Below are 72,089 nucleotides of genomic sequence, written 5' to 3'. Positions count from 1 at the left end.
GCCAGGGAAATGTGGCAGAAGCTGGAAGGAGCCATGGAAACAATGTTGCAAGCAGAGTCTTCGTCATGGATGCAGATTGTCGGTTCATGGAGGGTCCAGTCGTGGTTCCATTGGCTAGAAGTCGAAGTTGAGGTTGCATAGGAGTCCTGCTGGAATCTTGCAACCCGAATCTGAGGACCCACCCAAGAGAGAGACCCTAAGTAGCCCTGAAAGGGGGATTGGTCACCTAGCCAGTGAACACCTATCAGGAGGGGGCTCTGACGTCACCTGCCTGGCCGGGCCACTCAGATACTCCCAGAGGTCCTGCCAACCTTGGATTCAGGATGGCAGAACCCAGGGACCCTATGGAAGAGCTCTGAGAACCACCCCTGGGGTGGTGATGATCAGGGGAGTTTTCACTCCCCTTTCCATTGTCAAGTTTTGCGCCAGAGCAGGGACTGGAGGTCCCTGAACTGGTGTAGACTGGTTTATGCCCAGATGGCACCAAATGTGCCCTTCAAAGCATACCAGTGGCTTGGGGAGGCTACCCCTACCAAGCCATGTAACACCTATTTCCAAAGGAAGAGGGTGTTACCCCCCTCCCAAAGGAAATCATTTGTTGTGCCTTCCTGGGCTTGAGCTGTTCAAGCAGCAGGAGGGCAGAAACCTGCCTGAGGGGTGGCAGCAGCTTGGGCTGCCCGGAAAGCCCCAGAAGGCTGGTAGGAGCAATGCTAATGAACCCCCAGAGTGCATAGAATTGTACTTCCAACACTGGTAACAGTATTGGGGTATGATTCTGACATGTTTGATACCAAACATGCCTATGTTCAGAGTTACCATTATGTAGCTGGACATAGGTAGTGACCTATATCCAGTACACACGTAAAATGGCGCTCACGCACTCACGAAGTCCAGGATAATGGAACTGGAGTTCACGTGGCACCTCTGCTAGTGCAGGGGTGCCATCACACACAGGTACTTGCACCCTGCCCTCTGGGCTAGGAGGGCCTGCCATAAGGGTGACTTACAGTGACCAGGTGCAGTGACCGGTAGTGACAAGGGTGCATGCACCCTTTCACACAGGCTGCAATGGCAGGCCTGCAGATACACTTTGCATGGGCTCCCCATGGGTGGCATAATACATGCTGCAGCCCATGGGGATACCCTGGTATCCCAATGCCCTGGGTACCTGGGTACCAAATACTAGGGACTTACATGGGGGCACCAGTATGCCAAATGTGGGGTGTAAAAGGTACAAGTAACCAATTTGGAAGGGAGAGAGCATAATCACTGGGGTCCTGGTTAGCAGAATCCCAGTGAACACAGTCAAACAGAGTGACAACAGGCTGAAAATGGGGGTAACCATGCCATGTAAGAGGGTACTTTTCTACATCCCTGGACTGGAAACAAGCATCGTGGGACCGGTTTCGGGGTATCACCCCTCATCAGCCAGGCTAGCTTGATTCCAGTGGCACAGCGAGCAAGGGTCCCACATCCAGGTCTGTGACTGAGGGTGAGTGTGAAAAGTTTCAGCAGTCGGTCCATCACTTTTTGTGTTGCAATGTTCGCCCTAAGTGGCCAGGTTCTGACTAGACGTGGGTCCCTTGCTCACTGTGCTTGGCAGTTTCAGTTCAGGCTGGACTGTTCCCATGGGGCGCGGGTTCAAGACTAATTTGCATATGGCTGGGTCCAAGCTGGGGTGGCATGGTGAGCAAAAGAACGGTGGATTTGCCCCAAATGTGTGACTGTGGGTGAGTGTCTAAAAAGTTTCAGTTCGTCGTCCAAAATCTTGTTGTGTTGCGAAGTAAAATGATAGTCCTTTTTCTATTGTTATGTAATGTCCCGGTTTTTTAGTTTAAAGTTCTGTTCACCCAGATTTGGTGACACTGCGCACCTCTAGCAGTGCCCCATCGAGCCACCTCAACAGCTACCTCTGCTGGGACAGCATGTGCTGGTAAAATTGATTGTATCAAGCAAGTTTCTGGAAAGGTAGCTTAGGTGGGCAATGCACGTGCAAAAGGGATCTGCGCGTAATCCCAGGTCACACGTTTACATTATGACAAATAGATTCATGGGGCCGGTGCAGGGCAGTGATTGAATTTTCAGAGCACACTTTAATCCTAGTAAGACAGGAAGTAAGATAGGAGGGGTCATTCTAAGCGCTGCTATGCAACAGAAAAAAGAAACGTAGCGCTGTGTAAATCTCGTCATTAAATAAATGTTTTTGGCGCTGGGATCCATAGGTAACTTGCACAGAGTCCTTAATTATATATCTCGATTCAAGGGGAGGGGGCGCGGCACGGGCTATCCAAGGCCGGCTTTGCCCACCCTGTGATAAGGAGGGGGGCTGAGTGGACAAAGGGAGGCGCGCCCTAGGGCCACACACAGGCCACAACAATGAGACCACACATTATCCCTGCAGGGGAGCCCCGGCCCCCTGGCACCGCAGCGACCAGCTTGTTGACACTGTCTGCCCAGCTCTAAGCATCAGCCGTCGCCATGGCAACGGATTTAAATGTACAACTCTGGAGGTGGCTAACACAGGCCCCCTCCGAGAAGAGGAGACCTGGGTCCCATCACAGGGCCCAAGAGCCTTTGGTACACCAGAGAGTCCAGGTACCGCCATTAAAAGCTGCCAAGATTCCCACGTTCATGCGTGCTGCACTGCACCAGTCCAGGGTTTTCCCTTTGAATTCTGGGACTTGTAGTCTTCTTTTATAATGAAATAAACAAGAGCACAGGTCCAAGAATTCAAAGAAAAACCGGAACAGCACATTACCATGGACGTGGGAAACGTGGACTGATGAAAAGGCTGGCAGGATGCCCCATGTCACCAGGATCCCACTGGTCCATTCGTGGACGTTGCTTTTACAGTTCATTCTCAGCAGGTGCAGGAGCAGTGGGCTCAATTAAAACGGGCCCAGACTACAACTCCCAGAATGCACTAATGTGTCAAATCAAAACCCAGAACATTAAAAGTTGTGACATGGGGTCATCCGGTCACCCTGGGCGTAAAATTACTTTGGCACGGGGTACCCACTTGAACTCGCATGCTAGAAAGGGTAGACTCGCTCGGTGCATTGTGGGACGGGGATTAAAGATTTTCAGGCCTGATTTTGGCCTCCGAGTGCGAAGCCTGGAGGTCACCTGTACTCGAGGCAGACGCGCACGTCAATCCATCAGTTTATTTCGTGTAGCAACAATGCTATCTGATAGCGCTTTGACGCGTTGGTGTATTGGGCGCTATGCGGAAGCTGCATACATTTACGTGGCCGCACCTGGGGCAGCAGGTTTCACAACCGGAAGCAGACATCCTGCTCCCTGGCGCGTTAAGGTTTAAAGTTTAACCTCGCGCTGTTCTCTGCCAGCCTGGGCCATTGTTTAGCAAAGCAGGGATCCGTGTTAAGGAGTTTGTACAGAGACAGCCCCTTCTGGCTCAATCACAGCGCTCCTTTCTAATCTCTTTGTAAAGCGCTTTGTTTCATAAACCCGAGGGGAGGGTGTGTTGCTAATGCAGACTCGAGGTGCAACTAGATCCGAAGTGGTAGGCGCTGGGGAGGGGGTGCCTCATTTTGTAAAATAAAGGGTGCTGGCACCCAAAGTTCGTGGGGTGCTGAATACCAAGGCTGAGTGCTCTCGCACCCACCCACCGCCTCTCCACCCCACCCCAGACACTCCCCGCCTCTTCATCCTTCTTATATAGATCTCTGCTTTCTCCCTTTGTCATGATGTTTTTCTGTTTTTCTCTTCCTCCTCCTGTGTCTTGAGGGTCGAGCGCAAAGCGCTCCGTCGCTGGTGTAATCTTTCTAGGGCTTTTAACCACGTCCATCAGTTTGGTTGGTTGTCAGTTTGCCTTTTAAAATTCTAAAATTAGCTTGATTTGATGCATACCTCATGCCTCTTCCAGTGTTTAGCCCTCCTCGAGCGCACAGGACAACTACTGAAAACATATGAGACTCCATGTTTTCAGCATGGTTTCTGGACTACTTTTTCTCGTTATTTAGCAGCGCGATCTCGCTGGGCAGTAGTCGAGTGCTTTGCATGACTTCGACCCTGTTACACGGATAATTGAGCTGTTACCTGTTACATGGATAATTGCACTTTTGCCGATACGTTTCACTGCAAGAGAACTTCTGTTTCCTTTTGTGTGTTTGTTTTGCGCTAATGGCGGCTGTTGGCTCGCTTATGTGAAACTGTTTTACTTTTCAATTTATGTGGCAAGAAAAGTCCGGTTAGGAGTTTGCAACACTAATAGCTTTAACTCGAGCAAACGTGAGACCCATTGCGTTGCAAATGCTTGTTTTCTTTCTTGCTCTGGGTCAAAGTTTGATGAGGAAAATAAGTGCCAGTCCCCAGAAATAAGTGGCAGTGCCCCCACTTGCAGCCACAGGCTCAAATTAAGCACCATATGGTGGCTATGAATGAGCCTCTATCCTGCAGGAAGCCACCAATCCGAAGGAACTGGTAAAAAAGTAGTTGCTTTGAAATACCTTTGCAACAAAAGGTGTAATAACATGCCAAGAACACAAGTATTCCTTCAGCCCCCAGAACACATAGAACACCTATGGACAAAGTCCTGCAAAGAGGTCACCGCAACAGAACAGAACAGGTGCCTCTCACCAGCAGGTGTTATATTAACAACAAGCAGGCTTTTAATTCTCTTCCGAAGCCCCCAGCACATAAAGTGTCAAATTCAGTAAACTATCAATGTGGGTTTTAGGGTCGAGCGCACAAAGTTCTCTGTCCCTGTTGTAATCTGTAATCTCTCTCTGGGTTTGTAACCATGCCGATGTCACGCCCATCAGTTTGGTTGGTTCGTGGGCTTACCTTTTAAAATTCACTTGATTTCATTAGTGAAAGGCATGCATTCGTCATGCCTTTTCTTGTGTTTGGACCTCCTCGAGCGCCCCCGGCCAACAACTGAAAGCATACGAGGCTCCATGTTTTTCGTATGGTTTCTGGACTACATTTTCACTTTATTTCATTGGCAATGCGATCTCGCTGGGCACTAGTCAGGCGCTTTGCATGACATCGACCCTGTTACCTGGATAATTGCAATTTTGCCTGTAACATGGTCAATTGCACTTTTGCCGATACGTGTCACTGCAAGTGAACTTCTGTTTCCTTTTGTGTGTCTGCTTCACGCTCATGGCGGCCGTCGGCTTGCTTACGTGAAACTATTTTACTTTTGATTTTCAGTTTATGTGGCGAGAAAAGTCCGGCTAGGAGTTTACAATGCTAATAGCTCTAACTCGAGGAAACGTGAGACCCATTGCATTGCAAATGCTTGTTAACTCCTGCAAGAGTAAACTGCATTATAAAATGCAACATTTGCCACAATTGTCTCTAAAATTCCTTTGAGAAGAATGGTCATATTCTCTGTAATGGTTGTTCCTGACCGCGTACTCTTTTTCTAGCAATCAGCCTGGCCTGGATACCCAAAGGGGCAGCCTTGATTGGGGCACAAAAGAGACCCAAGGCAGACAACGTGGTTACCAGGTTGTCATTGCAACACTGGAAGAAGCAGTGTACAATATTGTGTTTTTATTTCGCAATGCTTTTGCGTTGGTAACCTGTTTGACAGACCCAGGCTTAGTTTTATAGTAGAATAAAGTTGTACAAGCATTTCACTGCCAAACACTAGATTGAAGAGGTAGGGGTACAATGTCTACACAAAGGGAGTGTGGGTGTGCGGTCTCTGCATAGATGCCATCCCAGAGAAAAAACACAAGAAGGCAAACAAAGCAAATTCTACACCTCTTATGATGCACTCTGAGAAAGTGATCGTAAGAGACTGTGCTTTAGGTGGCAGAGTTAGGCCTCTGGTTAGACATAAATCACATGTCCAGGCCTCGGACAGCTAAGCCATCTCTCAGTTCACCCACAAGTATTCAACACCTGAGTTACCCATCAGCTGACAATGATTTTTAACAAAGGGCAAGGGCCACAACCAATCTCTCCTATTTAGGTTCCAAATTGCCACCAGCCGTGCATTTGGTGCTTGAGGGCACTCACTAAATGTATCGAAAGCCTAAAGAAGCAAGATATGGTTTGAGATGTGTTATTATTTGCAAAGTACAATGGGCACCCTACGGATCTTGGCACCGAATGTACTAACAACATCCAAATACATGTCAAGGGATTCAAGAGAATTTTAATGGGCATCCTAAACCCATGAAGGTCCTCTACTCTCTGGAGGCAAAGAGAGCATTCCAAGCCTTACAAAATCAGGAGACGGCCAGCAGTGGGGAAGGGCCAACACGAAGGGATCGCTTAGATTTGGATGCAAACGCAGAGGCAGAATGGGGCCTCTTCCATAACAAGCTCTGTGAGCAAAGGAGAGCACCTTATAATGGATCCTTCTAGAACCCGGTCATCAGTGCAGCCTACAGCGAGCCTTGAAGTACCTATAACATTTCCTGAAATTCATGATAAGTCATGGATTACAAGGAAGGTGAATAGATGTATAGTTGGCTCTGCCCTGTGGCCCACGTCTGATTCCTCCAAGAGGTGTTTGACAACCACTTTCCATCTGCTAGTGATGGTGCCAGATGAAAACAGGTGTTAACGATAAAGGTAAAAGCAATTGTCACAGCCACGGATAAAGATTTTATATCATCTAGGCTTTTGGAGGCTATGACGCTACAGCAGTTAGAATATTGGGCAAGCTAGGTGGCCTTGATGACCTCAAACCGAGGTTAACATTAGTCTATGTACCTTTTGGATATCATCATGATAGAAACACAAAGATAGATTTGGAGACTAGGACCCTGGTTCCCAGCTAGAGTTATGCACTTAATAAGTTTTGTTGCTATGCCGCTGTGTGAATTTGAAGAGAAAATGAGTGAGCGATAGGTTTCTGAAGCATTACATTGTGAAGATAAACGGAGATGGGTGACTGTAGCCTGGTTTATGTTTGAAGTATTCTGGTGTGTGGAGATGGCTGAAACTGCTGGAACTGTACATATACTTAGGTGTAGGACAGGGTTGTGAGGCTAGAGGTGTCCGTACAAGCCAATTCGTGCCATCTATAGAGTGGTCTGTGTGTAAACAGTTTGAACTACATAGAATACAGGTCTATGAAAGTACACAATAATGGTAGCAACTCGTGGTAGGTGCAAATTATCTGAGATCACAAAACTCGGACAGGCTTTGGAGGGCTGGAGCATTAATTAGAATCATTGCTAAAACCTGATGACAGACTATGACCCTCATTACAAACATGGCGGTCTGGGCCGCCATGCCGGTGTTGGCAGTAATTACAGCAACCGGAATGGCGGTCCGGACCGACATATAATAAAAGTGGCAGAACCACCACTTTGGTATCTCTGCCACCACCAGGATTCCTCCACCAGGCAGCCTGGCGATGGGAGAGTTACATGTCCGACAGGGCAGCGCTGTCCGCTGGATAATGTTCCTGGTTCCACCAGCCTTTCCCTGACGGTTTCCCCCACCAGGGAAAGGATGGCGGAATGGGTGACTCACTGCCCATGCACTTGGTATGGGCAGTGTAGGGGCCCCTATGCACAGCCCCGTCGTGCATTTCACTGGCTGGAAATGTGCGACAGTTGCTGCTGCACCCGCCGCACTGCTACATTGCCGCCGGCACCACTGTTTCCGCCCGCGGCCCAGCTGAATGTTCTTTATGTGGCCGGTGGGCAGTTCTGCGTGCTGGCGGTCTTTTGTTGACCGCCAGTGCCGAACTCGGTGGTTTTTCCCACCAAATTCATAATGGGGGCCTATATATTTTTTTCTTTCAGTTGCTGTTTAAGTAGTAGCTGATGTGATGAATGGGTTAAATCATTAAGACAAAGCAGTGTCTCGGCCAGGTATGCACTTTGGGCCTCAAGGGTCATGAAAGTGATGTATAAATGACAATGCAATATATTGCCTCTATTTCATTCTGGTGGAACCTTGCATTCTCTGTCTTTTGTTGAAGTTAAAGTGCGGTGAAGTAGCCCTGCTGTGTATTTGTAGATGTGGTGGGTGCGATAAGTGGGCCTTGCATCCCTGTCGATTGATCCCCAGCTTCTTTAAGTTGCCCAATATGGCCCCATTCAGATGTTGGGCAGTATTGGCAGGGTACAGGCTCACCACCAATAATTACCAGTTAACCCACAGGGAGAGGGGATTTACTGCGCAGACCCAGATGTCTCAGGCAGTATTCCACCTGGCATTCCTGTTTCTGTGGCACTAAACACACACATTTACCACTTGCCCTCAGTACTTGGTTACAAGTGTGCAGGAGGCTTTGGTAAAAATGTGCAGGTTCTGTTCTATGGCAGAGATGGAGGGATGGAGAGAGAAGTAAGGAATGGAGAATGTTCACTGGCAGGGGAGGCATGTTATGCTTAACCCGTGCCTCGTCTGTGATTTCAGCCGGGTCATGGAATGAGTCTGGGCTACCCTGCATCATTTCCCCACAGTGATTTTGCTTGCTGGAATTTCCAAATGGTGAAATTAGGTGTGTTGTTCTCACACCCAGTAAATCCGTGTGCAGAAACACAGGACCTCTTCATTGTGCAGAATGCAATTCCACCTTAAAAGTCCACTCCATGGAGTTACCATTCAGGGGCAATGTCTGTTATGGGAACCTTGCAAGTATATTGATTAATGCAGAGAGATAACAACACCAAGAGGCCCGAGAAGCAATGAGAAACAAACACAGCCTCCTTTACCTGTAAATGACCTTTGACCTCAGTGGACACAGTGTGCAGCATCTATTGGGAATAACATCCTGAATCTTTTTTAATTTTACAATAACAGTTCCCATACTTTCTATAAAGAAACAACTGTTCTAGAACATATAATGGGGACCTTTGTGTACCTCCTCGGGCCTAACGGGAAGGGCAGGATCTACAATGCTGGAGACACCAGGAAGGTAGAGATCACAAGAAGAAACAAACTTTCTTGTCAGGGTGCCAGCCACCTGGAAGAAAATTATATATGTGCAATTGGTTAGAAAATCTAAAGGCTGCTTGGGAGCCAGTCTGTCACTTTAGTTGATGGAGTCATCTGAGGGTTCATGGCGACTTACGTTTATTTTTTTTGAGAGGTAACGTAAGGATTTATCTGCTGAGTTCTGAGTGTGTTCTTCTGATGGAAACTTGTAAAAAGAGTTTCCAAGGTACAGTATGCTTGCATATTTCTAAAAATACACACTTGTGTTGTCTTAAACAACAAGTTCCTGGTTTAATTTGCAGGTGGAGTAAACCCCACTGGGATGGCACAGGACAGTATTTCCACCATTATGAGGGACATCTGGTCCTCCGGACAACTCCATAATTATCTTGCAGGGTGTTGGGTTCTTTATTTTTTTTCCTGTATCTCAGCACCAAGGTTTTTTCTTCCAGTGACAAACAAGAAAAAAAACCTAAATGGGGCTGACTGTGTAAGATAGTTCCTCCGACAGTGCCTATTCCACGAGGCCATCAGAAGAAGTATTCCATCGACTGAGTCAACGGGGCCTCCACCAACACAATGCTTATCGTCTACCCAACTCCAGGTGGGCAGACAGGGTGCTCTGTCGCTTTTCAACCAGGCCCTCACCTGGCATGACAGTCTATAAACCTTGCTCTTTGCAGGTGCACTGTCCCCTGTGTCTATGTCATACAAGCACCAATCTCTGAGCTCAGCTGAGAGTGAGAAGAGACCTTCCAACTGATCCAGGAACTGGTGACTTCTGTTCTGTCAGTATAGAAGAGAGTACACTCCGCCACCTGAGCCGTCGTTCTAATTGTGTGATAGTCAGTCAGGGAGGATCTCAGTCTCCTTTTCCTTTTCTCCATCTGTCACCATTATCATCACCATGTCAGACCTGTAATAATGTCGATAAAGCCTGCCGGCGCGGATCGCCCACTGAGGGGTTCGTGCAGTGTCAACATCGACAAAGTGAGTCACTTCACTTTTCTTCTCCAGCACAGTGTACAGTCCACCACACTTATCCTGATGTGCCTGGGGCTTTAGCAGCTGGACTTCACATTTTCAGCCAGTGTTGATTCTCCAGTAAAGTTGCCTTTTGGTCATGCCATTGTTTGATCAACCACTGACTAGATTCCAGTGTTCTGTTGACCTGCCTCGTGTCCTGGGCCATCTTAGATCTTAATCTGTGGCACATAATCCACCCCATTGTGCTTGTTTTCTGGGAGAGTATTTACCCATCCCTCTTCTGCCTACGGTGAAGTTTACATATAACAACACTGTTAATTTGTCTTTGGGATTCAGTCTATTTTGTTGATAATTGTAACTTCCTCTGTTGAAGAAAACGTTCAGTCACTGCAGGAAATTCTGAAAACCATCAGAGAGACCAGAAAACAACTCACAATCAGTTTGGAGACAAGTCAAGATTCGCAGAACAGGCAAACCAAAAGGGGTTGCAGACCAGCTTCAAATTATAACTTTGGAGAAGAGGGCTGGCTTACTACAATATTTTTCCATCGACTATTCATCGATAGACTAGGCCTATTCTCCATCTCCCATATTAACAATCCAGTCATTGTCAGTCTAAAATTACTCTCTCCTGGAAGATACACTCTCCCTTTCATGCATAAGTATGGAAACCTGATACTTTTACTGAACAATTTAAAAAGAAAAGGATTTATCCTTCTACTCCTGAGTTAAAGAACAAGAAGAGTTTTCAGTAAATGACATATGTAACCTGAGAGTTCATACAGGACATATTCACATTATGATTGATTGGATATCATCCTTTCGATCAAAACCCCAGGGAAACCTGTCAGCCTGAGGGGAGGCAGAGTGTTAAGAATTTTGGTTCTAACAAGAAGGGTTTTCTCCTGCAGATTGAAGGATGTGGTTAACTCTAGCCTTGATTCTAGGGTTTGTGCTCCTTGATGCAGTCTCTTACCATCTAGAAAGGTTTTCCATTCTGTAGCTCAGGCTAGGAAAGGGCAGCTTCTCAGATTGGTGGCAACGGGGTAGAGTGTGTCAATGTCTTTGCGCTCTTTTGGTCCAGCTGTGTTTGGCTTAGCTGTTTCAGTGCAAGTCTTCTTGGCCTAGCTCCTGGTTGGCGGTCAGGCATTTACATGTGGAATGTTGTACGGGGTTTAAACAGGCCTTTTCTTAGTACATTCTGACTACACTGTCATTTAGTTTAGAATCTGCCCATTAAGAGTCCAGCTCCTTTCCTTTTAGTTTAGTCTTGTTCCAGGACAGATATTTCCTTTAGAATGTGACTTCTTTCACCATCTGTTTCTAGTGTGACCTTCCAAATCAGTTATGGTGAGGTACTATTTCCCGTTCTTCCTCTGTTTCCAGTTCCAGGTCAATCAGTGCTTAATTTGTGCCTGTTGTTTTCGGTGCGGAGCAACTGCACTTATTTTTGAGGGCCGGCACTTATGTTTCTGCCTCATACATTTAGTGCAAGCAAAATACATATGTCGGAAAGACGAAGGAAGAGAAAAACAAAAAGCGTCACAATGAGAGAAAGCAGAAAGCTGCAAGAGTGAGCTGAAGGGGCAGGGAGTGCATGTAAATGGATTAAGGGGGCCCGAGATGGCTTCAGGATTACTCTGCCTCTGTATTCCGTGTTTGCACATTTAATTGCAGCAGCCGCGGGTTTAAGAGGAGGCCTTTGGGCACCGGCACGTTTTTAGTTACAAATTAAGTACTGAGGTCAATGATGGCTGAGAGTATAAAAGAGAACTGGTCACTATGAGTAATGCATTGAATCGCGCTTTGGACTCATTGCTCACTCCAGAAGGTGGTCAGTTTTCTTCCCAGTTCTGCTACAAAAACTCCGGCTGCTGCCATTGATCTGCCTGTGTTCTTAGAGGTTGTGTGGTAGTGCTTTTCACCTTTAAGAGCTGAAGCGTTCTTCAGTCTCCATCAATGGCCACATTTCCCACTTTACATTCAGTGACCATTCTGCACCTAGGAGTGGAAGGAGGAGGCAGCAGGACTCATCTTCCAAACTGAAAGAAGGATGTTCCAGAAGATCTGCACTTGACAGAGAATGGAGAGCAACAAGCAAAGAGAGGCTCAAGAGGAGAGGGCTCAGGAGGGCACTAGACAAGGGAAGAGGGCACACAAGAGAGGACACAACAGGGGAGGATGAGAATGAGAATCAGGCACAGAGAGCAACAGAGGAGGGCGAGCACCAGGTACAGAAAGACACCAGAGAGGAAAACATGGAGAAGGCGCCCTAGACACGGAGAGCGGTGGAGGGTGAGAAACAGATGGTTGAGTACCGGGCAGAGAGCACTGGAAGGAAAAACACAGCAAAGGAGGCACCAACAGCACCAGAGGGGAAGACCAGGAACATAACACACATAGAGCACCAGAGGGGAAGACACAAGAGGATGAGCACCAGGCACAGAGGGCACCAGGGGAGAAGTCATAGGAGGCGAGCACCAGGCACAGAGGGCACCAAAGAGAAAAACATGGAGGCGAGCACCAGGCACAGAGGGCACCAAAGAGAAAAACATGGAGGCGAGTACCAGGCACAGAGGGCACCAAAGAGAAAAACATGGAGGCGAGTACCAGGCAGAGAGGGCACCGAAGAGAAAAACATGGAGGCGAGCAACAAGCACGGAGGGCACCAAAGAGAAAAACATGGAGGCTGAGCACCAGGCACAGAGGGCACCAAAGAGAAAAACATGGAGGCGAGCACCAGGCACAGAGGGCACCAAAGAGAAAAACATGGAGGCTGAGCACCAGGCACAGAGGGCACCAAAGAGAAAAACATGGAGGCGAGTACCAGGCACAGAGGGCACAGAAGAGAAAAACATGGAGGCGAGCAACAAGCACGGAGGGCACCAAAGAGAAAAACATGGAGGCTGAGCACCAGGCACAGAGGGCACCAAAGAGAAAAACATGGAGGCGAGCAACAGGCACGGAGGGCACCAAAGAGAAAAACATGGATGCGAGCAACAGGCACAGAGGGCACCAAAGAGAAAAACATGGAGGCGAGTACCAGGCACAGAGGGCACCAAAGAGAAAAACATGGAGGCCAACAACAAGCACCGAGGGCACCAAAGAGAAAAACATGGAGGTGAGCACCAGGCACAGAGGGCACTGAAGAGAAAAACATGGAGGCGAGCAACAAGCACGGAGGGCACCAAAGAGAAAAACATGGAGGCGAGCACCAGGCAAAAAGGGCACCAAAGAGAAAAACATGGAGGCGAGCACCAGGCACAGAGGGCACCAAAGAGAAAAACATGGAGGCGAGCAACAGGCACAGAGGGCACCAAAGAGAAAAACTTGGAGGCGAGCACCAGGCACAGAGGGCACCAAAGAGAAAAACATGGAGGCGAGCACCAGGCACAGAGGGCACCAGCGGAGAAGTCATAGGAGGCGAGCACCAGGCACAGTGCATACAATGGAGGAAGACACAGGAAGATGAGTTCCAGGTACAGAGAGACACCCCAGGGGAAGACACAGTCTTCTTCTGAGCTTCCACAGGTCCAGAAAGCTATCTGAAGTGGGAGTCTAGAGGTGTCAAAGCTATGCCTGGCACTAGATTGTGCGTGGGGGTCACTCCATAACCAAAGGGGTAAATGTTCCTAGGCCCATCCCGACCTACTTTTTCAGTAGTTCACGTGTGCCTTTCTGCAAACAGACCCAAATGCCATGTGTCATGGCATTTTGAAGACGGCAAAGGTCTTCAGCCACACTAAACGTGGGCGTTAGGCGCCTGGGTGTGTGTAGGAGTGTCATTGAGAAATCATCAGGGTCCTTGAGCTACCAGACTGGGGATATACAAGTATTTTCTTGGCATTCTGTCCACTCCTTCCATGTGTGTTCCAAGTGTTACATGTGCTCAATAGACCTGTCAAGCAGGATATGACAGTGCACTGACATAGAAAGCCCACAGCCCCACTCTAAACATTCTGTGGAGTTCAGAGGAGTCATTTCCACCCTTTCAGGTCAGAGTACTGTTTGGTCCTAGGAGGTATTTCACACCTCATTCACATCTTAATCAGGCCAATAGAGGTTGGGTAAAAATGGAGAATTACTTCAAATGAACCATCCGGAACTTCAGACAAGGAAAAGCTGCCTTTTTAAAAGCTACTTTTCCTTAATATTTATTAAAAATCCAACTTCACCATTGCATTCAGTTGTTAATTACTATTAAAAATAGTTGTTCAATTATTTTTCTAGGTGGTTTTGTTCCTGAGATACAGTATTCGCATTTTAATCTCTACTGTGGTTTTCTACATGGGACAGCTAGGTCTGCCTCAGTGAAAATAGCTTTTGGGCCTCTTCACTGCAAGAGCATGGTCACATAAAATTTCTAAATGCCCCAATTTTAAATACCACTCTCCCCACCCTTGGGTTGCACAGCCTACATGGGAGGACTTACTAATATTTAAAAGGGAGATTTTTACCTCTCAAAAGGGTTATTTTACCAGGGTGCACTGTAGGTTGTACACTGCAGGGGTCAGGCTACAGTGGTAGGCTTGAAGCCATGATGTCTTTTGTCACATTAGTGGGTTACACAATAAGTGCTGCAGTCACTACTGACAGTGAACTTTTCATGCCATTGGTCTATTTCCGCACCATATATTTTGTACTTATAGAAAAGTTAAATATATCAATTATGGATTATCGAATTTCTCGATTTTTTAGGGGTCAGAGCACATGCACTGGGCACTGGACAGCAGTGCCACAGCGTGCAGAGTCTTAAACACAGCTATAGAATGGGGTAAAATCGGAGGGTGATCACGCAGAAAAGGCGAATTTCCTCCAATAACAGCTGATGCCCTCTAAGCCAGGTGCTCCCTTTCTACATCTCAGTAACTGGTGCTCCTTGTAAGCCTCAATTTTGGATAACATCTAACATTTCTATCCATACAGTGTTATCAGGAATACTACCACTTGTACGATTCAGACCTTTATTCTTGCAGATACATCGGTGAATTAAAAAAAAACTTTTCCAAATGTTTTATCACAATCACTTTATCATTATACACATTAGAACCATACGGTGATGCTAGACCGGCATTGACAATTTTCTAACATGAGGAAAGTCAGCCTGACAAATTCAGACTGACAAAACTATGGCTCTCATTACGAACTCGACAGGAAATCCCACCGAGTTCGGTGCTGGCAGTCGGAACATCGACCGCCAGCAAGTTGAAGACCCCGCCGGCCCAACAAACAACATTCCACTGGGCCGGCGGGTGGAAACAGTGTTTCCGCCAGCCGGCCCTGCGGAATGCTGGGCCTGTACATTGCTGATGGCAATCAATGTAGCAGTGCTTTGGGTGCAGCAGCACCCGTCGCGCATAGCACTGCCCGTAAATTGGGCAGTGACATGCGCAATGGGACTGTGCACGGAGGCCCTGTGGCACCCATTCTGCCAGCCTTTCCATGGCGGGGGAAACACAGGTTCCTTATCCGGCGGGCACCATCGTCATCAGGCTGCCTGGTGGCGGTAGCCTGGTGGTCTGGACCGCCATGCCGGTGGCAGTAATTTCCGCCACCGCCAGCATGGCGGTCCGGACCGCCATGTTCATAATGAAGGCCTATATATTACAGAAATGTCAAAATAACAAAATACCTTTTCCAAGTAGAAACGACATGTCATCAAGAGGCAGGTAAGAAGGTGGAAAGGACTGGTGCACAGGGTGGAGGAAATCCTAGATAGGTAGGGGGATTATTAAAAGTAACATTTAAGAAAGAGTAAAGTTGGATGGTAGAAGACATATGGATGGATATTAAAGAAAGGGAAGGAGAGGTAAAAGAATAGAAATGGGAAGGTAGCAGGGAGGGGGGATAGGGTGGGGGACATTGAAATGGGTAGAAGGAAGTAGTAAAACTAAAAAAAGAGTAAAGAGTGAGGGTACAAGACGAATAAATACTAAAGGAAAGGTAGGGGAAGTGAAAAGGGAATGGCGGCAGGGGGAGAGGGTATAGGATGGGGAAACGTACTAGAGGCAGGAGTAAGTAATAAAAGGAACAGTTTAAAAAGGAGTAAAGCGGGAGATTAGTAGACAAAGGGTATTAAAGAAAGGGAAGGTGAGATAAAAGGCCTGAAGGGGGTACAATGGGAAAGATAACACAGGGACTGTGTGTAGGGTGGCAAAGACAAGAAAGTCAAAAAAAGGAGTAAAGATGGAGGGTACATGACCTATGGGAGTTATGGGAAGGAGAGGTGAGAGGGGCGAAGGAGAGGGGGCTTAAAAAAAAGGGGGAGGTTAAGGGGATGAAACCCCCTCTAAACAATAAAACATGAAAAAATGAATATTTCTTCAAAATGGATTTCACCGGCTTGGTTTTGACAAACTGGAGAGAACCATTAATACAAAATGAGAAAGATTTATCAGGAGTACTTTTCTGAAGTATGTATTTGTCAGAAACATATACAACCACACTGATTAATGATATACATGTGTGACTTTAGCCATGACAACAGCACTGATGTCTATTGTGACATATCCACGCACCGGGCGGGGTGCTCAGGACTATAATTAAGGTTTTATTTTACCGCTAAGTTACTTATGCATTTTTTGCATGTTTCTCTAACATTACTAGGCTATTACATAAGTTGCGAGCTCCAAACATAGAAGTATTTTTGGAGCCTGTGCAAGCAATGATGGTGTGAAGACTGGGCCTGTGGCATTCCAGTGCCAACACCTGCTGACCTACTTCTGGGCTCACACTGAGTGCTTAGGAACTCTAAGTAGGTAAGTGGCAGGGAGGCCCAGGAATGTGAAACAGAATTCCTCCCCAGTAATAACCAGTTGGTTGAGAATCCAGCACTAAAAAAAGAAATAATTCTCTTAAACGATGACATTTAAGGTGCCACCATTTTTGAGCCCTGGGCAGAACATATTTTGGTGCCTCCTTTATGGAACAACTTTGCAATTGCTACCTATTTTCAGCTAATTCATAAATGACAAAAATATTGAATTATATGTTCAACTCTCAGAAAAAAATGCATTCAAAGCAGCTGGAAGCTCACGCTGCTTAACAATCACCAGCAAAACTTCCAACAGGGAGCTCCAACTAGTATTGATAAAGACACAATAAGAATAGTGTGGTGTCCTACCTATGCTTGTTATGGAATCTGTCTGGATTCCATGAAGAAATGTTTGTGCGTGCGTGGTGACATCGATCGAGAAGGAGTGAGAGGTGTCCGTTGAGAGCGTCAGTGGTTGTACTCAATAAACCTGTTCCTCCGACCAGTGGACTGCTGCTTTGTGGTACTTTAATTACCTCCGCTACTACAGATAGCTTGTTGGATGTTTAGTGGACTAGTGCATACTTCTAAAACGGGACATATCAATCAATCAATCAGGATTTATAAAGCGCATATGGACACACCACTTGAAATTGAAGCCTTGATTACCAGGTATCACACAATTGCAAATAAATCCCTCTTTACAGCTGCATTCTTGCAGCAACATTGACAATAAAAGCACTGCTCCAAGGATTTTATCATCCCATGTTGTGGAGTCTAATATTTTCCCCTTAGTCCCCTTCCCCTGCCTTGTGCCTAATCTCCTCTTACCATGTCTGCACTTCTTTAGCTAAACAGTGACCTCCAGCTCTGCTGAGTAAGAGGAATGGAAGTCGGCAGGACATGTGAGAAGAGAAGAGGGGGAAGCAGAACAGTAGTGCGTGAAACGTGAAGTCGTGGGAGGAAGAAGATAGAGGTAAAGATGAGATCAAGAGATGGATACTATAGGGAGAGACGTGAGGTAAAGAGAGAAACTTGAGGTAGCCATAGAACAAGATACAGAGAGGGGGAAAGCTCAGGCAGTAGGTAAAGAAATAGGGGTTGAGAGATAACCAATAGCCTGATTTAGACGTTGGAGGTACAGGTCCAATTGTTGAGTTTTCAACTGAAAACCTGTCCGCCACCATACGGTCCAACTGCCGGATTTAGATGTTGGCGGCCCCATAGGCTAGTACCCGCATTCGTCCACCAAGAAACACCACCCATGTCGACAGCGCCATAGGGAAACGTGGCTGACGTTGGGACTCCAGCCACCTTTCCCACTGTGCAGATTTGGATATGTCATACTGCCAAGCAAAAAGGGCCGGTCCGACCTCCATACTGTAGTGGGTGGATTGGGGGGAAAATGAGTTAAAACTTGCCTTTTCTCCCAAATCCACTTCCGTTTTTGACTGGACACGACGGGACAAGACCTGCCATCACTGCTGCTAATCACCCACGGAGAAAACATGACCCCCTCATCAACGGCTCAAAGGGTACATTGGGTGGGCACTGCACATGAGGTGGGGACTACTGCAGGCATATACATGTCACAGTAATTTTTTTAAATCGCTGTGACATGCATATGTTGGGTACACGATTGGGTCAGACATGGATGAGGACACACTGCCACAACCCCACATTGCACATATACACAACTGCCATTGTGTTCTCATCATTTATTGCCAAATGAATAGTGGCACAACAATGACGATACAATCCCACTTGTTAACTGTGTCAGTGTGTGTGTATTGCAAGGGGAACTGTACTGGCAAGGTTGTGCTACCTGTTGTGTATGCGAGTCAGTATTTGTATGTGTGTGTGTGCGATTGAACTGGCTGGTTGAGGTGGAGGGAACTGGAGTGGGTAATGTGGTTGTGTCTGTATCTGTGTCACTTGCATGTGGGATCGATGTTGTGTATGTTGTGTTGGTGTATGCAACATTCAGGTGAGTGTTTTGACGGATGTTGTTGTGGTGTGTGTAGTTGTGCCTCGTGTGAGTGTGTTTGTGTAGCTGAGTGTGTAGTTGTGTTGGTTGTTGTGGTTGTGGCGTGTGTGGGTGCAGTGTCAATAGTGTTTTTGTGTTGTGTCATGGATGTATAGCAATCTGTGTGTTTGGTATGTACAGGCTGTGTGGTGTTCGAATGGCAATGGATGATGGTGTGTATATGGTGTGTTGTGCCATGTGTTGTGCAAGTGGACACATATGGATAAGGCAGAGTGGGTTTGTGTGAGACTTACCTGTATTTCCTAGCCAGTGCCATTGTCCGTTGTCCATTGGGTCCAGCGAGGGTCTCCCTCCATCAGAGTTCCTCCGGTATGACACATCTAAATATGGTCTGCGGGAGCCCGTCTGTCTGATGGTTAGGAGGGGTACTCTGTTGTGGCGGTGTTCGGTTCAGCCGCAATACTTCTAAACACAGCGGGTGGAACACTGTTGACTTGATGGTGTTTTAGGGTCCGCCACGACTTGACGGTAACAAGAGCTAAATCAGGCCCATAATCTTTAGAGTGAGCTAGACATTGTAGACAGGGAGATAGGGAGAACAAAATGTAGAGAGGAGTAGGGCAGGGTACACCAAGGAGGGAGGCTCAAATAGACATATGAGGCAGGCAGGGGCCTAGCTGCACATTGGGGTGTTACACCCCCTAATACATGTATTTTCTGCAGGAGTCCTAGAGGGAGGAGACACAGGCAGCCAGAGCTAGGGCTAGATAGACATAGGGTGACTGGGGAGGTAGAGAGAGGTGAGGTACAGCAAAGTAGAGAAGTCAAAAGAGATGTGAAGTGGAGAAAGATGATACAGAAAGAGAGGGAAGAAGTTGAGAGAGAAACAAGGGAGGCAGAAGAAGGTAAGGTGAAGAGACCCCACTAATCCTTATAGGAAATCCGACCTGCACTAATCAAGTTAGTAGGGTTTTTTTTCTTCTAGGATTTTGTATGATGCTCAAATGTTATTCCTTACTCAATTTTGCTGGGTGGATTCTTATGTTTTTATACTCTGGGGTTGTTTTAAAATGTAAGATATTGTGTATATCATGTATATTGTGTGGCCTAGCTATGTTAGGATGACACAAGAAATACACTTGAACTATAGTAAAAGTGGACAGGGTGTGCCCCAGAGGGTGGTATCAGGGACCTGCTGACCTGGGCTGGAATCAGAGCCATCGCCCCCCCGGTCTCTTGCAGAACATCTGCCTCAGTGATAAACTCTCAGGTCCACTTCATGTTCAAAGGCTGGTGCAAGAGGGGGCAAAAGCAACGAGTACACTTCACAATAAGGAAACTAAACACCCTGTAAGGGGTAGGATTGTTTTCATTCTAGATTTCTTTCCTTCTTTCTTTGGTTCCATCTTTATTTCCATTTCTTTCTCTGTCTTTCCTTCATTTTTCATCTTTGTTCCACCTTTCTTTCCTTCATCATGTTTCTCGCTTTCTTTTCTTTGTACTTTCTTCTGTCTTAACTTTTCCTTTCTTTTTAATGGTTTCTCTTTTGTTTATATTTTTCATCTTTCTATCCTTTTTTCTGGCTTTCTATCCTATTCTTCATTTCAACTTTCTTGTAAAAGTTCCTTATTTACTTCTATCCATCTATTTTCTGCATATGTCTGTCCTGCTCTTCACACCTTTCTTTTACATACATGCTCTTCATTTGCAATGAACATGTTTTTCTTTCCAACGATATTGATTTCTCCTGCATTCTCTCTCTCTCTGACCGCACCCGGCTTCCACCCCTCAGGCCTCTCATGCCATCAGGTTATTTATGGACTTCTGCCCAATGCCTGGCCAATGGCAAAGTGGCCATAAAGCACAATTAAGTTTTTTTAAATTTAATTGACTAATCTGACTTTCCAATCAGTTTAACAGGAGGCCCTTGGAATTGAGGAGTCCTGGGCAAATGACCACTTTGCCCATGCCACACAAGGGTTTTACTCTGTACTGGAGTGTCCTGGCACTAAAGCCAAACGAAATCTGACATTTAATACTATTAGAGAGGAAAACAGTTAAAGAGCAAGTTGTTTTAACCCTTTATGGAAAATAGCATGGGTTTAGTAGACCTGAGGATTAGAGGGTGGGCTTTCCAAGCCTTGGTTATGAGGACAGAAAGATGACGTTTTCCCAATCTCGCTTTTATGAATTTAGGAATGGATAAGAAAATGAAGGTTAGCAGAGCAAGAATGGAGGTCAGATCCTGGTGAACAGATTGCCCTTTAAAAAAAAAAAAGTTCCAGAAATAGAGACTGTAAGATATGAATAACAGCTGGGTGGAGGCCCGAGTAGGTTTACCAGACTGATGCTCCCTTTGATGAAAGTGTGACTACAAGGGACATCAACTCCACCCCAGAACAGGGGTTAGCGACCCTGAAAATTTAGGATAGCTCAACAATTTGAATAATTTTCAGGTAAGCCCTAAGTGTATGTTTCACCAATAGGAAAGGATAGGCTCCTCCGCACACTATAATGTATAGGGATCCCAGGCCCTGAAGAATGCTTCTGACCAGTTGTGGCTTAGCATGAGGGCAGAAACATGTTGGCCTTAACGATTAGAGGGACAGCGTGAGTCATTGTACTCCAAAACTGTCCATCTCCTGTTTTTTTAATTTTACCACCAGACACCACTATTAAATGTGTGATAGACACTGGTGGTCTGGTAGGTAATTTTATTGAATAACTGGATCCCCGTATTATCCAGAACAATCACACCTAGGGCTCCCTCTGGGCACACCAGTCCATGAGGTTGAGTCCGCCCAGGCGGCACTGTCCTACCTGGGTGGGGGTAGGTGGTCAATTGATGAAGCATGACACTAATGTGCGTGAGACCACCTACTCCGTAAGGGGAAAACCCAAAATAGGTTCCGCACTTAAAGTTTTTCACAAACCACCACTTAGGCCCCCATGTGTTTTGTGTTTTTGGTTTAAGACTTCAAGATAGACCACTTAGTGATTGTTAGTTAGTCCAAAGATGGACTGTGATAAAATGCCTTATTTACAAACAACATTTCATAGCACATAGAGTATTATGACAGTAGCACTACTCCTGTGGTATGAAATATTATTAAAAACCTACATGCGGAGACCTCCGCCTCTCCTATCTTTTCTAACTAGAGATCTCAACCAACGGAGATATACACACATGTAGGCACACGTTTGTGGGTATATGGGAGGGGGTAGAAAAATACCATCTTACAAGTGGGATGGGGTTAGGGAGGCGTAAGGAGGGGTAAGGTACTACAAACACCCATCCACCAAAGAGTAAGATCACTGCTATTCACAATCTACACTTCTAAAGTGCAGCCCAAAAGGTGACAAAATAGTAGTAAATATACTCCAGCCCAGTCTTGGAGTAAGTCTAGCACTATACCTGGCCACTCACAGGTACTGCAACTCACTCTCTTGGAAATAAGGAGGACAGGAACTGAGTGTAACACATAGCAAGTAATATTAAAAATACTATGTTTTACACAGTTCTTCAGAGTTAACTCATCAATCTGGAGAAAGAATTAGAAGACCAGCAGGCCATTTCTTCAGACCAAGAGAAGCGATACAACTTTAACTTTGTAAAGACCAGCTATTGACGTATAGGCTGACCTACACTGACCAAGACTCAGAGGTGCATCTGGATTTATTGAAGTCTTCACGTCACCATTTAGGTGGGCCAAAAAATAATGTTCTACAATAGTCCAGAGGGGCAGAAGCGTTGGCTTGTAGCACCGGTTTGTGTACTTCGAAGATAGTTGGAGGGCTTCCTTCAAATTCGTTTGCAAGAAGAGGCAGATTGCCCTGGCATGACCTTGCTTTTATTGGCATTCAATGACAGGAAATTCTCCTCTCGATTACATGCAGAGTTTGTGGGTGTAGGTGATATGCCAAGTTGGGTTGGCCACCAGGCATATCAACAAAGTGAAGGGGGGTTCCCCAACATGAAGACCTCAGTTATATCTAAGTTGATGCTTAGAGAACTATTCCCCATCCAATGAGCAACAACCAGCAGACACCATTCATGCAAATAATCAACTGGGTATTAAGATGCTGCGTTCCCATAAGCTAAGCATGAAAATAATATTATTAGGGTAGCCTAACTAGGTCACCGTTCGCAAACACCTTAAGACTTGACAATCAGCTTAGCTTGTCTCACTATTCCAGCTTATCTCTTCAGTGACAGAGCTTCTGTCACTGCTCTGTCTTTTCCCTCCAGTGACAAAACAGTTTAGTAGGGTAGCAGTGGACTTTATTAAGTATTTTTCATGTATTCATTCAGTAATAAACATGGTTCTTCTATGAAGCTAGATTTAGAAGCCTCAGCCAAGGCAATGCCTTTTGCCTTGAGTAAAATATTTCAAGTTGTCCCATTAAAAAAATCACATTTTTAAGCCTCAGGGTTAAAAACACAAACCCAGGTTTAAAGTTATTGAGGGAATGACAAGATTGTAGGGACACATAATGCATGTTGCCCCTGAAAGATTCAGGCATCAATGCTGTTGCAAGTGTGTGACTGCATCAATCACTCCAGTGTCCGAAGAGAACGACAAAGGATAAACATCAAGAAACATACTGAGCTATAAAGAAAAAAAGAATTTTTGAAATTTGAAATAAAATAAGAATAGTTCCTTTACACTCATAAAGTCAAACAAGTAGGGTTCAGGAGACAGGAATGAAAGTGTCTTCTTCATGAATATTATAAACATGAGGCCAGATTTACAAGGCCCTAGCGCCACCGGACCGTTACGCGTTCTGCAGCACACATAGAAAGAGCAAAAGGCCATGAATGATTGTTTAGGTGCAGGAAAGTGTCCCTTCCTGCACATAAACAATCATTCAAAAATGACAATTTGGGACATCGATGTGTGGTGCATCGTTCAGCACACATAAAAGTGTCAAATCGGCATTGTAGATTGTTTATGTGCAGGAAGGGGGACCTTCCTGCACATAAACAATCACACCCCTCAATGCAGACATTCTTGTACTATGGTGCAAGGGTGCCTGCACTGGCAGCTAAATTTAGCACCGGGGCACGGGGAAACACAGGGGTGCGCCATATTTTTTTAAATACGGCGCTTCCCTGTGTTTCAAAAGAGGCGCAGCTTTGCAAATTTTGTCGCAGCACCGCGCTCCATCACTTTTTTGTAAATCTGGGCCATAGTCCTGTTTCTTCTGATGTGTAAATCACACCTCAACAAATCTTTCAGGGGAAAGGTCTTGGGACTACCCTAAATAGGTGAAACTTGCCACGCAAAGACAACGAAAGTGCGTAGGGCAGCTTACACCTGTTTCCATACAGTGTCCTAACTGTATGTATATATGTACAGCATATTTACTAATATCTGTGTGACTACAATCAATTACTCCTTATCACCTAATTCATTAATGTAGCTCTCTGATTATTCAGTAAAACAACCCATCTATGTGTCTGCCCTGCCATGTAACTTTGTAAGTATTACACCTGATAAGTGTGTGTCCTGCAGTTCAAAGGTTTGAATCCTTGCAGGGCTGATACATGCTTTCATTTATTCGTTTAAGTTACTCAAGGTGTCCTGGTGCTGTACTGCGGAGTTTGGCATCAAAAACCTGATCAGGAATAGCATAGTCTAAAAAGCCAGTTCCTTCCTGATCATTAAGAGGTTATTAAAGGACCTGATGCCCAGGGCATTCCAGGCCTCCTCCGCTTGGAAAAGCAGGTTGGGCCACCTAGTCCTGTCCTCGTAACCTTGGGAACCACCAATAGAGATGCGGAGGCAGATCCTAGATGACGCAAGGCAGTACCTAGAAAACACTGCACAATAAAGGGGTCAGTGTGTGATCTTGACCAAAACCCAACATGTAGAAAATGGTTCTCACAAATGTTTTTTGTTGAACCACTGTGGATATTTTTTTCTGTTAGAATGGCTTTCACCAACTTGAGGGAACCATTCTGCTGAAAACCATTCTTGAAGAAACTTTTGTTTAAGGAGATCCCTTGTAGTACCCCTCTTCCATTTTACTCATTTTTTCAACTCCTTACTTCCTTTCCTACTTCATTCTACTTTCCTCTTCCTCCCTATTTACTCCTTTTTTACGCACTCCTCACTTCCCTTACTGCTTTACTCCCTTTTTTTAAAAAAGAAAAGCCCTCTTACTCTTATCCCCCCTGTACTAACTTTTAAAAAATCCTTTCCTTCCCCTTCTCTTTTACAAACCACTTACTTTCACCGCAGCTGTACTCATTTTTATCAAACTCATTACTTCACCTTCAGCTTTTCTTCAATTTTTCAGGGACACAGTCTGGCTTCAAGTGGTTAAAAAGGAACAAATCTATACACCTTCTCTATAATTCCAATGCTTCTCAACCCTTCCAAAAAATGGTGAGACACACTGTGTGGAAAGCTTTGCTCAGCCGTGTAAGTGCAATGCTGTGGTGACCACCTGGTCCAATATCATCTGAAGGTAATTCGGACGGGCGACCAGAGCTACGTGTGTCCAGTGAAAGGGTCAGAACCCTGCCTGGAAGGGATTGAGGGCAGCAGTGACCCCCATGATTCCTCAAGCAGTGCTTCTGGTAGTGTTGCTCGGTATGGGAGAATAGATGTGGGTCGATAACACGATAACCGCTCGTTAGAGACGCGTCCAACAAAGGTGTCCAGCGAGGAGCTAACGCATGCCTTCTTCAAGTCTGAAGATACACAGCCCACCACAAAAGAGCACTTCATCACACTAAAGCACCAGGCCTAGTTTACATACTAATGTCAGGATAACAGGAGCGGTAAACGGGTTGACCTTTGAGCCGGAAGTGAGAATTGACTTTGGCTCAGCTGTGTGTTCAGCTGTTGGTGAACTAACTCTTGGTGGAAAGGAAGAAGAATCAAGAGGTTAAGGTGACTCCTAGGTGGTTGTCCATCTGGATGCCACATGATGAAGCTCTGTTTTAGGTTGGGCAGCGAACAACTGAAACATGTTGACAATCTTTTCCGAAAAGAAAGAATAAAGTAAATTACAGAGGTCCATAGATGGGGTTACCATGTGCCAAATGCCCACAGGAGTGGAGGATTATTTAACGATTTTAAAACCTTCTTGGGTGACATTGGTACTACTTTGAGAGCTTTGAACCATAAAACTGAGTGTATGCAAGACGTATTTCATTTTTATATTCGTAGAGAGTTTGCACCTTTCATAAAATGTTATACCCCTGTTACACTGTTGCCAAAGCAGTGATATAACATGGAGCAGAAGAGCTCTTATGAAATAAGACTTAGGTTTCCAAAGGTGGGATATGGTCTATTGATGAAGGAATCCGAAAGGGAACTAACTCGTTCATCTGTACACCCTCTTGTTGACTGCATGCCGCATCCTCTAAAACAGAGCTAAGATTATTGACTTTAGAGCCAGGGGTTTCCGTTTGGTTCTTCTCAGAGGAGCGGCTGTGGTAGAACACATTTGAGGTGAGTCAAGAGTGAGGAAAAGCAGCAAAGCAAAATGGTCTGAAGAGATCACCAGAAGATAACTGAGATCAGACACAAATTAATCTGAGGCAAAAATAAGGTCAAAAGAATGACCAGCAACATGTGTGGATTCTTTAACAAACTGACTTAAGTGTCTGATTTAGAACTTGGCATATGAGTTACTCTGTCACAACGGTGACAGGTATCCCATTCACCGAAATCTAAATCCCATTGGACATGATGGGATTTAGATTTCAGCGGATGGGATATCCGTCACCGTTGTGACAGAGTAACCCCTTCATCAAGTTCTAAACCAGGCCCTAAGTCAGAAGTGGCTACTAGGTTGGTGGAGTCTGTACGAATACTATAATCCCCATCGGCTAAAAATGTTGATGCACTTAGAACCAACAGAGCAACAAAGTTGGTGAAGGCACTACCAATGTTAATAGTGCTGCCTCAAATAAATAGCCATATTGTTAGCCCTCACAGCCTTAGGGTGGTCATCCCCCAACTTTGTGCATGCGCCCCTCCATTTTTCTGACACTCTTTTTGTTGTTTTTTAGGACTCTGCACACTTTAACACTGCTAACCAGTGCTAACGTGCCTTTGCTGTCTCCCCTAAACATGGTAACATTGGTTCCTACCCCATTGGCATGTTTATTTAATGTACATATAAGTCCCTAGTAAAGTGCACTACATGTGTCCAGGTCCTATAGATTGAATGCTACTAGTGGGCCTGCAGCACTGATTGTGCCACCCACTACAGTAGCCCCTTAATTATGTCTCAGGCCTGACAATGCAAGGCCTTTGGGTGCGGTTTCACTGCCACTTCACTTGGCTTTTAAAACTACTTGCCAAGCCTTACAGTCCCCTTTTTTCTACATATAAGTCACCCATAAGGTAGGCCCTAGGTAACCCAGAGGGCAGGGTGCTATGTAGGTAAAAGGCAGGACATGTACCCATGTGTTTTACATGTCCTGGTAGTGAAAAACTTGTTTTCCACTACTGTGAGGCTTGCTACTCTCATATACTAGCATTAGAGCTGCCCTCATATACTTTTAGGTGGTAGATTCTGATCTGGAAGGAGTAGCCCTGCCATATTTAGTATGGCCAGAATGGTAATAGAAAATCCTGCTTACTGGTGAAGTTGGATTTAATATTACTATTTTAGAAATGCCACTTTTAGAAAGTGGGCATTTCTCTGCACTTTCTACTATCTGTGCCTTACTACCTGTCTCCAATACACATCTGGTCTGTGCAGGTTGACAGCTCCCCTTGTGCATTCCACCCAGACAGCTATAAACACAGGACATTCAGTCACATCTGCATTCATCTGCATACTGAATAGGTCTCCCTGGGCAGGAAGGGTGGAGGCACTCACACTTACATTTCAAAACCAGTGGTCTGCCCTCACTCAAAAGACTGATAACCCTCCACAGGGTTCCTGGCAGACAGGACTGGGCTGAAACTCTTGAAGTTTCCCTAACTTCAAAGGCATTTTGGTAGACTGCCTGGCTGCCCAGTTGACTCATCTGGACTGCTTTGCAGAAGGACTGCTTTCCTGTTTGTTGTCCTGTTGCCTGGTACTGCTGACTCTACTGGAAGGACTCTGCTTTTCTCCTAAAGTGCTCTCCAAGGGCTTGGATTGAGCATGCCTCCTGTTTATGAAGTCTCAGGGCCAACAAAGACTTCCCCTCTTCAAGAAAATCCTTTTGAGTCGAAAAATCAATGTAACGCCTGCAGAAATCGACACAAAGCCTGCTCCCTGGCTGGGAAATTGCCACACTGCCGATTGGAACAATGAAGCCCCGACTTACCAAAGGGAAATTTGATGCAGTGTCTGCCTTGTGATGGAAAATTCAATGCATCACCTACCTGATCGATGCAGCGCCTGCTCCTTCTACCAGTGCGTCAAGGATTTTCAACACATCGTTCCTGGGCATCAAAATATCCCTGCATTGCGGTGAGAAACCAAGAGTGCTCTCCTGAAAAGCAACACATCCTCTTGGAGCGTCGAAAGAAACGACGCATCATCTGTGCGCGCCAGAAAATCCGACACACCATATTTTTCCATGCATCTCCTCCTCTGTGGTCCCCATGCGTAGCTATTTTTGATGCACCCCATGTACTGTGTGTTACCAAGAAACAACTATTGATTTCTAAAGAGTAAGACTCTTTTAAACCTTTTAACAGTGACATTTCAATTTGTGCTTATTGGATTTTTGTTGTTTTTCCCTCATTTTATTCTGACACACATTATCTATTTTTCTAAACCTGTGTGGTGTATTTTTGTGGTGTTTTCACTGTGTTCCTGCATGATTTATTGCACAAATACTATACATATTGCCTTCTAAGTTACGCTTGACTGCTCAGTGCCAAGCTACCAGAGGATGGGCACAGGATAATTTGGATTGTGTTGTGGCTTACCCTGACTAGAGTGAGGGTCCTTGCTTGGACAAAGGTGTATACTTCTGCCAACTAGAGACCCAAGCTCTAACACATATGAATCCCTCAACCCCAATTTTTGCCCTATTGACCAATGTAAACGATTTTAATACCCGCTGGCAGGGTAAGGTGAATAATGCGGATGGATGAGTTTTTAATCCAAGATTCAGGTAAAGCACAAGTACATCAAACAGCAGTATTGGCGATTGGTGGCCTCAATAGAAGAACTAGTATGCACTAATGAAGAGAGAGGATTTATTAGGAGCAAAAATGACAAAGTGGTATACTAGAGTCTTGCATTTTGCTTTGTCTTTTTAGAAATAAAACCAAAGTTTCAAAAACGCTAACCTTCCTATTCAAATTTGGATTTTTGTATATATTTCTGTTTGTGTATTAAAGGAAATATTTCATAAGGTGTATATGTTTGATATATACTTGTGGCTTTCAATAGTGATTCATTGGAAGTCCACAAATATCAGAAGGTTAAGACTCACTGCCCAAGGGCCATCTGGAGGTGGATAAGAGGGGTGCCTTTATATGGCACTGGTTATCAAGTGATTAAATGCAAGTAGTGTAAATATGTAATTGAATGTGAAGACACCCCTTAGCTTCAGCGACTCTGTCCAGCACTGAGCACAGGCTATCAGATGGAATTACTCTGACATCACTGCAGTAGCTGAAGGCATGACAGACACTAAGGCCCACTGCTGTGGTGTCTGTGTTTGGACAGGTGCAGAAGATGCAGGGATGGGGACTGGCACTATACTATACCATATGTTTGGTGCCCTATGGTATACACTGTTCCTCTTCTTCTAGGGGACCTTGTCTTCACTCATGCAGACCCTGCTCTGTCCTCCACTGGAATACCTGCTTCTAACACTCCCTACCTAGTCCCAGGGGCAGGAAGCAGTGCCCAGTGTCTTAGCAGCGGCTTGGGGGAATTTCATGCTGCAGGGTACTAGTTTCCTACTTCTGAAATGGCATCCCCCCAAGAGAAATTTGACACAACTCCAAAAAGATAATTGTATGGGTAACTCACTCCTTCAGCTCATCAGGACTGATCTGACTGGTGCACTCATGGGCATGCAGTCTTAGACTGAGGATACTTGTGTCTCTACCCCATGTGTCACCTAATGCCACAGTCAGCCCCTTCCTCAATACCGTAAGAACGAGTGGTAGGTCTAAACATGGCCATGCCCTGCCGTCCAGGTCCTCTTCTACAGCTACCTAGAGCACTGCACACCATCATCAAGTCCTAACACCGCCAAGAGATACTGAACGAACGCTCTGCTGCTATTCAATTCACACATCTCACCTTCTGTGAATACTCTAGAGCAGAAGCTACGGCTGGTATGGCTCCACAACTACTTGAAGCGAGGAAGGTTGCAGATGGTCCAACAGTGACATCAATGCTGCTGAACATGAAAGGAGGAGATGACATCGATACTGCTCCCCAAAAAGGGAGTAGAAGACCTGAATGCTGCTCCACACGAAAGGAGGAGAAGACATTGATGCTGCTCCACATGAAAGAAGGAAAAGACATTGATGCTGCTTCAAATGAAAGGAGGAGAAGACATCGATACTGCTCCACGTGAAAGCAGAAGACATTGATGCTACTTCACATGAAAGGGAAGAAGATATTGATGCTGCTCCACATAAAGGGAGGAGATGACATCAATGCTGCTCCACATGAAAGGAGGGGAAGGCATTAATGCTGCTCCGCATGAAAGGAGGAGATGATATTGATGCTGCTCCGCATGAAAGGAGAAGACATTGATGCTGCTCTACATGAAAGGAGGAGATGACATTGATGCTGCTCCACATTAAAAGAGAAGACATCAATGTTGCTCAACATGTAAGGAGGAGAAGACATTGATGTTGCTCCACATGAAAGAAGAAGACATTGATGCTGCTCCTCATGAAAGAAGAAGACATCGATGCTGCTCCACATGACAGGAGAAGATATTGATGCTGCTCCACATGAAAGGAGGAGATGACATCGATCCTGCTCCACATGAAAGGAGAAGACAACGATGCTGCTCCACATGAAAAGAAAAGACATTGATGCTGCTCCGCATGAAGGGAGAAGAAAACTTCAGTGCTGCTCCACATGAAAGGAGAAAGCTGACATTGATGCTGCTCCACATGAAAGGAGAAGACATTGATGCTGCTCCACATGAAAGGAGATGGCATTGGTGCTGCTCCAAGTGAAAGGCAAAGACATCGATGCTGCTCCATATGAAAGGAGGAGAAGACATTGATGCTGCTCCACATGAAAGGAGGAGAACAGATTCATGCTGCTCCACATGCACTTTCAAGCTGCTTTGTATCACCCACAAAGCTATACATGGAACAGGACCGCTTTTTATCAAAAAGAAAATTACCAAATACACCCAACAAAGAACCCTCCGCTCAAGATTGGCACCCCGCCTTAGAACACCACCATACAAGAAAAAGACTATAGGTGGTACATCCTTCTCCGTTCAAGCAGCCAAACTATGGAATTCATTACCCCCAACTATAAGAGCCACAGATAACTTTCTTGTTTTCAGAAAACTACTCAAGAGTTGGCTCTTCCCATCATAACCACCTTTTTCAAACAACTATGAACTGCATATGCCTATGTGGATAAATATTTTTTTCAGATTATATGTATATTTCTATTTATTTATAGTTTCTTTGGAAAATATGTATTGCTACTATGTCATAACAATAAAATACACACACTCTTTAAACCTGTCTGACTAAGTATTTTTTACCCATGATTCTAATTATGTATTGTATGTGCATATGTGTGTGTATTCATGTGTCTGTGTATATATATATATATATATGTATATATATATATATATATATATATATATATATATATATATATATACATATATATATATATATATGTATGTTGTTTTTGGCATGTTCGTGGATCATTGCATGGCTCCTGGGTGGGTTGTTATACTAGATATCTATGAATTCCTGCTCTCATCTTATCACACTTATCTACTCATCACTCTTATGTCATGTCTCTATCAAACTATCCTCCATTCTCACTCTGACTCATCCCAAATCCCTTCTACCACTTTCACCTCCTAAATATCTCTGCCTAAGCTCTTCCCTCCACTTCCACATCTAACTCACCAAGCCTCACTCTACCTCTGTGACCTCCCACACAACCCTACTAAATTCTCCTGCATTCATCTCACCCTGCTACCATGCTCTCCCTAACCCTTCCACATACTCTTCCCCCTCCGCCCCCCTTTACTCATCCCAAGCCTTTGGGTTGAGTAAATGAAGGATATACTCCCAATGAACACTTATGGATTTCTTTCCTCCTCCACCCCTCCATTACTCAAGTCAATCTAACTAACAAACTCTCATATCCGCGGCTCAAATTAACTCCATAATAATACTAAAACTGTACTCATTATTTAACTATACTAATCCATCACTAATTCTTGTTGGGTTCCGGAGTAGCGTGCTACTCATCGAAAAGCACTTCTACGCCTCGTCAGGGGTAGTAAGCGCTATATAAATATGATTACAATACAATACAATACAATACAATGCAATACAATACAATACATGAAAGGAGGAGATGACATCGATGCTGCTCCACATAAATGGAGGAGAAGACATTGATGCTGCTCCACATGAAAGGAGAAGACATTGATGCTGCTCCACGTGAAGGGAGGAGAAAACTTCAAGGCTGCTCCACATGAATGGAGAAAGATGACATTGATGCTGCTCCACATGAAAGGAGAAAGATTACATTCATGCTGCTCCACATGAAAGGAGACAACATTGATGCTGCTCCACATGAAAGGAGGAGTAGACATTGATGCTGCTCCACATGAAAGGAGGAGTAGACATTGATGCTGCTCCACATGAAAGGAGATGACATTGATGCTGCTCCACATGAAAGGAGATGACATTGGTGCTGCTCCAAGTGAAAGGCGAAGACATCGATGCTGCTCCACATGAAAGGAGAAGACATTCTTGCTGCTCCACATGAAAGGGTCATCTGACATTCCTCATGCTAGCAAATACACAGTCATTGGACGTCTTCAGGATGGCCTTAGACACACTGAAGGCTCAATTCACAGGTAAACACTGATTATCAGGCCTTTGTACAAAGGCCCACTCTGTAAACAAACTGAATCCATGGATACCTTCTGAGCACTATGTGGTCGGTGACACATAAAGAGAGCCACTGAAATTATGCATAGGAGAGGACACCATGATGCAGCAGTGTTGACTAAATTATGCAGCATAATGCTGCACATTTTGTGATTCATTATTTTCTCATTTATCCACTTGTAAACATTGGCTGGGCATAAGTTACACCTCATTAGTACCAGTCTAACACCCAAATATAGCAATAAGCAACAGAAAGGTGACCAGTCAACCATTGCAAAGGGCATTCCACTGCGCGGCAACACGCATTGCTGTATTTTTAGTAACTTTTCAACCATTTGAGCTAGAAACAAATGTTTTGTTAAAATCTGCAAATTATGCAGCAGATGATGGAATATGTGGCAAATGCAGCAAATCCATATTTCTGTGAAAAACAGCAGCTGCACAATCACTTAATTCCAGTGGTCCTGCACATAGGAAGAGGTAAGGGCTCAGACTGCGAAAGCTCATTCTGAGGATGCAGAACTCTTGCGTGCCCACGCAACGCACACAGTGGCACCATTTCTAAGAGCAAAAGTGAAGAAATACCAGGTGGAATGAATACATTTCAGCAATGATGCATCTTACCATGTCATGTAGATGAAAGACCAGGCCACCTTAGACGCTGATGCAGAAAGGTACTCCAGAAAGAGTAATGCCACGTGCTGTTGCTTAGATAGGTTGTCTCAACAAAACTTAATCGTTTTGAAAAGCAATAGGCCAGCGGTTTTTAACCTGAGGTCCACGACTGTTTATAAAATTAAACAATATTAGTAGAATAATATAGTATCTATACATAAAAAAGCAAATTTGAATGTTTAAAAATGATCTGTAAAAGAGAATGAATTTCAAATTTAAAGCTAAAAATTAAGTTGGAAGTAGGAAGAGGATAGTGAGTAAGAAAAGGAAGCATAGGAAGAGGAAAGTGCATAAGAAGAGGTTGCATAGGAAGAGGATAGTGCTTAAGAAGAGGATGTGTAGGAAGAGGATAGTGCATAGGAAGGGAATGCACAGGAAGCAGATAGTGAGTACGAAGAGGATGCGTAGGAAGAGGATAGTGCGTAGGAAGAGGATGCTTAGGAAGACGATAGTGCATAAGAAGAGGTTGCATAGGAAGAGGATAGTGCATAAGAAGAGGTTGATTAGGAAGAGGACAGTGCATAAGAAGAGGATGGGTAGGAAGAGGATAGTGCATAAGAAGAGGTTGCGTAGGAAGACGATAGTGCATAAGATGAGGTTGCATAGGAAGAGGATAGTGCATAAGAAGAGGATGCATAGGAAGAGGATAGCGCATAAGAAGAGGATGGGTAGGAAGAGGATAGTGTATAGGAAGAGAATGCACAGGAAGCAGATAGTAATACGAATAGGATGCGTAGGAAGAGGATAGTGTGTAGGAGGAGGTTGCGTAGGAAGAGGATAGTGCATAAGAAGAGGTTGCGTAGAAAGAGGCTAGTGCATAAGAAGAGGTTGCATAGGAAGAGGATAGTGCATAAGAAGAGGTTGCATAAGAAGAGAACAGTGCATAAGAAGAGGCTGCGTAGGAAGAGGATAGTGCATAAGAAGAGGATGCTTAGGAAGACGATAGTTCATAAGAAGAGGTTGCATAGGAAGAGGATAGTGCATAAGAAGAGTTTGCATAGGAAGACAATAGTGCATAAGAAGAGGTTGCATAGGAAGAGGATAGTGCATAAGAAGAGGATGCGTAGGAAGAGGATAGTGCATAAGAAGAGGATGCTTAGGAAGACGATAGTGCATAAGAAGAGGTTGCATAGGAAGAGGATAGTGCATAAGAAGAGGTTGCGTAGGAAGATGATAGTGCATAAGATGAGGTTGCATAGGAAGAGGATAGTGCATAAGAAGAGGATGCATAGGAAGAGGATAGTGCATAAGAAGAGGATGCGTAGGAAGAGGATAGTGTATAGAAAGAGAATGCACAGGAAGCAGATAGTAATACGAATAGGATGTGTAGGAAGAGGATAGTGTGTAGGAGGAGGTTGCGTAGGAAGAGGATAGTGCATAAGAAGAGGTTGCGTAGGAAGAGGCTAGTGCATAAGAAGAGGTTGCATAGGAAGAGGATAGTGCATAAGAAGAGGTTGCATAAGAAGAGAACAGTGCATAAGAAGAGGCTGCGTAGGAAGAGGATAGTGCATAAGATGAGGTTGCATAGGAAGAGGATAGTGCATAAGAAGAGGATGCATAGGAGTCTGAACTCAATCCTGAACACCAATCATAAGTATGGTATGATCAGACTTAGAAGATTGGATGCCAGGTTACAGAGCTCCAACAACTCTTTAGAATATGTGACTGGTTGGAAGAACTGTGTGGCTGATTGTTTGTCACAGCTGCTTGACATTGGTGAGACTGGTGATGGGATGGATACAAGCAAACGTTTGTGAAGCCATGGAGGGTCTGGATGGAGTTGTGTCTAAAAGACAGCCAGATACAGCTATGACACAGGTCACTGTGTAAGGAGTGGTGAAAGATTTTATAAGAAAAAGGCCTAGAAAAGAAAGTTGTGTGTCGGTACGTACCAGACCATATTTTAAAATATTGGATGACCTAAAGTAGTCTGGTAGACTGTGATTATGCGAGGTGATAACTTTGTTCCACCCAATGGTCCTAGGGTGAAAAACCAGTGAAAGCTGTTGGTGGTAATGGCACTCTTTTACATTTACGTGACCTGGGTGCAACTTGGGAAAAAGTATGTCTTGATATCATATGCCCATTTTTGTCTTTGGCAGAACACCTATGATATGCTACAGTGTTGGTTGATGCACATTCAAATGGATAGAAAGGGATTTTTAAGGTCTATAACCACACCGCTTATAATTATAACCTTAAACAAAATATTCAGTCGAGGTTTTCCCTTCTTTCTTGTCGATACAAATGGCACTCAGTTAAATTCTGTTGAGATTAAGTCTTTATTGGTAGGTTGTGGACTAAAGCATAGTAGAACCACATTGTAGAATCCTCAATCAAATGGATTAGTAGAGAGAATCAACAGATTAATCAAGGGCTGTATGAAGATGGAGTGAAGTCATAATGGACATTGACAGTGGGGTGATAGAAATGGTGTTCGCACATTGCACCACAGTCATTGAGAGCATTTGCAGAACCCTTTTTCTACTAATAATATGCCACACTGCTAATTCTAAAATGATTGGTTCCAGAGTGGTGTAGGGATTGTTCTGAGAAATGTAGAGGGTGAAGGTAGTGCTTGTGCTGAATAAGAGTGGCTCACAAAGGGAGACTGGGTGAAAGTGAAGCCTGGAGGACCCTGTGGGGGCTTTTCCAATTTCAAGGGTCCTTCCAGAGGGATCGTAGGTTTTCTGTTCTAAATATTTTATGTAGTTTTGGTTAAATTGTAAAGGGAATAAGATGTGCTGTAAGTAACTAGCCTTAGAATGTTCCCACAGAATGTTTATACAGTCCATGTTTCTATTTTCCCTTGTGGTTCTGGGCTGTCAGCTGGAATCTCCCGCTGGCTTTTGAGGACCTTTACGGGTCACGGGGTAAAGTCCTGATTAAACTGTTTTCTCTGCTTCAAGAGTTCATATTTATTTCCCCACACATTTCCTGCAGCCAACGCTCTACAGAATGTGGTAACAACACAAGCCATAAACACATGACTGCTAGATGTCTTTGACGTTAACTCACCTGGCAGCTGAAAGGATCTCCCACAAGACTAATGATCAAAAACTGAAACAGTGGCTCTGGCAAACTTCAAGAATGCTCAACTGGAGAGGACTACAGCCCAATATATTTGCCTTCTAATGAGCTGGGTGTTAGCCCAGACCCTAATGCAGAGGGCCAACAAACAAGCATATTAGAGAGACCAGGTAGCGGTAAAAACTAAAGTTAACCTCTGAAAACCTGTTTCCGAGTGTGAGTGAACTTGTGGAATACAAGGGTACTTGCTTCTGAAAGTGCCAAGCCTCAGAGACATCCATGTTGTTAAAAGCTGTCTTTGCACTACTTTGGGAAAAGATGAGGCTAGATTGTCCCATTGCCACGTGATGGGTGCCAAGCCCTGGTCAAGAGCTGTCCAGAAGGCAAGCATTTGGCAGACCTTGTAGGAGGCAGTGCTACCTGACACTGAGAGGATATTGGCAATGTATGGAATTCCTAGGGAACCCAGAGCAGAAAATGTATCCCCAGTTCAGCATCACATTTTCAGCTGCATCTCAACTCACTAACTATTTGGCATCACAAAATTCCTTTAAGGTGACCTTAAGCCAAAGAGGCAGAGAGATGCATTCATATTTTGGTCTACTGGTGTTGGTGAATATTTCATTCATAGGTCAATTTGTATGACCACTGTAGGAAACTGGCCACTTTTTTTGCAGTACTCCTCCACTTTTTACCTGATATCTGATGCTAACTTGACAGAGTGTGTGCTGGGATCCTGCTAACCAGGCCCGACCACCAGTGTTCTTTCCCTAAACTGTACCATTGTTTCCACAACTGGCACAACCCTGGCACACAGCTAAGTCCCTTGTAAAAGGTACCAGTGGCACCAAGGGCTCTGTGACCAGGGAGAGTCCCTAAGGACTGCAGCATGTATTATGCCACCGAAAGAGACTCCTCACCAAGCACATGCACACTACCATTGCAGAGTGTGTGTGCTGGTGGGGAGACCAAGGCAAAGTCAGCATGGCACCCTTTCCACGGTATATGGTCTGGGAGTCTGTCAAACACGAACTCCACAGTTCCATAATGGCTACACTGAATACTGGGAAGTTTGGTATCAAACTTCTCAGCACAATAAATCCACACTAATGCCAGTGTGGGATTCATTAAAAAATGCACACAGAGGGCATCTTAGAGATGCCCCCTGCATGTTAGCCAAACTGCTAGTGCGGAACTGACCAGTCTGTGCCAGCCTGCCACTACCAGATGAGTTTCTGGCCACATGGGGTGAGAGCCTTTGTGCTCTTGGTGGCCAGAAACAAAGCCTGTCCTGGGTGAAGGTGCTTCACACCTCCCCCCTGCAGGGACTGTAACACTTGGCGGGGAGCCTCAAAGGCTCAGGCCTCCTGTTACACTGCATAACCACTAAAGGTGTGGGATAGTTGAGGTTGAGGGTGGAGTTGGACCAGTGTTCACTCAATTGTCAGTACCGGTTGGGTCGGGGTTCGTGATGGAAAGAGACCGTGTGTGGAGAGTGTCTCTAGAACGGGTGGCTGCGTTGAATAAGGGGGGGAGTTCCTATATGGACTAGGTAGTCTCACACACATAATAGTGTCTTGCTTCATCATTTGACCACCTAGATTTCTCTTGGGAGCTCGTGTGGGATAGCATCACTCCCATTACTCTCTCTTTGTGTTTTATGACCCCTGTTACACTGCCCCAGGGCAATCCAGCTAGTGGAGATGCCCGCCCCTGGACATAGTTCCACTTTTGACGGCAAGTCCGGTGGAAAAATAAGGTAAAACAGCGAGGAGTGACCACTCCAGCTAGGATCACCCCTAAGGTGTCCAGAGCTGAAGTGACCCCTCCCTGCAGAGTCTTCCATCTTGGTTTGGAGGACAGGGACCAATAGGGTTAGGAGTGTGACCTCCTCCTCAAAGGGAGTGGGCAGAGGAAGGGTGTAGCCACCCTCAGGGACAGTAGCCATTAGCTACTGCCCTCTGACCCATGTAACGCCCCTAAATCTAGGATTTAAGGGATCCCCTGAACCCAGCTCACCAGATTCCTGGTAACCTCAAGACAAGAAGAAAGAAGAAGGACAGCTAAGCTGAACTCCCAGCATTGAAGACTCCAGATGACAATTGACTTGGCCCCAGCCCTACTGACCTGTCTGCAGCTTCAAAGACTCTGCTACCAAAAGGAGACAGATCCAGCAGGACCAGCTACCTCTCCAAACCCCCAGAGGACTGCCTGCCGACCAGAGGTCAAGAACTCCCGAGGACAGCGGCCCTGTCCAGAAGAAAATCTCCAAAAGGGTTCCAGAACTGCCCCAGATTCGCGAGTCCTGCCCACTCTGCAGGCGACGCCCCCGGCCCGTGTCCTAGTGGCCCACCAGTCCAGAGCAGGTCCCCAGGCAATTCAGACCTTGTGTCCACCTTGGGATGATCTCTCCTGGCCAACACAACGATGCCTGCAGCCTATATCCGGAGGACCCATCTGACCACAAGAGAACCGGACAAAGGTTCCCAACGCCTAAAGGTACTCCTGCACCCGCAGTCCCCTGGCCTTGGGGAATCCGAACAGTGGTCCAGCAGCATCCAGCAGGCAGCCCTTCTCCTTGTCCAGCCTGCAGCATCTTTGTGATCCCAGTGTTCCCCTATTGAAAAGCATTGGGAGCCCGATGCTGTGTTTGCACCCTGCACCTGGCCGCCGCTGAGGGTGTGTGTTTGGCGCTGATCACCCGGTGCTCACCTAAACTCCCCAGGTCTGCCCTCCGAAGTTGTGGGACTTACCTGATAGCAGATCTGTTTCCGAGTGCCCCAGTCTCCATAGGATCCCATTCTAAATCTAATTTCAAATTTGACCTCTGCCCCCGGCCGGCCACGTGTTGCTGGGGTGTAAGTTTTGGGTCATCCTGAACCCCGACCAGTGAACATCCTAACCTACGGAGACTGGAACTGTAAGTCAAGTACTTACCTCAAAACTGCACTAAAAATCCCCCCCCTAGGACTGTTCTGAAAATTGCAGTGTCAGCGTTTGAAAGTGAAAAGTGTTACTTGCCTGTACACAGTTTTATTTGCCAAATCTAAACAAAGTGCTTTTAATTCATATGCTTGATAGTGACTTGGAAATGTACTTACCTGCAACAAGATCCTTTTGGTTCTAGAACTAAAGTAACAAAATATATTTTTCCCATATAAAAACATTGGCCTGGAGATAGTCATTGAGTGTGTGCCTCATTTCTTGACTGTGTGTGCACAACAAATGCTTTGAACTACCCTCTGGTAAGTCTAACTGCTCGACCACACTACCACTTAGAGATTATTAGTATCATCTACTTTGGCCTCTGTTGAGCATCTGGGGAACCCCTGGACTCTATGCACACTATGGCCCTCATTACGACCCTGGTGGTCGGTGTTAAAGTGGCGTTAATACCGCCAACATGCCGGCGGTAAAAAAAATGGGATTTTGACCCTGACGGTAACCGCCATCACAGACAGCCACTTTAACACACACACTGACCACCAGGGTGGTAACGGCCGCTGGGCTGGAGACTTTGGTCTCCAGCCCGGCGGCAGTCACAATCCCACACTCGGGATTACGGCCCGGCCTACCGCCATGGTTTTCGTGCCACTCTTACTGCCACGAAAACCATGGCGGTAGGCATTATCTAGGCCTCCCTAGATACATCCCCCACCCTCCCCCTCCCGCCCCCGCACATGTACACACCCAAACGCGCACCCATATACACACATGCACACATGCATACCCACCACCACCCACGCATGCACACATACATACCCACACACCGCAACACACACCAACATACTTTGTTGCACACACGCATTCACAACATACACTCACATTCAGTCATTCACGCACTCATTTAACACGACTCACACCCGCATGCACGCATACCAAAACATAAACACACATGCCCCCACATACACACACACCCCCGCATACACACAACACCCTCCACCCCCCTCTCCTGTCAGAGAACCCGACTTACCTGCTTGCAAGGGGTCCTCCGGCTGGAGACGGGCCGTGGCGCTGCTGTCAGCAGCAGCGTCCGCCAGCAAAACACCGCCAGGCCGTATCATTGCTCATGATAGGGTCTGTGGTGTTTTGCTGGCGTGGCGGTGCTGCTGTCAGCAGCGCCGCCTTACCGCCATCCGCCGCCATGACCGTCGGCGGTATTCCGCCAGCCTTCTGGTGGAATACCATTGACGGCATAATACGCGTAGACGGCTGGTAGCCATGGCAGCGGCATGTTGGCGGCCATCGCTGTGGCGGTAGGCGGCAGTTACCGCCAAAGTTATAAAGAGTGCCTATATCTCATTTTGATATAGTGAATACAGAGCCAGTTTCCTACAACCACCTAAAACTTTAAGTACATGTCTTTCTCAATGGCAGTGACACCATTCCTTTGAAATTCTACATGCCTGGTGACTTTGAGAGACACCGGTCCAGTGCTTTATTTTTGAAAGACTAAGCGCTTGGGTCCAAAGTTGCTGGTTCTATTGAATTGTGGAGAGACATTACCAAGGCTGTTCAGTCTTGATTCCACCTCATGCTTCTTTCATCCACTATCAGGCACTGCCAGTCCCATTACCTCAATCTTACAGGTTCTTTTTCATCCATGTTTTCTGTCATTGTCACTATTTTTCCTTTATTGTCCTCATTCTTTCCTCCCTTGTGTTTTTCTTTCTCTTGCTGTGGGTCAAAGTCTGAGGATGAAAAAATTGCACTGGTCCCCAAAAAGGAGTGTCTATGGACCCCACCTGCAATTAATGGCTCCAGTTAAGCACTGCAGCTGCCAATGACCCGCTCTCACCTCTTTTTGTGTGTTTGCTATCCATGCTCGGAAAAGGAATAAAATTAGTCCAAGGATGGAAGTCTGTAAATGATGATCAAAGTTGGCATTTCTGTATAATCCTAATAATCCATGTGTTTACTCCATGTGTTTGTTTTGATAATAGTGTAATGCAGCGGCTCTCAACCTTTTTACTTCTGCAGACCCCCACCTTATCATTACTGGAACCTAGGAACCCCCACTGAATCATCATTGGAAACCAGACATCCCCCACGGAGTCACTACTGGAAGCTGGGGACCACGGCCTAAACATTGTTGATGATTTGAACCGCAAAACAACACACAGAAAATATGGAAACAAACATTTATCAAACAAGTACACAAATTATAATACATTTTATTTAATTTGCAATCAAATATAAATAAGAAATGTAATTTTAAAAGGAAGGATGGAGCTTATCTAAATTCAATTGAAGCCACACACAGTCCTTACTACATTCTGGTTGATGCCCCTGCCCTGCTCCCACAAATAAATCTGAGGATACTAACTCCATTTTTAGTCTCCACTTTCAAAGTCCTTGACATTTACTGTACCTTTTATAATTTTCAATTGTACATTAAGCTGTGTTGTTTATATAGACTTTATTAATATACACTTTATTAATATGTTAATATTATTTAATTTTCTCAGCAGTCGTGGACCCCCGGAGGAGGCTTCATGGACCCCAAGGGGTCCCCACACTACAGGTTGGGAACTACTGGTGTAGTGTATAATTTATTGCTTCTTTGACTTTTGCTTTCAATGCTGACTCTGAATGGCCAGTGGGGCTGGGGGGAGAAGAGTCATTCACAAAGGTATGAGGTGGTCAATTTAAAGTTTAACACTTCTTCTTATACTGAGACTTTGACTGGCACACTTGGGGCAGAGTCAATCCCATGTCTACATTACACATGAAAAACTGGCAGTGCTGAGGAATAGCCAGTCACAAGATGGCCTGTGAAAACAGAGCAGGTGAAGGCTCAGTCATTAGACAGATTTGTCTCTGAAAGGCTGAGACATAATTTATCATATGCCAGACCAGAGAGTATGAAAAGTAGTAGTGCTAGGCACCGCCACTCACATGTTAGGATTACCTTTGAAAGCTTAGTTGGGCTAATTCTTCCAACAGAAAGATCGATAGGGCTGGGCCGGAGTCAGTCTCTTCCACAGTACCCTCATCCATCTGGAAAGTGTCTTCCAAAGAACTGCTCAATTACATGGTGCAAATTAAGTTCCAATCATCTGGACAAATTAAATGTTGGTACCTAAAATATACATTTAACTCTCATTTTCAGAAAACTATGTGAAGTGGAAAACAAATGAATTCTGGAAGCTGAAGTGATTTGACCTGTGAGTCTGGTAGAAATTTGTTGATTTTCCAAACCTGACACTCATATAAAAAGTAGCGAGCACAGCAGTCAAGGAAAAGATGGACTTTGTCCTGGTGCTCCAGCAGATCCTGTGGCAATATCGCTTCCATCCTCACTCTTCAAATAAAGGTGCCAAGGAGACGGCTTTCATGATGCTAACTGTGGATGGCACCATTCCCAAGCACCCCTCGTCCTTACCAGTACACCTGAATGACTATGAAACAAGAACCACCCACAGAAAGAGCAATGACCACATGAGCCACCGTTGCTCGAATGTGAATTTGCCTTCAAAAACAAAAGACTAGAGGTGTCTGGCAAACCAAGAACAGTTTGTTTAATTTAACATTGTGGCTGGGAGAAAGAACAGTTACAGAACCGGGGTCTGAGGACTGTCTCAAAGTACATCACTTCTGCGTGGTGTTTTATACACTTGTTTGGGCACAATAAAACACTTACAACATTCCTTTTGAGGTGAAGAATGTGCACAGTTGTCAAGGAGTCATAAATAAGGTACTGATAACAAATGCAGGTGGGTCTCGACCTTGCGTGGACACAATGTGTGCCAGCGCATACGTGTCCAGCTGTCCGGCCTGAGGGGCGCATGGTCACTGCGTATTGCCGTGGGTGCTGTCGTGATTGGCCACGTGTCCCTAACTACATTTAGCATCTAACTTCATGGTGTTTTGGGGAATTCACGTACCCCTCTGGCCACATGTGTTTTATTGGGGCCAATCTCCTGGGACCATTGTGGTGTTGCTGCGCCTATCTCTGGGATTTGATCTAAGTTTCCTGTTTGCATGTTTGTCTGCCAGCTACACGCCACCCCATCTGTGACCTGTCAGTCAGAAACCTCAGTCCTAGGTCTCAGAGCCCGCCTGACTACGTACCTTCGTGCCAAGGTTGATGGAGAGTTCACGACAGGGGAATCTAATAGTGATGCGACTTCATTCTTGTACATGAATGTTTCATTGTGTGCTTCAACATCGACTATTCCAATATTAAAACCGTCAATGAGGTGCGAATGTGACAACTGCTACTGAGGAACACACAATGCTGCTCAAAGAAGTCAACCATGCCAGATGAAGAAGGATGGTCACCCATGTCAGATAAACAAGACAGTCACCCGTGTCATATGAACAAGGATGATCATCTATGTCAGATGAACAAAGAAGCTCACACATGTCAGATGAACAAGCTAGGTCACCCATGACTGATGAACAAGAGCGGTCACAAAGACGGTCACCAATGTCACATGAACCTCGTCTGATGACCAGTGAGGGGGCAGTTGACGGTGTGGACCTTGAAGATGTTCCCTGAAAAGGACATCCCGACACAGAATCAGTTTAACCCTTCTCAACACCAGCACAACCACAATGAAGAAGATAGTGAGGGAGGGGCACACAGGGCACGGTCGGACTGAGACAGGAAATAGGCCCAGGCACCAAAATAAAAGTGGCCCTGGATAGTGAATTCGATATCTTAAAAAGTGGCCCATGTGGCAAATTACGTCCGTTTTGAACTTGTAAAGACATGTTCTGTTGAGTTTTTCGCTTTGTACAAAAAGCTACAAGGGTTTGAGCTTGCTGAAGGCAACGTTTGTTTTAATATAGAGGAAGTCAATAGTAAAAACCGGCCCAGAAGGCCATAACAGCCATGAAACCAGCCTACACACTGACCTGTCAGACCAGCCCCTCGGGCACTGTCTCGTTGCCTTATAGGCCAGTCCGACTCCAAGACGGGGGGAAGACGGGAGGCAAGACAAATTCCAAACAAATCTGACATGGCATGGTCGTTCACATGTCTGTAGATGTTTGCAGGCAGAGAGACTGCGCTAGTGCTCGGTCTCACAATTCCCTCTCTTGCCCTCTATGATCAGATACCAATTAATGCCCACACAGGCCACACTGCCAAGCCACTTCCTTTCACCCACTTCAAGCTGCAAACTTCTCATGCACACATAGAAGGCTCCGCACAACAGAGGACCAGAGTACCTGAACAGTTGCGTACAATTTTACCAACCCACCAGACACCCTTGCTCTGCCTTAGTCTCACTCACACACACTCACACCATCTGCAAAACCAAACCTGGAGGTCGCTTATTGTCATAACACACACAAGACATGGAACAACTTCCCTCCACACATTAGAGCCTCTTCCTCACTTCTTGAGTTGTGCAAGAGGCTGAAGACCTGCTCTTGGTATGAGCACCTTGAGGCGCACAAAAGTATACACATGCCAAAGCGCCTGGATACCCTTTGGGGTGATTAGTGTGCTACACAAATTAATACAACATCACATAACGGTGTAGCATGCTGCCATCCAGTGCCCTTTGGCGACTCATCGCTGGCACTGAGAGCTTTATCGATGTGACCAATCAATCAATCAATCACGATATTTGTAAAGCGCGCTACGTACCCGTTAGGGTTTCAAGGCGCTGTTGGGGGGGGGCTGCTATTGGTCGAAGAGCCAGGTCTTGAGGGGGGGCTGCTATTGGTCGAAGAGCCAGGTCTTGAGGAGTCTCCTGAAGGTGAGAAGGTCCTGGGTCTGTCGCAGGGGGGTCGGGAGGGAGTTCCAGGTCTTGGCGGCGAGGTAGGAGAAGGATCTGCCGCCGGATGTCTTGCGTTGGAAGCGGGGGACGATGGCGAGGGAGAGGTTGGCAGAGCGGAGTTGGCGGGAGGGGACGTAGAAGTTGAGTCTGTTGTTCAGGTAGGTGGGTCTGGCGTTGTGGAGTGCCTTGTGAGCGTGGGTGAGGAGTTTGAAGGTGATCCTTTTGTCCACGGGGAGCCAGTGGAGGTCTTTCAGGTGGTGGGAGATGTGGCATCGGCGGGGTACGTCGCAGGCCAGTCGGGCGGAGGCGTTTTGGATGCGTTGGAGTCGTCGGATGTCTTCTGCTGGGATGCCTGTGTATAGTGCGTTGCCGTAGTCTAGTCTGCTACTGACGAGGGCCTGAGTCACCGTTTTTCTGGTTTCCGTCGGGATCCATTTGTAGATTCTACGGAGCATGCAGAGGGTGTTGTAGCAGGAGGAGGAAACTGCGTTGACCTGTTTGGACATGGTGAGGGCGGAGTTGAGGACGAAACCGAGGTTGCGTGCGTGGTTGGCTGGCGTTGGAGGGGGTCCCAGCACAGTGGGCCACCAGGAGTCGTCCCAGGCCGAGGGGGTGCGTCCGAGGATGAGGACCTCCGTCTTGTCGGAGTTCAATTTCAGGCGGCTATTTCTCATCCACTCGGCATTGGACTTCAATCCCTCGTGAAGGTTGGCTTTGGCGGTGTGTAGGTCTTTAGTGAGGGAGAGGATGAGCTGGGTGTCGTCGGCGTAGGAGAGACTGCTGAGGTTGTGCTGAAGGGCCAGTTGTGCGAGGGGGGCCATGTAGACGTTGAACAGCGTCAGGCTCAGTGAGGAGCCTTGGGGTACGCCGCAGATGATGTTGGAGGCTTCGGAGCGGAAGGGTGAGAGTCGGACTCTCTGGGTTCTGCCGGAGAGGAATGAGGAGATCCAGTTGAGGGCTTTTTCTTGTATTCCGGCTTCGTGGAGGCATGTTAGTAGGGTGCGGTGGCAGACCGTGTCGAAGGCAGCGGAAAGATCCAGGAGGATGAGGGCAGATGTTTCGCCGTTGTCCATTTGAAGTCTGATGTCATCTGTGGCGGCAAGGAGAGCAGTCTCGGTGCTGTGGTTGCGTCTGAAACCGGACTGGGAGGGGTCCAGGATGGAGTTGTCCTCGAGGTGGTGGGTGAGCTGGGTGTTGACGATCTTCTCGATGACCTTCGCCGGGAAGGGGAGGAGGGAGATCGGGCGGAGGTTTTTTAGGTTGTTGGGGTCAGCCTTGGGTTTCTTGAGGAGGGCGTGGATTTCGGCGTGCTTCCAGCTGTCCGGGAAGGTCGCGGTTTCGAAGGATAAGTTGATGACCTTTCGAAGTTGGGGGGCGATGGTAGAGTCGGCTTTGTTGTAGATGTGGTGTGGGCAAGGGTCTGAAGGGGATCCTGAGTGGGTGATCTTGCAAGTTTCTGCGTCATCTACGTGGGTCCAGGCGGTCAGGCGGTTAGCGTAGGAGGAGTTATCGGGGGTGGGGTCTGGCAGAGGCGTGGTGTTAAGGCTGTCGTGGATGTCGCCGATCTTCTGATAGAAGAAGGTGGACAGGGCGTCGCAGAGTTCTTGGGATGGTGGGATGTCGTTGACATTGGCGCTGGGGTTAGAGAGCTCTTTCACGATGCAGAAGAGTTCCTTGCTGTTGTGTGCGTTGTTGTTTAGGCGTTCTGTGAAGTGGGAGCGTTTGGCGAGTCGGATTAGTTGGTGGTGCTTGCGGGTTGCTTCCTTGTGGGTTGCCAGGCTGTCCGGTGTGCGTTCGAGGAGCCATTTCTTCTTTAGTTTCTGGCAGGTGTGTTTGGAGGTGATGAGTTAGTCGGTGAACCAGGCTGCTTTTTTCTTTTTTTGGTTGGCGGTGGGCCTCTTGAGTGGTGCAAGGGTGTTTGCGCAGTCGAGGATCCACCGTTGTAGGTTGATGGCGGCAGTGTCTGGGTCGGTAGGGTTGGTAGGCGGGTTCTGGGCGAGGGTGCTGGTCAGTTGGTCTTCGGTGATTTTGCTCTGGCGGCGGTGAGGAGGTAGTGGGGTGCGGTGGTGTTCGGTGTGTTTCTTGAATGTGAAGTGGACGCAGTGGTGGTCGGTCCAGTGGAGTTCGGCGGTGTGACTGAAGGTGACGTGGTTGCTTGCGGAGAAGATAGGATCGAGCATGTGGCCGGCGATGTGGGTGGGTGTGTTGACCAGTTGTCTGAGTCTGAGGTTGGAGAAGTTGTCGGTCAGCGATGTGGTGTTGGCGTCGTTGTTGTTTTCCAGGTGGAAATTGAGGTCTCCAAGGAGGATGTAGTCCGTAGAGGCGAGGGCGTGGGTGCTCGTGAGGTCGGCAATGGTGTCGCTGAAGGGGGCTCGTGGTCCTGGTGGTCGGTAGATGAGTGTCCCTCTGAGGGTGGTGTTGGGGTCAGTGTGGATCCGAAAGTGTAGGTTTTCAGCTGTCTTGAGGGTGTCGTCCGTGTGGGTGTGGATTTTGAGGGTGGATTTGTGGACGATGGCTATTCCTCCTCCGATTCCATTGGTGCAATCTCTTCTGGTGATCTTGTAGCCGTCAGTGATGGCTATGGCGATGTCAGGGGCCGAGGAGTCGTTCCACCAGGTTTCGGTCAGGAAGGCTACGTCTGGGGGGTGGTGTCGAGCAGGTCCCAGAGCTCGATGGCGTGCTTTCGTGTGGAGCGTGTGTTGAGGAGTATGCAGTGGAGGTGGTTGGTGTTGGTTGTTGCAGGCTTCCTTGTTCTGTTGCAGGTGAAGTTGCAGGCACGGCAGGAGAAGGGACCTTTGGTGTGCTTCGGGGTGGCTTGGAAGCAGGCTGTGGAGGGGCCGGGGTTGAGGGCGAGAAGTTCGCTGGACGAGTAGCGACGTCTGGTGGTGCGGAGGGCGTGCGGACCAGGGGGGGTGCCGCTGGGCGCGGTCCAGGCGCGGTCCAGGCGCAGACGGGCGCAGACGGGCTCTCCTCTGGCGCGCCTCCGCCGCGCCAGCGGCGCGGACGCGCAGCCCCAGCCATTAAGAAGGGAGAGGAGGGGGAGGGAGGAGCAGCTGGGAGGCGGGAGGGAGTGGCGAATGGGGGCGGGGCCGCAGGGAGGCAGCAGCAGGGGAAAGCGGCAAGGGGGAGCGCCCAAGGGGCGAAAAAAGCGGAAAAAGGCACAAATGTGAAAAAAAGCACAAGGCAGAGAAGGCAATCACAAAATACGGAATACAGACACAAATACGGTAAACGGCACAAAACACAAGCAGACTACAGCAGTCAGAAAAAGGCACAAATGGGGGCAAGAGCGCAAGGAGGCAGGCGCAGAAAACAAAATGCACTTACAAATACGGTAAACGGCACAATGCACAAGCGGAATACAGCAATCAGAAAGGGGCACAAATGGGGGCAAGAGCGCAAGGAGGCAAGGCGCAGAAAAACTAAAAACACTCACAGAAACGGCGAAAGCGCACAGTGCACACGGGTCTAGCGACGCTTACCAGAAGCCCACTAGACACCAGGGATGAGGCGCAGGAGGATGCCTGCGGGTGGAGGAGGGCCTCGAACAGGCTAGCAGCAGCGTGGGTGGGGATCAGGGACACGAGACAGCAAGGTGGTGCTGCGGACGTGGGGGGCGAGCTCTTGACCAAAAACAGGTCAGAGGTCGCTCACCCTCGACATGCAGCGCCAGCCATTAAGAAGGGAGGGGGAGGGAGAAGCAGCTGGGAGGCGGGAGGGAGCGGCGAATGGGGGCACGAGGGGGGCGGGCCGCAGGGAGGCAGCGGCAGGGGAAAGCGGCAAGGGGGAGCGCCCAAGGGGCGAAAAAAGCGGAAAAAGGCACAAATGTGAAAAAAAAGCACAAGGCAGAGAAGGCAATCACAAAATACGGAATACAGTCACAAATACGGTAAACGGCACAAAACACAAGCAGAATACAGCAGTCAGAAAAAGGCACAAATGGGGGCAAGAGCGCAAGGAGGCAGGCGCAGAAAACAAAATGCACTTACATATATGGTAAACGGCACAATGCACAAGCAGAATACAGCAATCAGAAAGGGGCACAAATGGGGGCAAGAGCGCAAGGAGGCAGGCGCAGAAAACAAAATGCACTTACAAATACGGTAAACGGCACAATGCAGAAGCGGAATACAGCGATCAGAAAGGGGCACAAATGGGGGCAAGAGCGCAAGGAGGCAGACGCAGAAAACAAAATGCACTTACAAATACGGTAAACAGCACAATGCACAAGCGGAATACAGCGATCAGAAAGGGGCACAAATGGGGGCAAGAGCGCAAGGAGGCAAGGCGCAGAAAAACTAAAAACACTCACAGAAACGGCGAAAGCGGCAAAGTGCACACGGGTCTAGCGACGCTTACCAGAAGCCCACTAAACACCAGGGATGAGGCGCCTGCAAAGTTTCCCAGCTCCTTGTGTGATGTGCTGTTCCAGTCCAGATTTTTCCTTTAGAATTCTAGGACTTGTAGTGTTATTTATTCCACTATAAAACAAGACTACAAGTCCCAGTATTCAAAGGAAAAAGCTGGCCTGGAGCAGCACATCATGCATGGACCCGGGAAACTTGGCAGCTGTGTGACCACCGCACAAGAAAGTGCAGTGTTGGGTAGTGGTCATCTGGTGTCATGAATTTTACATACAAAGGGGCCAGACCCCGTCTCAGAGGGTAATCTACCTAAGATGTGCCCACAATCTCAGCTGCCGGCCCTCTCTATCCCACAAGGGGCGTCTCTCTATTTGAGCTTGTAACAGGGTTTAGGATATTTTTTTTCATAGTGCTTGGTCGTTAGGAGGCAGGACCGTAGCTCCGCAGGAGGTGGGGTTCACCCCCTCTAATAAATCTCTTTTCTGATAGCTGGGTACAGGTGTATTCAGTTGGGTATTGTGAGAAGTCAGTCGGATTTCAGCAGGAATTTTTACACACAGACAAAAACACACTCTCCCTCTTAAGGATTTTGGGGGCCCTGGGCCAAGGATATTTTGGGGGCCCCTGTTCCGAACAGCTTTCAATTTATGATGCAATTCAGGTCGTTCACGCCCACTTTGGCCAGGTCACTGACAGCGCAGACACTGGTCCAAATTTTTTATGTGTTTACATGTAATATTCAGGGACAGTGATGTGTGTTTTCAATATTGTAACACAGCAGCAACTCACTGATATTACTACAAATAATTTCTGTGGCACCCTCTCATATCTGAGGTTGTGTTTTGATCTAAAATATTTTTTATGTATGTCGCATGAAACATAAACACAACATTTATTTGCAAAATGCAATCGGCACCCGTATATCACCCACATTAAAAATAAATTAAAGAAAAATGGTATTTAAAATAATCTGATTAAGAATTACTCGAGGTGATCAGGGCAAGACACTGCAGAACAGAACTGCGTTTATCATTGGGCCCCTGAAAAGCTGGGGGCCCTGGGCCACAGCCCACGATACCCAGGCCTTACAACGTCTGTGTGTATAATATATTTGAACTTTATATGCCAGTCTGATTGCCCCAAAGGGTGAAGACCCCACGCCCTCCCCCACCCTCAGTCTCAGTGACCAGGCTACGCCTGTGAGGGACGCTCAGAAGCTGAACCCTGTCTGACACCTCAGTGCCAGAGCTGAGAATCAGTCCCGCCCTGAGACAGGCGGCCCGTGGCATTTACAAGGTGAACCAGGTAGCCCTGGTGAGAGGTTTACCTGGCCCAGCGCCAGGTGTGCTCGTTTCCAGAGGATGCACCCAAGCTGGGAGAGTGGCCTCACTGCAGAGACTGTGGGGGGATGTCCTGGAGGGTGCAGCCCCTGGGCTGAGGCCAGCTCCTGCCAGGCCAGCGGTGCCACCATCACCAGGCTGGGCAGTGGGTGTGTCCTGGCCTCGCCTCCCCCACCTGTTTGCTTTTCAGACTTGATTTTCAGGAACTGAGCAGTAGAGCCGCCCGCAGCAGAGGCGACGAGACACCCGGAAGTGTGAGACATTCACCTGCTGGAGAGAGACAGCGCCCAGAGGCCGGGGAAGGAGCTGGTGCTGCAGAGTCCAGAACGAGAGGGAGAGACGGTGCCCAGGACAGCGAGGCGAGGGGGCGCCCACACACTGAGGTGAGAGAGAAAGGGGAGAGAGAGCGAGAGAGACAGAGAGAGACAGAGAGAAACAGCGAGAGAGAGAGAGAAGAGCGTTAGAGAGAGTGAAAGAGAGACGGTGCCCAGGACGGCGAGGTGGGCACTCACACACTGAGGTGAGAGAGAAAGGGGAGAGAGAGCGAGAGAGACAGAGAGAGACAGAGCGAGACAGAGAGGGAGATATATATATATATATATAGAGAGAGAGAGAGAGAGAGAGAGAGGGAACGAGAGAGAGACAGAGAGTGACAGGGAGAGATACAGAGAGGGGGGGAGGAGAGAGCGAGAGAGACAGGGATATAGCGAGATAGAAAGTGGAGTGGAAGAGGTGAGAGAGAGAGGGACAGGAGAGAAGAGGGGCAGAATGAGGCGGGAGGCAGAAGAGAGAGAGGGAGCCAGAGAGAGAGAGAGAGAGGGACAGGAGAGAAGAGGGGCAGAATGAGGCGGGAGGCAGAAGAGAGAGAGGGAGCCAGAGAGAGAGAGAGAGAGGGACAGGAGAGAAGAGGGGCAGAATGAGGCGGGAGGCAGAAGAGAGAGAGGGAGCCAGTGAGAGAGAGAGGGACAGGAGAGAAGAGGGGCAGAATGAGGCGGGAGGCAGAAGAGAGAGAGGGAGCCAGTGAGAGAGAGAGGGACAGGAGAGAAGAGGGGCAGAATGAGGCGGGAGGCAGAAGAGAGAGAGGGAGCCAGTGAGAGAGAGAGGGACAGGAGAGAAGAGGGGCAGAATGAGGCGGGAGGCAGAAGAGAGAGAGGGAGCCAGAGAGAGAGAGAGGGACAGGAGAGAAGAGGGGCAGAATGAGGCGGGAGGCAGAAGAGAGAGAGGGAGCCAGAGAGAGAGAGAGGGACAGGAGAGAAGAGGGGCAGAATGAGGCGGGAGGCAGAAGAGAGAGAGGGAGCCAGAGAGAGAGAGAGGGACAGGAGAGAAGAGGGGCAGAATGAGGCGGGAGGCAGAAGAGAGAGAGGGAGCCAGAGAGAGAGTGGGGTGACAGAGGGGGAGGGAGAACGGAGCCCAGAACGGCGATGCGAGGGGTGACTTACAAACTGAGGTGAGAGAGAGAGAAGCGGTGCCCAGGGCGGAGGCAAGGCGAGGGGTCACTCACACACAGGTGAGAGAGGGTGGGAGTGAGAGCGAGAGACACACAGAGAGAGATAGAGGGGACAAAAGAAAGACGGTGCCCAGGACAGCGAGGGTGCACTCGCACACTGAGGTGAGAGGGTGAGAGACAGAGAGCGAGAGAGAGAGACAGCGGAGAGAGAGAGAGACAGAGAGAGAGAGAGAGAGAGAGAGACAGTGGGAGGAAGGGGGAGACAGCGAAAGAGAGAGAGAGAGAGAGACGGTGCCCAGGACGGCTAGGCGAGGGGTTACTCACAAACGGAGGTGAGAGGGAGAGAGAGAAAGAGAGAGAGGGAGGGGGAGAGTCAGAGAGAGAGAGAGACGGCGGCCAGGGCAGAGAGGCAAGAGGAGCACTCGCAAACTGTGGAAAGAAGGAGAGAGAGAGAGAGAGAGAGAGAGAGAGAGAGAGAAGAGAGAGAGAGAGAGAGAGAGAGAGAGAGAGAGAGAGAGAGAGAGAGAGAGAGAGAGAGAGAGAGAGAGAGAGAGAGAGAGAGAAAGAGAGAGAAAGAGAGAGAGAGGAGAGAGAGAGAGAGAGAAGAGAGAAAGAGAGAGAGAGAGAGAGAGAAAGAGAGAGAGAGAGAGAGAGAGGAGAGAGAGAGAGAGAGAGAGAGAGAAAGAGAGAGAGAGAGAGAGAGCTGGAAAGACGGAGAGAGGGGTGCTGGAGAGAGGGCTGCTGGAGAGGGAAGAGAGCGAGAGAGAAGGAGAGAGAGAGAGAGAGGTGCTGGAGAGAAGGAGGAGAGGGGAGAAAGGGGCAGAACAGGGGTCTCCCGGGGTGACTGGGCAGAGTGCAGGTCCCAGCGCACAGGACTCTCTCAGCCCTCTGTAAATGACTAAAATAACAGGACGGGGGTCTCTCCTGGGGTATTGTGCAGAGTCACAGGACACCCCAGTAAGAGCTCTCACTGCCTCCTCTAAAGGGCTACAGGGGCCGAACCGAGGTCAGTAATGGGACTCAGATAAGTCAATTCACTTTCCCAAATAGGCTATAAAATTGCTCAAATAATCATAAAACAAACTATTCTGCATGTTCACGCCAGGCCTACAGCAGACTTCAGGGGATTCATAGAATGATGCACCAGAAGAAACAAAACTGCCTTTCTATGTGGTTCTGCAGGGCATTGGTCTCCTGTGGCTGGTTGAGCAGAGGCTCAGGAGGGCACCCTGAAAGCTCTTGTTGCATCGATAAAGGGGTACAGGGACAAGACAGTATCCTGAAGATGGCCAGAACCACTGGGACACCCAACTCCTCCCCCTCAAGATGCAGGGGAGCACTAACTGAGAGGATGAACCATCAGCGTCCACCACATTAGCTTGACAGTGCTCTGGATGTGAACGGTTCGTCTTTCGCATTGTGGAAGAAAATATTTTTTGGTCCACGCATGAAAAAAAAAAAAAAGTTGGACCAAGAGTTAAAAGTTCCCCTTGTGTACAGAGTTTTTTTTACATCAGTGTGTTGCTCACTGCTGATATCGCTCTCATGAAGGTGAAACCAGCTGGCACCATTAGGCATCAACTGGTTTCACTTTGACTGGGGATAAGAGGGCATAAACACCGATCAAGACATATCCTCCGTGGGGATCACCCCAGCAACCCCCAAGCAGTGATCCACACACTAGACACCAGGGATACTTTGAGGGGCAGCGAGGGGCAAAGGCAAGTGACCATCCACAAAAACAATTGAGTCTTTCTGCCCCCGGGGAGGGGTAATTTGGATTGTTTAACCCAATCCACCCTAGGAGGACAGTCCACTAGAACTCCAGGTATAAATTGTTTTAAAAAAATAAGTTGCCCACCCTGGCATCAGGCCGTGCTGCCACCCATAATGGTGCCAGTAGTTCCTAGGAGGCACCTAGACTGTTATTTAAGGAAACGAAGGGGCTAGGTAGCCCACCCAGGCATTGGACTTTTATCACCACATAAGGGGCCTTACGCTCTTTCAGCCCTCACCCACAAATGGGCCCAATAGTCTTTATGCCATGTACCCTGTATCCCCCCAGACCCCCTCTCCCCCCCGAGAACAGATTCAGGGCTTTCACCCCAATCCCAGAAGATGCCATGGGATAATAAAAAGCAAACAAGTGGAGTGGAAGGTGGCTCATCCTTACATTAGGCTGCACCCCACCCCTAAAGCCAACTGTATATGTCCCCCCTTTAAGGCTACAGCATCCCCACCCCAAAGGCATCCCTTCCACCCAACGTGTTCACCCTTCTCCTGACGGAAACAGTATCCTACTTGTGTGGATGGGCCGGTTACCTCAAACAAGAAGAGGACAATCCAGGGACCAAAAAACATTTCACATGGTCACAGCTTTTATGTGGACCTTTAGCGAGCGATAGAGACAGCCAAAAAGGTGGGGAACCATTTTATAGAGAGAGGTGTCGGAGCCCTGGATGGTAGGAATTTTGTGGATCTTTGCAGATTCACAGAAATGTAAGCAACATTAGTGATTTTAGCCTAGGTTTGGGGTATGCATGGCATTCTGTGTAAGAAAACATAGTGAGATCCACTAACATCACACCACCCAGGACTTCTCTGGGAGTGTAGTTTTCAGAAATGCATCGGTTTAGTAGATTTCCTTGGGTGGTGGCCAACTATGGCCTCAATTATCACTCTACCAACTCTACCCACACTGGCAAATGGGTCTTATTTCATGGTAACAATGAAACCTCTCAAAGTTGCATTATGGGGACTTTCCGGTCACTGGCGACAGGCCCACCCGCACAAATGGGATATCATTTGTATTGGGAGAAGTGTGGAAACACAGACTAGTATAATAATTCTTATTATCAATTGAATTTCTGTCAATTTCTGGCTTCTAAATGTAAGCTAGAGTGCATGAAAGAATCCATTTTATAAAATGCTCCCTGACTCACTTGATAAGAGGGGTAATGCAAATTCAGAGTTGTACAAATAACCACTATTCTTACCCTCAGTGCTTTGAGCACAGTTAAAAATGCATAGGTATCCTTCCTACCCATTTTCATTCATAAACATATGCACTGAAGCATAGTCGATACACAAAGACAAATCAATATATGCTGCTACAAATCAGAAGTAATCTAAGACTTTCCAGGCAAATGCTTCAGGGTTCACAGAAATGCCGTCAATGGCCCACTTAGCACAATTATTCAGGATGTGGGTAGGACAGTTTGGGAAAGAATACCTTGAACCTTCACTGCCTTCTTTCAGTGGTTGAAAACTAGAATGGGGTTAGCCGCACTACAAACTATATTCTTGACTCTCAGCACATGCAGTCATCACACAAATCTACCAAAGCGTGGGTAATACCAGTACTGCAAATGGGGTATGTCAACAGACATGGATATATTTTGATGTTTACCTTGTTGAAAGCCTCACTAGTAACTGGGGAAATATCTAGTTGTAAATCGTCATTTGTTTTCTGCAAGGAAACGGGTCTGGGCACATTTTTTTGTGAGACACAATGCCTTCACAAGGCCGCAGTAGGTCTTCACTCCAATTGATATATATGTGTTAATGACTTTGATAAGCCTGAACTCACAATCCAAGGTTTGGCAGATGATATAACATGTAACAGCCTAGGTTCAGCACTTGAGCCCAAAACAATTAGCAAAGGATGCCAACCTAAAAGTGAACCTGGATCTGACGTAAACGTGGGAGAGCTGCAGATTAATAGATAGAATTCTGCCCTAGTAAACAGTGCTGTGGACTTTATATGATTCAAGAAGGTACTTTGCAGATAAGAACAGTGAAAAAGGCCACACACCACAAAGATTCCTTGGCAGATACCAACTTGGGTTAAGGGGTGGATGTAGTAGACGAGCTAAGGCTGCAAGCGGTCAAACGACCTGACACACCTGACTAGTTAGATATCTTAAAACACCTTGATACTTACGTACTTCAAATGCCCTTAAGTAGATCTCTCAGAGTGCGTGTATAGAAAGAGCTGTAATATAGTTCTCAACCTGGGATTGATGGAAGGGTGAGAACTTGCAGGTGAACAGTAGTCAGTGGGTGACGTCCATGGGAAGAGGATGGCTGGAAAATGGTCTGTCAAAGTTAGCTCTAGAAGATGACTGCACTGGTGGCAGGTAGTGTGCATTCGAGAAGGCCTCCACTTTGAGTACCATCAGTGCATGATGAGAGTACATAGAATACATGCAAATAACAATAAAACAAGATGCAACTGCATCAGTAGATCAAAAGTGAAAATCCTTAGCCTGACTCAAAATCGTATGTTGTGGATTTTAATGTTTCCTGTAAAGTATACACTGGTTTGTGAACTAATTTAATGATACCTATTAGTGGGTAAAACAAACTTCAAAGCCTGCATCTAGACTACTTCTCTGTCCTATAACAGCATTGACCTCTCCAAGTAGCAATCATTTCACATTGTGAGGTTGCACTCCATTATACTGAACACACAAGCCAAGTGTAACTTAACAGTGAAGGAAAACCACTATGTTGAGCTGCAGTCTAGAGAAAGTCTAGTAAAGTGTCTACTTTGCAGTTGTAGGTGCAGTTCCTTTTCCAGAACATATTTGATCTATTGCTACAATTAAATTCAAAACATACCTATGTGTTCTACTGACACTGAATTTACAGGCTACATTTTCTAGTTGAATAAACACATAGAACAGTATACTGGGGAATTATAAGCATTCTGAGTTGTTCAGTGGGCTGCACCTCATGTTTGTTTACAAGCCTGGGGAACCATTCCTAAAGCCACGTGGAAGTGATGGGGAAAGTCAGACATCTGTACAATGGCTTCCTGTGTGGACTGCTGAGCTGCTGTGGGCGCCACTGTAAATCTTCTATAGCAAGGCAGAGCATACCAGGCAGCAAGCGTCTGAGTGTGCACAGCTGCTTTTCAAATGATCTAATAGGGCTTTTTAAACACCACTGTGAGGTTTCCACAGCAGATCGGAGTATTCTAGACTTACCTGAATGAAAACTCTGAGCACAGACCATGTCAACATGCAGCGACACTTACCTCGGGAGGAAATTCAGACTCCAGCTGATGTCATTCAAATGTGGTGTTAGCCTATTGCCCACTGCATACGTGTGCCACAACTCTACAACCTCAGGTGGCCTATGCTGTGCCTACTGGAAACAGCTACTGCAGTATCAGAGAGTGTCGGGCTGTAGTTTGTTGTTGGTAGATGAACAGGCTGCAGTTTTCGATTCTATCTAAAACTAAAATAGTAACATTACTCTGTCTTACATAACCTCGTTCTGATTCAAGTGAACCCACCACAAAAGGGAAATTCTGTAACTATGGATCAGTCCCAAAAATGAGGGTCACAAAAAAGGACTTTCTAGAAACAAACCCCTAGGTGTGGCGCTCATGTTCAAAGAGTGAGGCTGTACTCCTCAGTCCAAGACTCGCAGCGCATGAGATTGCTTCACATTGTCAAACTGAAGCTCAGACTAGACACTGCTCCATAGTGTCAGACTATCTTTAGAAGTGAGATCGTGTTTAGCTGCGGGGGCTTGCATCACCCACGCCTCTGTGAGTAACACTGTGCTCTGTGCAAGGCTTATGGTGAATAAATGGCTGAAACAGAATGACCTACATTCCCTCCAATATTATGTTACATATTATTTACAAAAGCTCAGGAGAAACTATTAAAGTTGTCTGTAGCCCACAGCTGTAAAAACAGTGCAATATCAAATTACTATTTCACTACCTATGATTCTTCTTATATAGAGAACTACCTCAGTCAGAGACGTTTTAGCGCATGGGCAGTGTGTGCTTTGGCCCAGGTGCCAACCACCAGCCTTTCAGGGGGCCACTTGATAGCTCCGTTCTGCAGAGAGTCTTGCCCTAGTGACCTTGAATAATTCTTAAGCAGATTGGTTTAAATACCATTTTCCGTTAATTTATTTTTAATATGGGTGATATGAGAGAGTCTATTACAGACATTTTGCAAATAAATATTGTGTTTGTGTTTCATTGAAAATCCATAAAAAAGTTAAATTTTAGATCAAAACAGGACCTCACATAAGAAAAAAGGAGAGTGTTAGTTGCAATAATGTTAGTGAACTGCTGCTGTGTTACAATATTAAAGACACATGTCATTATCACTGAATATTAGCTATGAACACATTTAGAATTTGGACGAGTGCGCCTTTGCACTGTCAGTGACCTGACCAAAGAGGGCATGAAAGAGCTGTTATTGGATGATGAATTCAAAGTTTTTCCGAACAGGGGCCCCAAAAATATGCTTGGCTCAGGGCCCCCAAAATCCTTAAGATGTCCTTGACCTCAGTTTCTCTCTTGCTCAATGCCAGCTTGAGGACCTTGAGGCTCAAAAGGGATGCTGATTAGTGGAAGCAGCTGATCCTGCCTAAGATCCCTGGACACCCTGTCAAGAGACCATTTGTGGAGATGTAACAGTGTTCACCTGTTCCACACTGGGTCCACCAACATGTTTTCTATGGTGCTGAGCAAGGCCCAGATGACGTTGCGGCTGGTGTGAGGAATGTGTGTTTGTTATGTTTAGGGCTCATGGTTGTATGCTGTTTATTATTTTGACATTACCATCTGTATTTATCCATATTTATTTTTTGGTAATTGTATCTGTACTTATCCATATTTATTTTGGGTTTTGTCAAAATATGTAGCTGGTGCAGATATATATATATATATGTGTGTGTGTGTGTGAAAAAAGGTGCAGTTATGCTTGAATGCCTGACAGGTTTAAGTGATATAAACATACTCAGGTAATAAAATATGCACTGCTGTTTAAGGGTCTTTACTAAAATTCCTTTTGTTAAGCCCCTTACCTGTCCATCCGCACAGCTAGATGCCTGTCAGTCAAGTTTGACGGCATTTAGAATCACTAAAAAAAGAACCCAATTTTCGTTTTCATCCACATTTAAAAACAAATATAGGCAGGTAAATACATGGTTTTCTGTTTGTATTTATCTGTAAAAATGGAAAACAGGGAGACTTAGTTGTGTTAACATAACTTACTATACCACACTATTCACTCCCAAAGAGGTATCTGACATTTGACAAATGGGGCTTCTTGTGTGCCTGTTTGGACCTTTGTGTGGCTCCACCCACCTTGAAGAGCTGTAGTCAAGACCAATCTAGCCAGTGCTAGCATTCATTGAGGAGATCTGTCAAAGTGGAGGTTCTAGATAATATGAGATGGGCAGTGAACAGCCACTTGGGGTTTGGGGTCACTGACAATGCACAGGCACACTTGTCCAAATTTTAAATGTGTTTACATCTAATATTCAGGGATAGAGATGTGTGTTTTCAATATTGTAAAACAGCAGCAGCTCACTAATATTACTGCAAACAATCTTCGTGACACACTGCCATTTCTCATATGTGAGGTTCTGTTTTGATCTAAGAGAAACGTTTTTTGATGAATGTTGCATGAAACATAAACACATCATTTCTCTGCAAAATGTCTGTAATAGATGCTCATGCATTACCCACATAAAAAATAAATTAAAGGAAAACAGTATTTAAACCAATCTGTTTAAGAATTACTCAAGGTCATCAGGGCAAGACTGTAGAACAGAGCTGGCTCTATCAGGAGCCCCCTAAAAAGCTGGGGCCCTGGGCCAGAGCCCACTTTCCCCACACCTTGAAACATCTCTGGTCCACACATTGCTTACCATTCGATGGCACCACTGTTGCTCTACTTTGCTACCTCCTAATTTCCCAGAGCATGCCGGGTATCACTTCTTTCTTTATCCTGTAGAGCATGGACCAAGCACAGATTGATTCATCCTAATTAATGTCTGTCCATTGCTCAAGTTGTGATTGAAATACTATTTATTTTTTCCTTTTCCACCCACCCTTCTCAGTGTTGCTTCTTCCCCTCCTATCCCACGCCCCACATCTGAGAATCGTCATAGAGCTCCCTTATTTTTAACACTGGAATATCTTTGGTTTAAGTGTTGAACAGTCTGTTCTATTTACAACACAGTGATTGTTACTCATTATCATTCTCCATCATGGCTGAGTAGTTCTCACGTCTGTTATTTTTGTTTGGAAAAAACTTTTAACATTTGTAGCTCCACAACACTGCTGCTACCGGGCTCAATCTTATTTATATCCAACCTCTACAATACATGTTGCTCCCTGGCCCACTAGCACCTCCCACTCTTAAACACATCTAGTTGTAAACAAATGAGCTCTTGCAGAAGTGTTGTACATACTAAGGAGCTCCTGCATAGGACCCAAGGCATCAGATGTTTACAAAGATCATAGGTCAAGATACTGTTAACATATTGTATTATAATTGCATTTATATAGCATGGGACTTTGAAGTGCTACAGGACAATTCAGTGGCCACTCAGCAACCTTCCACACCCCACAGTGCTACTCTACTTCACACACCATACAGTGCTACTCCATTCCACACAATGCCACTCCACTCCACACGTCAGTCCACTCTATGCCACACAATACACCACAGAATTCTACTGCTCTTAATACCACTTCACTTCACTCAATGCCATGTCACTGTCACTCCACTTAATGGTGCTCCACTCAATGGCTTTCCACTGCACCCCACTCAATCTCACTACATTCCTCTCAGTAACAATCTACTTCTTAATTCCACTTCACTACTCTTCACTCAATGCCACTCCACTTCTCTCAGTGTCTCTATACTCAGGCCACTTCATTCCACTCAATGCCACTCCACTCAATGTCACTCTACCCCACGCCACTCGGTGCCACTGCACTTAAAGCCACTTTAGTCAATGTTACTCTACTCAGTGCCACTTCTCTCCACTCAGTGCCACTTCACTAATCTCAACTCAATGTCATGCCACACCACTCAATGCCACTCCACGCCACTTCTCTAATCTCCACTCAATGTCATGCCACGCCACACCAGTGAGGGCCACTCCACTTTAATGGCACTTCACTCACCGCACCTGCACTCAATGTCACTGCACTCAGTGCCACTTCTCTCCAGTCAAATACACTCCACCCCCCGTCTCGCCAAGCTACACCACTCAGTGCACCTGCACTCCAATGCCACTTCACTCAGTCACTGCACTCAATGCCACCGCACTCCACTCCTCAGTACAACACAGTACTCCTTGGTCAGCGTAGGAGGAGGTGCAAAGTGGGTCAGTGAATGCTAGCAATGCCGGGCGTGCCTGTACGGCTGTCAGTGGTGAGTAGGCCCTGGAGGGCTCACCGTCACCAGCCGGGCCCTCCCCCCACACCCAGGCGGCCGGTGCCGGCGGGGCCGGGGCCGCCACCGTCTCCACTCTGGCTCTGACTGGCCTTAGCCCCGCCCCTCCAGCCAAGCCCCGCCCGCTACAGCTCGTACGGACTCCACAACCAATTAGCATTTGGCCATGCGTGTGGCGCACTGGGATTGGTCAAGGTGCCTCCAGTGCTCCAATCCGAGGTCGCCTAGGCGTTAGCGGTCCCTCCCACTTCCAATCAGCTCCCAGAACAGTGCAGGCGCGGGATTGGTTGTCACGGAACCCGGAAGTGCTAGAACTGAAATCAAGTGACTTCCTATAAAATATAAACAAGGCAGGGTGTCGGCGCCGGGCGGGAGCGGGCTCCGGTGACCCCTGTCCGCAGAGCTCGGCACACGGGCATCGGCAGGGAGCGGCCTGTGCGGTGCTGTGAGCTCCAGCGATGGGTAGAAGTGGGCAGCAGGTTGAGCAGTGAGCAGGCCCGGGGGCAGAGGGCTGAGCAGCCCTGGGGGGAGAGGGCTGGGCTCTGAGCAGGGCAGGGGGTTATGCAGGCTTGAAGCCGAGGATCAGAGAGCTGGGCAGTGAGCAGGCCCGGGGGCAGAGGGCTGAGCAGCCCTGGGGTCAGAGGGTCAGGCAGTGAGCAGGCCCGGGGGCAGGGGGTGAGCAGGCCCGGGGGCAGAGGGCTGAGCAGCCCTGGGGTCAGAGGGTCAGGCAGTGAGCAGGCCCGGGGGCAGGGGGTGAGCAGGCCCGGGGGCAGAGGGTTGAGCAGCCCTGGGGTCAGAGGGTTAGGCAGTGAGCAGGCCCGGGGCAGAGGGTTATGCAGGCTTGAAGCCTAGGATTTGGCAGTGAGCAGGCCTAGGATCAGAGGGCTGGGCAGTGAGCAGGCCCGGGGGCAGGGGGTGAGCAGGCCTGGAGGCAGAGGGTTAGGCAGTGAGCAGGCCCGGGGGCAGGGGGTGAGCAGGCCTGGAGGCAGAGGGTTGAGCAGCCCTGGGGTCAGAGGGTTACACAGTGAGCTGGCCCGGGGGCAGAGGGTTATGCAGGCTTGAAGCCTAGGATTTGGCAGTGAGCAGGCCTAGGGGCAGAGGGCTGGGCAGTGAGCAGGCCCGGGGGCAGAGGGTTGAGCAGCCCTGGGGTCAGAGGGTTAGGCAGTGAGCAGGCCCGGGGGCAGAGGGTTGAGCAGCCCTGGGGTCAGAGTGTTAGGCAGTGAGCAGGCCCGGGGCAGAGGGTTATGCAGGCTTGAAGCCGAGGATTTGGCAGTGAGCAGGCCTAGGATCAGAGAGCTGGGCAGTGAGCAGGCCTGGGGGCAGAGGGTGAGCGGTGGGCCTCTGTTGTCACTGTAGCTGACACCGTCTCCGTGTATTTATCCTCACTTCTCCGCCTCTCCATGTGTCACTTCTTGCCACAGTCCATCCCCTAATTGCACTTTCTGTTTTTTGGTACCTCCCTGGCCATGAGCAGGACACAGAAGCTGAAGAGGTCGGGCATCCTCAGGATGGCTCTGAGTGGCGCCCTGCTGGAGCCCGACGGGGAGGACAGGGACTCCAGACCGCCCTTCCTGGTCAGGGCTATGAAAATCTTCCTGGTGGTCTCCCTCTACTGGTTCACCTCCATCACCATGGTCTTCCTCAACAAGTACCTGCTGGACAGCCCCTCCCTGAAGCTGGGGGCGCCGCTCTTCGTCACCTTCTACCAGTGCTTGGTGACCGTGCTCCTGTGCAAAGGTCTCAGCTTCGCCGGCAGCCTCTGGTCCAGGGGGGAGCCCACGGTGCTGGCGCTGCGCTTCGACCTCAAGGTGCAGCGCAGCATCCTGCCCCTCTCGCTGGTCTTCATCGGCATGATTACCTTCAACAACCTGTGCCTCATGTACCTGGGGGTCGCCTTCTACACCGTAGGCCGCTGCCTTAGCACCGTCTTCAACGTCCTGCTGTCCTACGTGCTCCTCAAGCAGACCACCTCCGTCTACGCACTCCTGGCCTGCGGCGTTATTTTAGGTGAGTGACCTGTGCGCAGAGATGTTGAGTGTCAGAAGTGCAGGTAAGTGGTACATCACCACCCTCTCGCACGCACCCGAGAGTGAACTTTCACTGTGGAGGTGAGTGCACACAGACGCATGTCACGCTTACACTTCCGTGACACAGCAACTTCTTAGCTTTATTTATTTCTCCGAGAAATAAGGGCAGGGTCCCAGTGTGAATGAATATTAAGTTAATGGCCTAGATATCTACTCATAACTAGTTATACAAGTCCAACATGTTATATCTGAGACTTCACGAAAGCACCCCATGCCATGCTGATAGAATACATTCCTGTCCGGTGGCTCTACATTAGTGGTCTCCAAACTTTTTATTACCCATCCCCCACCGGTGGAAAAAATATCGCCCCCTTCAAATTTTGTTCAATTATTCTATTAAATTGGCAATGTTTAAATATGTCTAGACGTATTTAAACATTGCACTTCTGTTACTGTTTTTAAAATCCAATCAAATCCATGATGCCAAACATACCATTCTGGTCACGCAGGCCTTACTAACTTGTACAAATATTCACCTCCCAAGCTTCACATGACCAGATGACTGTCTCTCTCTGTTGGGCTTTATCTCCCCGAGGACTTGACGTCTCTACTTGTCAGTGTTTTGCATTAGCGACTGCTGCTTTCTGGAAATTTGGTCTTGTAACTTTTTCATAAACTATAAAGTAACAATTTATGATGCAGGACGCCCCCATACAATATGTTCTGGTGAATTCAAACAACGTACAGTACTGTCACCATTTTAGGGATACAAAAAATTTAATTGGTCTGCATCTTATATATTAACAACAGGTCTGGAGCAGCAGAGACAAAGCTCTGACTAGACAGAACTAAGAAGGGCCATCGAGAGCATATATTTTTTGCATCATATTCTTCAACATCAAAAACTTTCCAATGCTTTTCTGTACCTTGATTACACATGTAAAGTGCACCATAAAAAAAGGAGACGTTCGAGGTGCATTTAAAGGGGGAATGGGCACGGGACAGACTTCTATTTAGTGATAAAGGGATCCTGTCTGCATGGAAAAAAAAAAAGTCTATGGGTTGAAAATAACAGGAGGAGAGAGTGCAATACTGCTCCCAGAACATTGAGTGGAGGGGCAAAACTAACTACTTCTGGGTGTGCGCCGTGGGTTGGTCACGTAGCAGGGGCCTCGTCACTAATTCCGGCAACAGTCTTGCGGCCTGCACTTTGCCCATGATGCCCTTCCCTTAATATAGGAGGGTCTACACCTGTTGTGGTCATTTTTTGCGTAGGTTTCTATGTACAAGTTTACAGTTTTTTTCTATATGTTCACACTCCTTTGGGTACTTTCTTGAGTAGCTAAGGAGTTTATATTGTGGTCCTGATGAAACTCCCCTTGATCTATATGGACACTCAAGGCGTGAAACATGTTGACTTGTCGTTAGGGCTAGAGATAGTGTCCCTTTGCCCTTCACTTAGTTGGCTAGAGTACTGGAACATTATTTCCTCTCCACTTTGATTTCAACCTTGACCGAGATCTATCACGTACAATACATTGAATGCTGGTGTAGAGAAGATGTGTACGCCTGATGACTACAGTCTTCTGTAGTACATTGAACGTTGGTGTAAGTTGCTCACACTTGATGGGCTGCTCTCTTCCGTGGTGCTTTGAATGTCAGTGTAACGAAGATGCTTAGACTTGTTGGGTGCAGTCTTCTGTTAGTGAGATTTAAAAGGTATCAGTAAAAGGATGGTCCGTGCTTTGAAGAGCATAAAAGTAACATTCTGTGTTCTCTTTCCTTCTACAGGAGGGTTCTGTCTAGGCATAGACCAGGAGGATGCAGAAGGTACCCTTTCCTGGCTTGGCATCGTCTTCGGTGTCCTGGCCAGCCTTTGCGTCTCCCTTAATGCCATCTACACCAAGAAGGTCCTGCCAGTAGTGGACAACAGTGTGTGGCGCTTGACCTACTACAACAACCTGAATGCCTGTGTTCTCTTCCTGCCACTGCTGCTGTTGTTTGGGGAGGTCAAGACATTGTACCATTTTGACAAAGTCACAGATGTGTACTTCTGGAGCATGATGACCTTGAGTGGCTTCATGGGCTTTGCCATTGGCTACGTGACGGGTCTTCAGATCAAGGTGACCAGCCCCCTTACACACAACATCTCTGGAACAGCCAAGGCCTGTGCCCAGACGGTGCTGGCCGTCTTCCACTATGAACAGACCAAGAGCTTTCTGTGGTGGACAAGTAACATGATGGTGCTCGGGGGCTCTTTCTTCTACACTTGGGTGAAGGGGCTGGAGATGAAAAAGGCGCAAGATGAACCTACCACAAAGAGTGTTGTGAAGGGCGAATCAGGCGTTTAAACGTCTGCTCCTCCGGGTTGGGGTCCCATTGACATTTGACACAGAACTGCTCACCAATATTTGCCTCTTAACTAAAGAGCTCTGGGCAGGACACTTCCAAGGTAGCACTATGAAGACCAAACGGAACTATATAGAGATGTAAAAAGTTTTGTAACACATGTCACTGTACCTAGGATAACATTTTGCTATTCTTCCCAGATTGTGTTTTCCTCTGGAGTGTGTCAGAATCATGTGGCACCCACCTGTGTTCAGATGTAACGAAAGGAAAGCACGTTATGCAAATATTGGATTATGTTTAAAAGACTCGCTAAAAGGTAATGCTGTTTTTGTACCTATTTTGTTTTTCTTCCCCTCCCATGGGAGCACATTGTGTCATCCTGTTTCCTGAAAGCTGCTTTGCCTCTGGCAGGCGTGTGACGTTTCGGCGCAGTTTTGTGTCACTGGGTCTCCACTGGCATTAAACACTAACTCTTTGTGAGCTGTCTATAAAGTATTGTTGGAAGAAGACAGGGAACAGAACACATTCTTACCTGCAGCGAAGGGGAACAAAGTCTCTCCTGGCACTATCCCTCCTGAACAGTTTTAGTTACCACCCCGGAGCTGCTTCCAGCTGACTTTATTTGCAGCTTCTTGCGTCTTAACCCAAGCACAGCCGTTTTGCACATTTGATTTTGGACAATACTTTATTTGTCATGTGTGCTGTACTACAGATTTATCTGTTGCACTCTGCTAGTGCAACAATACTCAGGGAACTATTAACCTTAGTAACAACACACTTGTAAATCTCTAAAGAAAGATACTGGAAGTTTGAGTGACCGGTGTCGGGTCTGTGGTTGGAGCTTAGTTCAAGGGGCTTAGGGCTTGATTTAGAGTTTGACGGATGGGTTACTCTGCCAAAACCATGACGAATAGCCTATCCGCTGTATTACGATTGCCATAGCATGTAATGGGATCGTAATACAGTGGATGGGATATACAGTGGAAGATCTAAATTAGGCCCTTAGTGACTTTGTTGTGTAGTTTCCTCTGAAGAACCTGCAGTCCTTTGGAGTACTTCAGTCTGGTCTTTCTTTTGAAAGAGGGGGTGGGGAAAGCCTCATTGCTAGCCGTGTTATAGATTACAAGTAAAATGAATGTATATGAATTTATATTGCGCAACAATCCTGTCATTGGGCTGATCGATAACCCAGAGAGTAGGCTCAGCACATGAAGAGATCAGTTAATGCGGGAGTTAGCCTCCTTACAAGGAGAAGAGCCAAGTTTTTACGGCCTTCCTGAAAGGACTATGCCCTTCATGCAGGTCAAGTGGCGGGTGAGTGAGTTCAAGAGCTTAATAGCCGCGACCGAAAATACTCTGCCTCCCCATCTCTTTTTTTATCAAATCTGGGAACAACGACAAGATTGTGGGCTGCAGTGTGAAGCTGTACCATTGAAGCATGGTTTTGATTCCGCCCGGGCTGGCATTGCACAGAACTTTATGAACAATGCACAGGGCTTTAAAAGTAATACGCTTTACGAGTGACGGAGTGGGAGATTAAGCAGGTAAAGATCTACCTTTGTGACAGTGCTTAATACTAGTGTTCTCCTGTTTCTAAGTGCTCTCTGTTTTTTAAGTTGATGGAATTGAATCACATGGGGCTTGTCAGTGATTTGTCAAAGAAAATTGTGCTTAGGAGGAGAAATCAAGATTCAAATTAATGCATCTGGGTTCTGAAGTCGAGAAATGAGCAGCACGCCTCCTCTGAAGCAGTGCATTAAACTCCAAAAACTGGGACCCCTTTCACTAGACGATGCCCTCAAGGTGCCACCAGCCTCCAGCTTTTACACCAGCCTTTGCTCCTCTGTCATTCTACCTTGATCAAGGCTCCTTGATAAGCATGCATCCATTCCCTTGGACATGCCCCTTTACTCAATGAACCCCAGCCACACCACACTCATACACCATTTTTACCTGATGGGCTGCATTCAATGCAAATGCTGCCACCATATGCACTAAATGCAGACATCAGTCTGGCTGCTCGTTTTGATGGACTTTTGTGTACTCCTGCTGCAGATGAAAGTGTGGAATATTGGTTTTCATCATTGCCACTGAGGGGGGAGGCAGCATTATTCAGCTACCCCCTTGCCGGTCACAGTACATTCACTGTATCATTGGTTGCTGCTGCATGTACAGTATTTGCCAGATGTAATCAGAAATACATTGGAAAGGACTTGTCGTTAATTACAATTACTTTGTATGTTTTTTGCAGATTCCTGGTGTTTTTTGTATCTTGGAATATCTCTTCTGACACAAAAAGCAGGGAATTTTTTTAAGTATAGTAAGACAAAGGTAATTGCAACAGATTGGTAGTACAGACGAGTCTGCCGGGCTGAAGCCCATAGAGAGAGAATAGCATCTTACTGGAGAGGCAGAACACGTTCACATGCTCTCGGCGTCCATCAGCTATCTTTGAGCAGTATACCCTTTTCCGCAGACAGAAGGGGGGTTATGGGACTGTACCAAAGAGGTTAAAAGAAAAGAACCAGTGAAGAAGGAAAGGGGTCAACGTGTTTCATTCCTCAAGGCAAACCTATTTAAAAGAGAAAAGTGCTCGACCCTGTATGTAGTGGACTCCACAGACTGAATGCCCACCCCTTTATTAATCAGCTGTTTCGTCCTGGACGATTCTTGCTCGTCCAGGATTTCTGGGGCTCCACAGGGGTGTGGAATTTAATAAAAGATCTACTTGTCCATGAGACGGTTTTCTTCTTAAATCTACTTGTCCAGTAAAAAAATCGACTTGTCTCTTTGGTGCCTTATAGTGGGATGAAAAATTATGGCAGCAATCTCATTATGTAAGAGCTTTGATAATAGCCTCTTGGATTATGCCAAGGCTACTAATATCGTAGGGCTTGAATACTTGCAATTTCAATCAATACTATAGCAATTTCCATATTTTGCCACCTTTCCACAGCTCTACATGCTGGGGCTGGAGAAAGCAGTGAGCAGTAGTTCCAGGGCTGGAATGCCTTTGAGTCTGCAAACCTACTAACTTTCATGGTTTAAGGATTTTCACAAGCTCTTCTCTAATCTTTTCCCATAATGAGAAAGGTTGAAAATGTACACTTGACAAGGGCAGAGTAGAAGTTCTTCCAGGGTTGGGGAAAAAAGTAGCTGGAGGGAAAGTGAACTTGTAAGCGCTCAATAGATTTTCACATGAGCAAATCTACACATGCATATTTGCTCGTGCTAAAATACAGTTCCCAAATATTTTCTAGGAGTCCGATTTCCTGGTCTACTTCTGTAAGTTTTTGTGAATTCAGGAAAGCCACTAATTCATAGACTTTTGTGACTTTCTTTACGAATTGGATCCCTAATTAGGTCTGGCATTAACAAAGATTTTTTTTTTTAAATTAAACTTCTATTTCTCTCTCTATCGGCTGGTCTTACTGAGAGTGGTTGCATTCTGTTCTTCACCACGGAGTAAATTGCACCCAGCATAGTTTTGCTCAGTGCCGGGAACCACTGGGGCAATCAGTTGCATAACGAAACTGGAGGGGGTCCCTGCAAAGGACACGGAGGGCCCCCCCTCCAGACTCACTCAGGGCAAGTGCTGTGCTTAGGGGGCACCTGGAGAGGGGCTGCGGGGCCTTTGTTATGCCACTGGTGGCAGTGTGCTTTTTGAGACCAGAAACTTTTTTTTATTTTTGTCAGTGTTTGTTACAATGGGGATGGCCTAGCAGATCCCACAAAAATTTAGTGTTACAAAAGCCATGTCAAAACAAAACACGCATGGATGAAACCGAAAGACTCACAAAAAAATGTTGGATTGCTTGGCTTTGCCAGTGCTTGTTTATTTTCATGCTTCCCATAATCTTGTTGAAAATAGTTACACTGGTTTTCCATTATGAATATTTTTTGGGAAATACTAGCATGCGTCAACACATTTGACTAAATGACGCTTCAAAGAAATAGCACAAAAATGTCAAAGTAGCGAAACATTTTTTTTCCCTAATTGCATTTTTTTTTTGGAACATTTTATTTTGAAAGCAAAGAATCATCACTCTTACTTTAAGCTTCTGCAGACATTTGCATTTATCAGAGAACATTCTGGGGGCATTATACTTAGCCTCATATTGTTAAACTTTTCAAACGTGTGCACATTAAAAAAAAAAAAAAAAAATATGGGAACAACTGACGCTAGTGCGGTGTGATCTTAAAACATTTGTTTTGCTCACTCTAATAAGGAAGGTTTTTAATTACTGAACCATAAATACAAGTTCGAACTGCATTAACATATGGACACACATTACCTCAACTGCAGACAGTTCACTTCTCTGTAAACTGGCAGCCAAAGGGGTTGTGCTGCAGGGGGTTGGGCCTACTTGTCCTAAGGACAAAATAAACATGAAAACTTGTCACCCTTGACCCCAAACAATATGTCCCACATCCCTGCTACAGCTACTTCAGGCCCCAAGCTCTCCCTTGGGAAGGTTGTCTGCTTCGTGTAGATGGTGTTCGGGGTGGGGGGGGGTTGGAGAGACAGGGAGCAGCACACATCTCCACCCAGGATGGTGCAGGGCTCATCTCCGCACAGAAACATTGACAATTTTCATAGCTTCCACTCCCATCAGCTTCCTGCATGAGCAGCTTAATCTGCATTAATGTCCCCTTGCAGCTGATCTCTGTTCATGTGTTCTTTGTAGCCTGAACAGTATGGCGCACAGCTGCCACATAACTGTTGTTTGTTGTGTGAAGCTGTGGTCCCACCATCACCAAACTATAGCTGTGGTCCCAGCATCATCAAACTAAAGCTGTGGTCCCACTGTTACTTTACCTGTGGTCCCACCAACATTGAAGTTGTGGTGCCACCATCACTAACACTGAAGCTGTTTTCCCACCAGCACCTACACTGAAGGTGTGGTCCCACAGTCACCAGCATTGAAGCTGTGGCTCTACCATCGCCAGCACTGATGCTGTCGTCCCACGATCACTAGCACTCAAGCTGTGGTCCCAGCAACACCAGTACTGAAGCTGTCCCACCATCACCAGCATTGAAACTGTGGTTCTACCATCGCCAGCACTGATGCCGTGGTCCCACGATCACCAGCCCTGAAGCTGTGGTCCCACGATCACCAGCCCTGAAGCTGTGGTCCCACCAACACCAGCACTGAAGCTGTGGACCCACCAGGACTGCAGCTATGGTCCCACCATCACTAGCACTCAAGCTGTGGTCCCAGCAACACCAGTACTGAAGCTGTCCCACCATCACCAGCATTGAAGCTGTTGTTCTACCATCGCCAGCACTGATGCTGTGGTCCCACGATCACCAGCCCTGAAGCTGTGGTCCCACCAACACCAGCACTGAAGCTGTGGTCCCGGCATCACTTTACCTGAGGTCCCACCAACATTGAAGCTGTGGTCCCACCAACACCAGCACCGATGCTGTGTTCCCACGATCACCACCATTGAAGCTGTGGTCCCACGATCACCAGCATTGAAGCTGTGGTCCCACAATCGCCAGCCCTGAAACAGTGGTTTCGCCATTGCCAATACTGAAGCTGTAGTCCCGCCAGCACTGAAGCTGTGATTCTACCAGCACTGAAGCTGTGGTCCCACCATCACCAGCACTGAAGCTGTGGTCCCACCATCACCAGCACTGAATCTGTGGTCCCACCAGAAAAGAATCTGTGGTCCCACCAGCACTGAAGCTGTGGTCCCACCGTCACTTTACCTGAGGTCCCACCTACATTGAAGTTGTGGTCCCACCATTACTAACACTGAAGCTGTGGTCCAGCCGTCACCAGCATTGAAGCTGAGGTTCTACCATCGCCAGCACTGATGCTGTGGTCCCACGATCACCAGTTCTGAAGCTGTGGTCCCATCATCACCAGCACTGATGCTGTGGTCCCACCTACGCCAAAGCTGCAGTCCCACCAGTGCCAGCACTGAAGCTGCGGTCCCACCATCACCAGCACCGAAGTTGTGGTCCCAGCAGCTCTGAAGCTGTAATCCCACCAGCCCTGGAGCTGTGGTCCCACCATCACCAGCGCTGAAGCTGTGGTCCCACCATTACCAACACTGAAGCTGTGGTCCCACCAACACCAGCACTGGAGCTTTGTTCCCTCCATCACAAACATTCAACCTGTGGTCCCACCATCACCACCACTGACGCTGTGGTCCCCCCAATGCCAAAGCTATAGTCCCACCAGTGCCAGCACTGAAGCTGTGGTCCCACCATCACAAGCACAGAAGTTGTG

General features: G+C 47.0%; 2 protein-coding genes across 3 annotated transcripts; both read left to right on the top strand.

Annotated features, from left to right (window-relative positions):
- Positions 1-12,810: 12,810 nt before the first annotated feature.
- Positions 12,811-13,287, top strand: LOC138283270 (octapeptide-repeat protein T2-like). Its single transcript, XM_069221291.1, has one exon. The coding sequence runs from the start codon at positions 12,811-12,813 to the stop codon at positions 13,285-13,287; it is 477 nt and encodes a 158-aa protein (XP_069077392.1).
- Positions 13,288-50,799: 37,512 nt separating this feature from the next.
- SLC35C1 (solute carrier family 35 member C1) lies at positions 50,800-68,091 on the top strand. Of its 2 annotated transcripts, XM_069221756.1 has the most exons (3): positions 50,800-51,183; positions 62,946-63,478; positions 65,290-68,091. In XM_069221756.1, the coding sequence occupies exons 2-3, from the start codon at positions 62,980-62,982 to the stop codon at positions 65,847-65,849; spliced, it is 1,059 nt and encodes a 352-aa protein (XP_069077857.1). In that variant the 5' UTR covers positions 50,800-51,183; positions 62,946-62,979; the 3' UTR covers positions 65,850-68,091. The 2 variants fall into 2 exon arrangements, with proteins under 2 accessions (XP_069077857.1, XP_069077856.1); XM_069221755.1 differs by lacking the exon at positions 50,800-51,183 and having other exon boundaries at positions 61,611-63,478.
- Positions 68,092-72,089: the final 3,998 nt, after the last annotated feature.

The sequence above is a fragment of the Pleurodeles waltl genome, chromosome 3_1 (assembly GCF_031143425.1).
Source record: "Pleurodeles waltl isolate 20211129_DDA chromosome 3_1, aPleWal1.hap1.20221129, whole genome shotgun sequence".
NCBI classification, from domain to species: domain Eukaryota; kingdom Metazoa; phylum Chordata; class Amphibia; order Caudata; family Salamandridae; genus Pleurodeles; species Pleurodeles waltl.
The sequence above is the reverse complement of the archived record's forward strand: the minus strand, read 5'-3'. Positions and strand labels throughout refer to the sequence as shown.

Excerpts from the sequence above, each read along its gene's own strand:
- LOC138283270 (XM_069221291.1), top strand. The coding sequence starts at position 12,811 with ATGGAGGCGAGCAACAGGCACGGAGGGCACCAAAGAGAAAAACATGGA.
- SLC35C1 (XM_069221755.1), top strand. The coding sequence starts at position 62,938 with ATGAGCAGGACACAGAAGCTGAAGAGGTCGGGCATCCTCAGGATGGCT. Across the intron at positions 63,479-65,289 it reads GGCCTGCGGCGTTATTTTAG|GAGGGTTCTGTCTAGGCATA; the intron begins GTGAGTGACCTG and ends TTCCTTCTACAG.